The sequence below is a fragment of the Octopus bimaculoides genome, chromosome 11 (genome assembly GCF_046866305.1).
Source record: "Octopus bimaculoides isolate indiv1 chromosome 11, ASM4686630v1, whole genome shotgun sequence".
NCBI classification, from domain to species: domain Eukaryota; kingdom Metazoa; phylum Mollusca; class Cephalopoda; order Octopoda; family Octopodidae; genus Octopus; species Octopus bimaculoides.
Window position 1 is genome coordinate 67689743 of NC_142938.1, and position 67955 is coordinate 67757697.

At 35.8% G+C, this 67955-nt stretch overlaps 1 protein-coding gene and 1 long non-coding RNA gene across 3 annotated transcripts; one reads left to right on the forward strand and one right to left on the reverse strand.

Annotated features, from left to right (window-relative positions):
• The first annotated feature begins 27744 nt into the window (after positions 1-27744).
• On the forward strand, positions 27745-46589 carry LOC128249102 (uncharacterized). 2 transcript variants are annotated; one of them, XR_008265229.2, is made up of 3 exons: positions 27745-28059; positions 29562-29649; positions 41807-46589. It is a non-coding gene; the product is annotated as an uncharacterized LOC128249102 (long non-coding RNA). The 2 variants fall into 2 exon arrangements; XR_008265228.2 differs by lacking the exon at positions 41807-46589 and having other exon boundaries at positions 29562-29882.
• On the reverse strand, positions 32863-53584 carry LOC106882853 (uncharacterized). Its single transcript, XM_014933656.3, has 5 exons — positions 53374-53584; positions 38806-38877; positions 38266-38320; positions 35966-36002; positions 32863-33994 (listed from the first exon to the last, which is right to left on the reverse strand). The coding sequence occupies exons 1-5, from the start codon at positions 53557-53559 to the stop codon at positions 33907-33909; spliced, it is 438 nt and encodes a 145-aa protein (XP_014789142.1). The 5' UTR covers positions 53560-53584; the 3' UTR covers positions 32863-33906.
• Between the last annotated feature and the right edge of the window lie 14371 nt (positions 53585-67955).

The following is a 67955-nucleotide window of genomic DNA, read 5'->3' on the forward strand; positions in this document are numbered from 1 at the left end:
ATACGTGCGCACGTTTTTGATGATCATTGTGATGAAAGGGTAGTTTCACTAGCGCAACTGGGCGAAGGGGTGGTCCTCCCCGGGCGGCACTTTTGAAGGGCCGGCATTTTCATCCTGCTGTAGGCAATATGTGGGGTCAGGGAAGGGTCGCCTCGAGCAGCACACACTCTAGCTACGCTAGTGGGTAGTTTGATACAGTTTTGCAGTCTTCAACTCTTTCAGGGTTTTCTTAACGAACACAGTATTCAATACAATCTACTTATATTTGCTTTATCGGCGATAAAACTATTAAAAGCGTAATAAAGATAGCGTAAAAGAATAAAACAAAAATACAGCTTTTATTTATTTATTTACTTTATTGCAAGAATTCCCATTAAAACACATCTGTCAAACTGTTAGCAAAAGTCTTTTGATTAACTGATAACGATCCCTGAATTTGAGGAGGAGACTAACGTTTAACTTCGCAAATATATAAGATGAATATATAAGATGTTGATATCAAAGAGAACTCATTTCTCTTTCTCTGGTTGTTTGCCTGTGTTTATAGTTACTGAACTTCTGACTCATTAATTTACATCCCGCTACAGGTGACATATCCTTAGGTACGACACACGTAACCATACTTGCTTAGTTTTTATTCCAAATTAGGTAAACTTTCAAGATGAAAGCAATGTAACAAAAAAAACAGCTGAGGGAAATTTATTAACACGTTATAATAAATATATGTTAACACATCTCAGTTAAAAAAAAAAGTTGATGTTTTAGTCATCTGTTAGTGTTGACAACATTTATGTAACGTTAGTTGTTTTGGTTGTTTCATATTACCTCATAGTAGATTGTACAGTTCACTGTCAGAAACCTCTAACTGTTCTGTACATATTATAGTAATTTGTTGATTGTTAATAAAACAGTAAAATAAATATACGACATGCATTTGAAAATAAATAGTGACAGCTATAAGATAATTGAATGCAGCACAATATTGCTTTCATCAGCTCATTTGGGAGGATTTTTTTTCAGCACCTTGTAAACATACATATTGTTGTTATTTGAGTTTCGTTTGTTGGTTTTGTAACATATTTTTTTTCCTTAACTCATTTTCGTTTAAAATACTGTTTTGCTATCATTTTTTGCTGTCATTTAGTACAGGATGCCAAATATGTTCTGATTGCAAACATATTCAACAATGTTACGCCTACCTTGAATATCAGGGCACGTCTACAGATGTGTCCCACGTTTGACTTTGGTTCCTTATAACTTTCTATAACTTGTTGTTATAACTTTCTATAAAATGGATATCTTAAAATATTTTCTGCGTGGCTGTATAGTAAGAAGCTTGCTTCCCATCCACAGATTCAGTCCCACTGCATGGCACCTTGGGCAACTGTCTTCTACTATTGCCTCAGGCCGACCGTAAGCTTTGTGAATGGATTTGGTAGATGGAAACAGAAAGAAGCTCGTCATATATGTATATGTTTATGTGTGTGTCTGTGTTTGCCCCACCCCCTCCATCGCTTAACAACCAATTACGGTGTGTTTATGTCCCCAAAACTTAGTGATTCGGCAAAAGATACTGATAGAATAAGCACTAGACTTACAATGAATAAGTCCTGGGGTTGATTTCTTCGGTTAAAGGCAGTGCTCCAGCATGGCCGCAGTCAAATGACTGAAACAAGTACGTAAAAAAAGAATAAATCTGTTTTAGATTAGATAGCTTACAACTGTTGGAATTTGATAGGAAGAGAAGTGGTGGCAATAATTCACCCACCTCATCAAAGAATATGAGGAAACAAAAGTTGAGGTTTAGAAATAATACATTTCTAAATCTCTCAGAGAGATTTATGCAGTAGTGATACGATGAAGTAGTTGTATGCTGTCAACTTAATGTGACAGTCCCCTGAATGGAATAATACTACTGTTGGTTAGACCTAGGAAGCTGCACCGCTTCCTAGGTCTAACATAAGGACACAGGAAATGTATCAAGGCCAATAGGAAGCAGTGCAGCTTCCTAGGTCTAACCAACAATAGTATTATTCTCTTCAGGGGACTGTCATATTAAGTTGACAGCATACAACTACTTCAAAAGTTGAGATGTTTGAATTGTCCAATGCCATCCCCATTTTTTTTTTCCTTTCTTTTTCACATCAAATTCTAGCATAATCATAATCTACAACAACTGAAATGTATTTACTCTTTTGCTGTTTCAGTCATTAGACTGTGGCCATGCTGGAGCACCGACCTGAATTTTTAGTCGAATGAATTGACCCCAGAACTTATATATTTTTAAGCCTGGTAATTATTCTATCAGTTTCTTTTGCCGAACCACTAAGTTACAGGGACATGAACACACCAACACCGGTTGTCAAGCAGTGGTGGGGACAAACACAGAACAAAAACACACACAGAGATATATATATATACATATAATGACAGGCTTCTTTCAGTTTCTGTCGACCAAATCCACTCACAAGGCTTTGGTTGACCTGAAAATTTCTGACAGAAGTATGCATGCTGTGTAAAGTGTTTTAAAAGAGGCCTAGTGTATCTGGCATTGTGGTCATGTACATTGGCTGTGGGTAAACAAGATGACAAAGTGTAAGTGACATGCTAGTACATTGAAATAGATAGACAAACTTTCTCTGTGTATATTGTGACTAACTTGGGATCTTACGGAGGTAAGTTGTGTGTGGAAACAAGGGCACAGATAGCATGATGAGACATCTGATGTGGATTAATTCATGCAAAGAAGCTAAGCAAGCACAAATCTGATAAAACAAAGCAGTTAAGGCACAATATTGAGTGCATGTATGTAACTGAGTGCAGATATGCAGGCATGTGTGTATGAACATTGAATAGTACAGCAAAAGTTAACTGATCTGTGAAACATTGCAAACATTTATGAGCAAACATGTAGCAAAAAATCATGCAATTGAATGAAGTGTTCAAACACGTGTGCATGAAAAATTGAGCAAGCAGCCACAGGGACAAATAAATTATAAAAAATATGGAACATATATATATATATATTCTTCCTCACTAAGGTGCAATAGTAGGAGAAAGGGAAACTGAAGAATGAAGTAACTTCTAAGAAGGGAGTGTGAAAGGTATGATTGTGCTAGATGAGGCAAAGCAAAAAATTGAAAAGAGGCATGAAGGAAGGAAGGAACAGAAAGAAAAGGATGATACAATGAAGGGAAGATAGAAAGAGGGTCAATTGATAGGAGAGCGTAAAAGAGGAAATAATGGCAGGAGGAAAGTCTCATGTGTGCACTAGCACACATGCACTATGTGTGTGTGTGCATGTATGTATGTATATATTGTCATAGAGGATCATGATGTAACAATAAAATTTGAAGATCCCCCACCCACTTCAATTCTGATGTCTTTTGGAAAAAAATCCTACATACACATGCACTTGTCAATGCTGAAATATTGAAAGTAAATGGAAATATCTCAGGCTGGAAATAAACTGGACTGTAGCAAATATTTATATATTTATGTATTAAGTGTGTTTAAATTTAAGGATCCAGTCAACCTGTACAATTATGGAAAGAGGACTGGTGCAGAAGCCACAAAAAATACTTAGTGAAGACAAATGTGCTTCAGAACATGGTATTCTGGCAATTTAATTACAGACAAATTGTTTGTTGATTCTACCATGCATGCTACATTCCAGTATCTGGCCATTAAATTAATTGGTCTATTTATTCAAATTTCTTATTTTGCAGTAATATCTCTTTTATCTTTATATGGTGCAGTGATGCTTTGTCACTAAAGATGGAAGAGGAATACTAGAAGCTGTATAAGGTGGGGGTAGCTTTGGTGCATTTGTACTGACAAGTAATACCAACAGGGAATAATGTAATGCAGAGCTCACTCCCCACCACCCATATTATAAACATGCTGCAATCTCAGTCAGCCCATGACTACATGAACCAAACATCTAATAATTTTACCTGCCCCTTGATTAACTTTTCATATTATGGTTTTCTTTGTATAATTGTTTTGTGCATGTTTTAAATTAGTATTATACACAGTATTTTGTTTTCCTGTGGCATTTATATCTGTGTGTGTCTTGAGTATAAATCTGTGTATATATTTCTCAACAAGCATTAAATGTAATTATCAAGTATTTGAACATGTGTGCACATTTTATATTATAAACACATACACATGTATATGTATGTGTGTGTGTGTGTTTGATTCTTATATGCATGCATTTTTTAAGTGTGTGTAAGTATACATGTTTAAAGAACAACATATTTTGTAAATGTATGTTTGTGCAATGCTTTTATGTCTCTAATTAAATCTGAGAGTTTTGGGATTGAAGCATATAACAGAGCAGTGATGAGGGGGAGAGGATTCCTTTCTTCTCTTCCCTAACATCAATGTTGATCGCTATAAATTAGAAGTCACTGAGATAAAAATGTACTTTTATCTTTTGCTCTGACTTATTATACCACCCCTTCACCACCATTCCTACATAAGACAAGAAACAAAATAAAAACAAAACAAAAAAGAAGCAACTCATAAAAGAATGAGATTTACTGATTGTGAATTTGTGTCTTTTAGACAAAATGGCAGGTCACCTGAATCTGGTGCTTCATGTTAGCTAACAACTATGGAATTTATGAACAAACAGTTAATGTCTTTGCAAGAAATAAAATAAGGGCAGAAATCCTTACTAAGGAAATGTTTTCTTTTGTTTCCCTGGTAAGGATCATAAAATACACAAGATTTCAATTAAGGTAAAGAGTATGGCAAACACTTTTTACTGAGAGTAAGCTTCAAACTAGACTTCAAAATCTGGTTTCTATTCCTGATGGGGACTATTAAACCTAACTCTCTCTCTCTCTCTCTCTCTCTCTCTCTCTCTCTCTCTCTCTCTCTCTCTCTCTCTCTCTCTCTCTCTCTCGCTCTCTCTCTCTCACTCTCTCTCTCTCTCTCTCTCTCTCTCTCTCTCTCTCTCTCTCTCATACACACATATCATTCCTCCTCACCTACACATCCCACGCCTGGTAAACCATATGCTAATATGAGAAGAAATCAATAAAGATATTTTATAACCCAAGACTTTCTCAAGAAATCATTATTTTAAGAATAGTTTATTGTATTTTGTATTTAGCATCAGTTGTTTTCTCACCAACATCTGTTAAATTCAAAGTGCATTCCAGAAGTCTTGAGACTTTTGAAGCAGAAACATTTATTAATTTCAAAGGAGTACAAAACTCTAATCTCTTTCAACATAGGACCCTCTGACTTTGATGCACTTGTTGTGCTCCAGTCCCTTTGTGAAGGCCCCATCAAGTCCCCAAAAATGGTGTTCAATACAGTTGTCATCAGGCTTCTTCATCTTCATCTTCAGCTTGGGGAACAATAAATTCACAGGGAGTAAGGTGTGGTCTATAGAGAGGGTGAGGGACAGTTTTGATGCCTGTCACTGTGAAGGAGTTAGTTACCTGGATGGAATTGTGAACTGGTTCATTGACCTGATGCAAGTGCCATCAACCTGAGTGAAAGAGCTCAGGCCTTTTGTGAGGAAATGTCTTCTGAACTCCCTCAAACCCCACACAAAGTACTCTTTGTTGACTGTCTGGCCAGAGGGAACCCAGTTGATGTAGATGATATTCTTGCTGTTGAAAAAGGGAATCTTCATAAGCTTCCTACTCGACTTACTTTGTCTGGCCTCTCGTGCCAGCAAAAAACCAGACGCCCAGCTCATACAAGTTAATTCATAATCATTCTGGAGCATTTCATAAATTTTGCTGCATAGTAGCTTCCAAATTGTTTTCACATCCTGACTGCATTTTGAAAATAAGTCAGCTGTGATGAGCAGAATTTAGTAGGATATAATCAAAGTGCTGTTACAGTCATCTCCTTTAATCTGGAATGACAAAATTTGGCCAGTTAGCTTATTGGATGTATAGTAATGAAATACTAAAATTACAATAATCCAGGACAGTTATGCCTCTCTTAAAAAGTCTCAAAACTTCTGGAATGCACTGTGTATTTCAAATATGTTTAAACTAATTTTACACACACATACACACACACACACACACACACACACACACACACACACAAGTTTGTTTCTTTTATTGGACTGCAGCCAAGTTAGAACACTACTTACAGTCAATCATATCAACTCAAGTATTTAAAGTCTGATACTTATTTTATTGATTCCCTTTGTCAAGCCAAGGAATTATGGGATTTAAACAAAGACCACTGAGTTTTGAGCAGTGTCAATGTAACACACACACACACACACACACATGGGTGTATGCGTTTGTAAACCTACATAATAGAAATACAAATATGGAAAATTTAACTATTCCTCTGTGGATTGAAACAATGAGGAACTGCTTTAATTGAATTTAGGACCTTATTGAGTTCTCCTCAGAGGTGTCTACATCATTTGACCCAACTCCAGAAAAATAATCAGCAAATAACCAGTTTCACTTGCACAGCTTTGGCCAGTTTGAAGCTATTTAGAAGACACTTGCCTAAGATACCACACAATAGGACCAAACCCCAAATCCACATGGTTCCAAACTGAAATGCCTAACACGCAAACATGTCTGCATCTTTTATTGTATGTGGGTTCAAATGCTGCCAAGGTTGATTTTACTTTTCATCCTTTCAGGTTTGATAAAATAAGAAACAGTTTATAATTATGGTTGCTGTAATTGACTGTCCCCTCCCCAAACAACATCAGGCCTTGTGTCTATAGTAGAAAGGATTATCATTATTGTAGACAGATCTATATGGGCTTAGGTAGTACAATTTTGGTTCATCTAAGCAAAATATTTAAATGCTGAGAGTGCTCAACAACTCAACAGATAGTTGGTGCTATGATTTTGTCTATGTGAATTAAAGAAGCAGGGATAATGGATTTTACCTGCATTAGCCCTTTAGCATTTAATCCAGCTATATTTGGCCCAAATATTATACCTGTTTTATGTTAAACCTAACCAAACTCCAACCTCTCACACCTGCCTTGCAATGCCTTTCTAAAAATACACAAACACACCATTGAAATTATGAAGCTACAAAATGATGTGTGATTAATTCAAAACAATGTGAATAAATAAGCATCACATTTGACAAAGAAATCTGAATGCTAAAGGGCTAGACAAAGAAATTTGGAATATTTATCTTATATATAATTGCTTGATCTGTTTTGCTATTACTGTTTTTCTCTTCACTCTTTCCACTTGTATCTTATCTGTATTCCTTTTAAGAAATTTCTCTCTGTCTCTCTTTCTGTCTACCACACTTTCTGTCTACCACACTCTCTTTTTGCTGTACATATGTTTCTCTTCTCTCTCATAAACCTCTCTTCTCTATTGATAAAGTAGTTACCTCCACATCTTTACCTTAAAGGTTTTTACAAGACTAACTGCAGAAAACAACTATGTATGTGTCTATGAAAGGGAGTATGTTTAAACTGTATGTAAATGTTGGTAATTTCAGATACACGACTCTTTCTATCTCTCACCGAACTCTGTCTTCTAATCAACACATCTTCTTGGCTATTTGACAAACAACAAAGTGTACAGAGGGAAAGTAAGCAAATATTGTTTCTTAAAGTAATTCTGTACAGAGAGGATTATAGTCAGTAGAAGTGTATATTCAGTACCATCATTATCATTTTAACGTCCACTTTTTGATGTTTTCATGGGTTGGACAGAAGTCATTGAGGTGGGTTTCCTACAGCCTGATGCACTTCCTGTTGTCAACCTTCTCCCATTTTCATGTAAAGTAAAATTCATGACCAGGCATGTTTCTGCAGAAGATTGGAAATGGATACTACTTCCATGATGGTGACATTCATTTAAAACTATCGCATGAAGTTAAGACAAGGAGACAGTAATACATATATATATGTGTGTGTGTGTATATATTCATGCAATGGGTTCCTATCAGTTTCTTATTTCTTTATTGCCCACAAGGGGCTAAACATAGAGGGGACAAACAAGGACAGACAAAGGGATTAAGTCGATTACATCGACCCCAATGCATAACTGGTACTTAATTTATCGACCCCAAAAGGATGAAAAGCAAAGTCGACCTCGGCAGAATTTGAACTCAGAACATAACAGCAAACAAAATACTGCTAAGCATTTCGCCCGGCGTGCTAATGATTCTGCCAGCTCGCCGCCTTCCTATCAGTTTCTGTCAACCAAATCCACTCACAAGGTTTTGGTCAGCCCAGGGCTATAGCAGAAGATACTTGCCCAAGTTACTATGCAGTGGGATTGGACCCAAAACTATATGGTTGAGAAGCAAACTTCTTACCACACAACCACACTGGTGCCTGTTTATATTTTGAAGAAAAATTGGTGTAGAATTTCATTGACCATTAAAGTATCAAAATATCATTAAGGAATAAAATCCATCTAGAAAATGTCCCAAATGGAATCCCCTGATGCCAACATTTCATGACTGATATATTTTGAGTCTGTGATCTCCTGCTGGTGTACTTAAGCAGTTTTTCCTATTCTCACACAACTTGCACAAATATTTGTACTTTTTTAAATAATCTTATGTTTATAATTGATAAAAAAAACCCTCCAAAAACAAACAAACCAAATGGAGACTATACATACATACAATCATATGGACATTTATATACAACCGTGCATACCACAGTCTTGCATACCTTAGACACAAGCAGACAACTTTGCACACACATGCACACAGGTATATGCACATTAATTTACGTGTGTGTGTGTGTGTAAAAGGACAAATAAGTATGCATAGCCATACACACACACTGACAAAAGAAATACAGCAGTACACCGATACACTGTTATACATCTGTTTAATATTCATGAAAGAATGTCGTTTATATCTGAAGAAGAAATAGTTTTTGCCAAAAGTGAGAAAAATCAAGTATACCATCTGAATAAATAAAAGAGAAAACACTTGACAAGAAAAGTACTTAACAAATAGGAAACAAGTAGGAAAGTTTGTTGGAAAAACAAAAGTTAGAATTAGTTTAGGATAGCCAGAGGGTGAGGCAAGGAACACAGCAAATATGGTGAGACAGCAGTGTTGTGTTCACACAATTCTTATAGTCATTAATCACTGTTATTTGCTTTGCTGTAAAATGGTAAAACAGCTTATGAACTGCCTGAATAATAAGCATAAGTTATCTTTCCACTACTGTTATTGTTGTTTAGTGAGTTATTTCCTCATGACTGAAGAAAACTGAAAAAAAAAAAGCTGTACAAGAATAATTATACTTGGCAATAAGAGCAACTTTATTAACTCCTTTATCAACCCTTATAGTAGGTGCATGTTCAGTGCTATTGGTGATAGTAGTCCCTTCACTTGAGTTAAAAATGGGTTTTGGAATTTACCTCTGGTTGGTAGTAGTTAAGCCAGAAAAGAAGCTGTAAATTACACATTAAATTTTTGGCGTCAAGTTAAAAAATGTTATCATTTTCTCCAACAAAGTTCTCTTTTATCTCAAATATCCCTGGGTTATTTGCTAAATTTTACTTCCAATTTATAATCTTAAATATTCATTATGCAGCTGTTACACTAGTTTTTGTTTCAAAATATCCCTAAGCTATGTTTAAATACCAAACACATCCTTAGTTGTTAACCTTTAACTTCCTGTATGACACAGTACTGTATGGGACTGCATTGGACAGCCAGCCCTGAAACATGCAATATCACAAATTCATACTAACCTTGTTTACATATCATGTGGAATATCCCAGAAACAGCAGTAAGACATCCAATAATTAATTAATTGAGTGATTAACTAACTAATTAATTAATTACTTCAAATTTACCTCACACTAATTAAATATTCTAAATGACTTGAGACACTTGTCCTGCCTTGGTTTCATTGTCCTTTTTCTTCCAATACATACATACATACATACATACATATATATATATATATATATATATATATATATATATATATATATATATATATAAGTACATGCATGGCTGTGTGGTAAGAAGCCTGCTTCCTAATCACATGGTTCCTGGTTCAGTCACTGCATGGCACTGACCAAAACTTGTTGTATATATATATATATATATATATACACACACACCCCACACACACACACGTATGTATATATCTATGTGCATGTGTCTTTGTGTCTATGTTTGTCCTCCCAACTGCCTAATAACCAGTGTTGGTGTATTTACATCCCTGTAACTTAGCAGTTCAGCAAAAAAGACTGATAAAATAAATACGATTTGTTCAACTAAAACCCTTCAAGGCATTGCTCTGGTAAGGCTGCAGTCAAATGACTGAAACAAGTAAAAGAATAAAAGAATATATATATGTATATATAAAAGAATATATACATATTTTATACTAGTAGCTCTTACGTTTTCAGTGGTCTAAGGACTTTGTAATGAGCAAATGCTTTTTTTTAAAAAAGAAAAGCCATATTTGTGCCTTTTATTGGTGGGCAAATCTCATCTGATTAATCTGCCATAATCTTTAGATCTTGATTCAACAATTTTGAGAGCTTCTGAAATATGTATAAAATATAGTTTAAACAATATCTAGTTATAGAGGTTAGGCATTCTGTAGCCCATTGCATCTCTTGTGTACAACCTTGTCATCATCATTGTAATTGTAATCATTATCATTGTAATCATTATCATCATCAATCTCATTGTTGTTTTAACCTCCTCTTTGTAGTGTATTTTGTGCAAGGTAACTTGACTCTTTCTCTCACCCCAAGAATACCTATGGGAGGAGTTGAACTCTGCACTGTGAGCAAACATTATCATCACATAGTTCTGTCAGTGCACCTAGAAGTGTGTATGTGCTTGTATGTATGTGTGTGTGTATGTATATGTATTTTTTTTCTGCCAAATTGACTGAATCAAGTAAAATATATAAATATTGAAAAAATTTAATGGGTTATGTTTAAAATGGCATCTCATCTAAGTCACAATGTGTCTTTAATTATGCCTGAAGAATGACGGTTCTAATTTATGTATTAAATCTTTCTGTAATTTCTATCAGAGACATACTCCATCTCCACTTACACAACATTATTGGCTGAGCTGCTGTCATTACAACTTCTACTCATGTGAATCCCTTAAGGATCTGGCTTTTCTTGTAAACCTTTACTCTCTTCTGTGCCTTTCATTTACCCAGATATTTTTGGTTAGATGGGAATCAGATTCCTCCATTGAATCAACTGATGTAGCACCTGTCTACTGCTTGAACTTCCCCCACATGTCTCTTGGGTGTTAATTAGTAAGGTAAAGTAGAAACGTTTTACTGTGTTAATTAGATGTCTAGTCTGAGGGGAAGCAACATCCCTAAGAGGTTATTTCTTAACCTTGTCTCATCTCATTTGACGAAAGGTATTAGGATTCTTCTGTGGCTTACATATGGCTAAACACATTTTCATATTCCTTTTGACTCTCCATTTATCAACTTCTGTTGTTATATGAGAACTTTACTGTCAATATTATTTTAACTCTACAGTCTCTTGGATTAATAAATCATGAGATTTTCTCATTTTCATAGCATTAATAAGTGGATGTGTGACATATCTCTCTTTGGATAGGATAATCACAGATAACTTTCAAAAGCAATCTTGGTATCTATTTCTCTATATCCTTGCTTCTGCTAAGTGAACTGAGACAATGAAAAATTAAATATTTTTCCCAGAAACTTACCAAAACACTGGCTGTACATTTGGACATTTGATCTTCTAGATCTACTAGTTGATAGTCCCAAACCTTATGCGTTTAGTCACTTTTGTTTCTACTATGTCAGTTCTTCCCCGGGAAATACTTAACTATTTAAGATTAGCAGAGACTCCATCTAAGAATATCTGAAGAAGGAATTGTAATTCTGAAATATCATCGGACTATAGGTAACTAAATTACAACAGGTATATAGTCCATTTTTTTGTATTATAGTGCATTGTTGTACCATTCAAAATTTTTTATTCTTTACAAACAATACACAATGCTTCAAGCGAACTACAATACTTTCCTGTAATACAACATTTATAAAGCTTCTATTAAAATAAGAGTATTGACTCCTCTCATTATGACATCTAAATTTACAGACTTCACTAAATGCTAGACCTTGTAATCTTTGTTAAACTTGTATGGTGACCACATGGTCAATGGATAATACAATTGTGATTGCATCTCAATGGCTAAGTCCCTACTTCAAGCCCTTTCCCCAAAAGTATCAAACTACTTCAATTCAGAACAGTTGTTGATATTCAACAAGGGGTGATGGGGCTGTAAATCACACAAACTTTCTAAAGCTCAATTCTTTCTCCTAAGAACCGAAACTTTCTGGAACTCATCTCTTCTAAATTTCCTATAGCATTAATTTGCAGGTATCTGCATCAATCTCATCAGTCTTGAAGGGGTTTTAATGGCTTGTAATGAAGGAATATTTTGGCTGGTTGACAGAAGTTCCAAATACAAAATATTTATCATTAATAAAAATAATGTTGTTACAAACAGCATGAAAAAATATTTACATCATGTGAGTCAGTTTGTGTGTGTTCATGAGAGATATGTGTGTCAGCAAAGACAGTGGACTCAAGTAGTTGTTGCATGTTGTAGATGAGTGAGTGCCTAAGTTCCTGCAGTAAGTTGGTTTTAGCTATGTCACAACCACTGGTCAGTTACAAGGCAAACCATCTCTATATATAGCAAAAGTCTATAAAAAAAAGGCACCAAAGACAGAATCGTCAATGATAATCCTATATGTTCTTTATCACAATTGGGTTCTGAGTCAAGCATCTGTTGCTTCTATTTTGACTGGTCAACTATCTACTGATAAAAAGATAAAATTTCTTGATTTGTCTACCAGAGATCTGAATGGATACTTTGCTGATGTCAACAATCCTTCATAGCATCCTGCTTGTTGTTTATTATTACTTTCACATCTGAACATAGTGTTTTTTGGATTCTATTCTGAAATAGTGAATTAGTGTTTGGGGCTCTATCAACATTCCTGCTACAGGCTATTAACATAGCTTCTCTTCCTTATATTAAATAATTAGAAATAAATAAATGATCTATAATAATAAGTGAAATCATATAGTCCTTGCGATAGGCATGAATCTAATTTTCTCTGCTTTTGCAAATGTGCTTGTGTAAGAAATACCTTCTTCACAGAGAAATATGTGTATATTTTTAAAAGTATTTTGTGAACAACATGTGAACAAACCAAAAAATGTAGGTTAGAGATTTGTGAGTTGAGATTAAATCACATCATATTTAAGTTTTTCATTTTAATTAATTACTTCCTTTTTCTACAACTGAGAATTTATAAAAGAAGTAAAATGATACAGCTAATTTCTCTGAGACTGTCACTTGAAAAATCTCTTGGAATTTCTCATCATTTGACTGGCACTGGGCCAACATATTCCATGGTATCATCTGCTGAAGAAGAATTTAGCAAAATATCAGATATAAAGTGACAAGCCCCTGATTAGTGTAGCAAGTGTAAAACAACTGATCACATGGTTAGGGGCTGTAAAGAGAGGAGTTAATATATTCAGAGTTATTTGAATTAAAGCTCTAATTTCAAACTTCACTGGAGTCAAACATTGCATTTCATCCTTCCGGTGGGAGTCAAAAAATTAAGGACTAGGATGAAGGATGATGTCTCACACTTTCTCTGTAAATTTCTGAAATTATACCAGTCACCATCATTAATGTTCATTTTTCCATGCTTGAATGGGTCAAGTGAAATTTGTTGAGGCAGATTTTCTGTGGCTGGATGATGCTCTTCCTGTCACCAACCCTCACCTGTTTCGCCATGGCCAGACAGCTTTTTCACAGAAGATTAGAAATGAACAACATCACTTGTATGATGATAATGTTCATTTACAAATATTATGTGATGTTAAGACAAGGGCGCATGTGCACGCACACACACACACACACACACACACGCACGCACGCACGCATGCACGCACGCACACACACACTCACACTCACTCACTCTTGCAACAAGCTTCTTTCAGTTTCTGTCTACCAAATCCATTCACAAGATGCCACACGGTGGGACTGAACCCAAGACCATACGGTTGGGAAGCATGCTTCCTAACCGCACAGCCACACCTGAACCAGTGTAATAAATAAACCTTTACTTTCAAATTATCATTGTTTGGGCATTCAGTTAATAAGACAAGCCTCTATATGGCCAGTCAATCTGCTAGAAATAACAGCCACATCCTCTTCAAATCATACATTGCCATCTCTAAAAAAGAAATAACATCATCTTAAATATACTGCCTGAAAGAAAGATGGAATAGCTACATTTAGAATGCTTTTGATCATAGGCCTACTCATTGACATTCATAGCTTACCATGGGCTAAAAAACAAACTGACATTAATTTTATCAATCAAAGCTGTTGTAGTTGATGCTTATCTCCATCTGCCCCTCGCCACTTTTTTTTTTTTTTACATCCTTTAGAACTGTCAATAACAGCCATGTGACTCTGTTGAAGGATTGCTGCCAGCTGATAAGTGAAGAACTGGTAGAGGTGGGTGAGATGAAGTGGTGGTGGTAGCAAGAAAGGGTGTGTGTGTGTGTGTGTGTGGAGTGCCTTCATTCCCTAGAAACATTTGTGATAGCTGTGGATTGCAAATAATGGGGACAAATGCGATAACTGAGCGATAGGATGTAAAAAATTAAGGATGGCAAACACAACTTGTACCTACAGGGGATGTCATTAAAGAGAGGGTGTGTTGCCAGTTTGTATAAGGCAAGAGACTAATATATGTGCTACTTGACTAACTACCTACAAAATCCCTTTGCAATTATTTTGCTGCCTATGTAGGATGCTGCCTTCCATTCTTCACATTGTTTGATCTAGTTCCATTAGCATTTTTAAAAAATTTCTTTTTCCTTTCTCCGGTTATCAGTAATTTAAATCCCTCATTAGCCACTAATAAGGGATCTGTTCCCTTGCAATTTTTTAAAGAGAGCTGGTTGTCAAATCAACGATAATGAGGATAGAAAGGATGAAATATAAGGCTCAGAGAAGCCATATTTCAGGTAACCTGATGGACTGACCCCATCCTATAATTTGATGCGGTTACAGTAAAATGACTGCATCTGTGGTCAGTACCATTTGATTGGAAAAACATGTTTGCAAAAGCTTTTAGTGATATAATATTTAACCCTTTAGCATCTAAACTGGCCATATCCGGCCAAAATATTCTACCTGCTTTAGGTTCAAACAGGCCAGATCATGCCCCTCACACCTACCCTACAATGTCATTCTAAAAATAAAGTTATAACATCAAAATCTCAAAAATACAAGATAATCCAGGATTAATTTCAAGTAATGTAAATAAAAAAGTATTTCATTTGGCAGAATAATCTGAATGCTAAAGGGTTAAGATCTAAAATAACAAACTCAGAAATTATAATTTGATGAGGTAATTGGATCATATTTCAGAGCTTATTATATTCGAATATTGTAAGTCAGTGAGCTGGCAGAACTGTTAGTCGGTTGAATAAAATGCTTAGTGGCATTTCTTCTGGCTCCCCACATTCTGAATTCAAATTCCACTGAGGTCGACTTTGCCTTTCATCCTTTCAGGTTTGATAAAAGAAAGTACCAGTTAAGTACTGGAGTTGGTATAATTGACTAACCCCCTCCCCCTAAAATACTGGCCTTGTACCAAAATTTGAAATAGATATATTACAAGATTGTATCAACATTATCTAGTAGAAGTGTTGTTGATCAATAACCTAATTAACACTAATTCAAATAATTTATTAAAACATCAAAACAGTTTCTGGCTATACTGGTTAGAAGGGTTTATAAATATTGGTATAAAGCTTTCTGAATGATAAAGTATTATTTTTCTTTCTTTACATACCATCATCAATTTTTTTAATGTCTGTTTCTTCATATTAGATTTAATGAATTTGTGAGTGGATTTGGTAGGAACTGAAAGGAGCTCATCACTCATGCGCGTGTGTGTATATACATGCACACACATATATGTATGTATGTGTGCATCTGTGTGTACCCCTGTCTTGACAACATGCGATAGTTGTAAATGTTCATAGCCATCATACAAATCATGTTCTTTTCCAGTCTTCCATGAAAAACAAGGCTGACCATAGTAAAATATTGTTTTGCTTGGAAACAGGTCAGGAGATGGCAACAGGCAATGCATCCTGCTGTAGAAAATTTACCTCAACAAATTCCATCTGATCCATGCAAGCATGGAAAAGTGGACATTAAAAGATGATGATCAAGATGGTGGACATTAAATGATGATGGTCACTGACAGTAAAAAATAAAATGAAAACAGTAAATACTCCTAAATTTTGCCTGAAAAGAAAGAATATTGAAGTTTACGGTTTGTTGGTTGTTGTTTAACCCTGGGTGAACTTTTGGTTGAGCAGGCCTATGATCATAGGTAGTGGCAGACTGGCCAGGTTGCCAGCCTGCTCGATAGCAAGTGGACCCCTGCGCCATTAGAATCCATATATGGGGGCCCATGTTAGTATCTAAGGGGCCCATCCCCTCAAGTTTGAGAATTTTTTATTCACTCCTGGAAGAATGCATTAATTATTTCAGCCTGGCTGTGTTTGTGGACAGTTAAAAAGAGTACTTTTAACAAAAAAAATAAATAAATAAATAAATGATAGCATTGTAGTTGTAGGTTTCTTAATTTTTGTGACAAGGCATATGCATACAGATAACATCCTGGGCTATTCATAACAATCTATACAGAAAAAAAACGACCTTCCAAATTTTTTTAAGACCTTTATTACATTGACTCAGAAACTTAAATAGTCTCTATCACAAACAACCATTAATCTTTCTTTCAACCAATATCCGACCTTTGAATAGCCCATCTTTTTTTTTTAACATATATTCAGAATTACTGTATGTGATATGGTCATCCATTTTTAACCCTTTGCCCATCCAAAGTATTTTCATCAATTTGTCCTAAATTCCATGCTTGTTTTTAGATTTTAGTTAATTCTAAAGTCCTAATCTATTCTGGTGGTTCAAAAATAATTAGGAACGTGTATCATGTATGATGTGTGGATGTCAGAGAAATATGTTCTGTGTATCATTTGTGATACACAGGACAGGCAAAGAGTTAAGATAAAGGGTAGAATTTGAAGGAGATTTGGTTGAAATTGTGGTAGGCAGAATGAAGGCGGCAAGCTGGTAGAATTGTTAGCGTGCCGGGCGAAATTCTTAGTGGCATTTCATTTGTCTTTACGTTCTGAGTTCAAATTCCGCTGTTTTCAACTTTGCCTTTCATCCTTTCGGGGTCGATAAATTAAGTACCAGTTACACACTGGGGTCGATGTAATCGACTTAATACCTTTGTCAGTCCTTGTTTGTCCCCTCTATGTTTAGCCCCTTGTGGGCAATAAAGAAATAAGAATGACCATATGGAGGATCCTTTGGTTGTTCATTTGGTTATTCTGCCAACTATTTGTGTACTATATTAGTACTCAGTCAGAACGCTCAATCAGAGCTGGGCTGGTGCTACACAACAACAACAACAACAACCTATATCATCAATTTTAATTTCTACAATGAAATGTTATCACTTTGGTTCAACAAACATTTTATTTTTCATGGAGTTTTACTTATCTAATGTTTTCATACTATTTCATTACATTTACTTGATAACAACACATATGTTTTTACCATTTGTGCTAAATTTTTACCATATATTAGAGATACATTTTCATTCTAGAATTTTCCTCTTGGTAATATTCATTAGAATATTATGTGAGAATATTCATAAATCATCAGGAAAGTATGAGAGAATATTCATAATGCTACACAACATTTCCATAACTTATCTATTTCTGACTATAGAAAGTTGAATTGATTGTAGATTATTCACTTGTCCCACATTTTTTTTTCAGATTTTTGTTGTTCCACCTTTGGCCATTTAGTTTGTCCTTTGCACATTAACCCATTTACCATATTTTTCCTGAAATACATTACCTCTGTTTCAATTAATTTTGAAAAATAGTGAAGAATTTAATAATATAATTTAGTCATTATTAAGTTGGTATTTCGAACACAAATTAACATCAAACTTTGATAGAAGGTTTTTAATTTAGGTTACTTTAAAATAAGAAGTATCACTGAACCATGGTCAGTTTCAGGCAGGTTGATATCAAGAGTTAATCTTTTGTCCTACTTTTGGTCAAGTAGTCTGTGTTTTCTCTCATCTCACTATTTGGTTGGCTAGTCTGTTCTGTTCTCTATACACGAATCTCTCTCTTGTCTACCTTTTGGTCATCTAGTTTGTCCTACATAGACCAATCTTCTTATTGGACCCTGGTCAGTTAGTTTTTCTACCTACTCCCTCCACCACTCACTCTGAGTTATCATCTAGTGTCTTTATCAATCTAGAATTTTCTGTAAGTTTTGAGTTCTTCCTTCCATGACAATTGGTTGATTTGAAATTTTAAGGATAAATTTAAAAGAATGCTTTTGTAACTTAATCCCCCAAAATTTTAAAATAATCTTTTAAAAGATGAATATCTCTCTTAATATATAGATATTGAGAGAAAGATATGCCTATGTGAAATGTACATATTAAGACAGATACAATATCTTGCTGTTCAACCCTACATAAGCCATGGTCAAATGTGTCCCATTTGCGACCAACCCATTTTAAAATTCAAACAGTAGTGTGTCTTGGACTACATAATCCATTATGCCCTTTTTAAGTGATTTAGTTGCTATTTCTGGTTGGTTGAACCACCACATAGAGACCCCTTCATTGTCAGATGTACATGTAACAGAGTTATTATATACCTTTAATGATATATGATTGCGATATCCAACCACCAGGACAGATATTTACCTGTTTGATAGGTAAATGTTGAAACACAGATATACGTCTGTGTAATATGTGACAGTCATTTTATCTGTCTGAATGTTAAGATATCACTGTTTTGATGAGAAGCTTCTCTTTTTTTTCAGTTACTGAAACATTGAAAGAGAAATACTTTAATTAATAGAGATTACAAGATGCCAAAGAAATGAGATATGTGATGTTAAACTAATTCAATTACAACATTCCCTGATGTTATCTATAGACTGAAAAGATAAGTCAATAAACATCAATTTCTTAAGTTTATTCTATTCTGTATTTTTATTGTGTTTGGTAAACAATAGAATTATTCATTACAGGGTTTCCAATAGGCCTTCTATTGGTTCATTATATCACTGGTGGTAAGAGCGGAAAGGGATTGTCTGTGTAACTAGTACAGAACAAATACCACACAGGGTGTGCTTATTCAAAGTTTTTCAATTTTGACAATTATCTCTGTCCCTATGTTATCCCATAATTTCTCACCAGGCTCACAGCCACTTCTCTTGTTTCCATTCCTCTCTCAGCTGAGAGGTCTTTGTCTTCCAAGCTACTTGGTGACACCAATGGTGCCATGCAAAAAGCACCCAGTACACTCTGTAACATGGTTGGCATTAGGAAGGGCATCTAGCCATAGAAACCATGTCAAAACAGACAAATGGAGCCTGGTGTGGCTCCTGGCCTCACCAGCTCCTGTCAAACCATTCAACCCATGCCAGCATGGAAAATGGATGTTAAATCAAGATGATGTTATACAATGGCGCTTCTTATAGTTCATTTCACCAAATTTCACTCGTAAGGTATTAATCAACATAAGTCTATGGCAGAAGACACTTCCCCAAGATGTAGGGTACTGTGATTGAACCTTAGAATCATTTGGTTACAATGCAAACTTCTTAATTATACAGCTATTCCTGAGCACTGAGTTAAATGGTTGTTCAGCTGTCATCACTCTTGTGTCAACTGAGCTTCTTCAATTTCTACTCGAGTCATTTCAAATTCCTTTCATGCCTCCACCCTCCTTTTGTGCACTATACCTTCCTTCTCCCCACCCTTTCACCCCACCCACCATCTTCACATGTAAATCCAAAAGAGAGCAGCGAGCAAAGATAAGCACTAGTTTAGTAGTCTGTGACATTCAGTGCAAAGTTTATATTTAAACAGCAGTATAGTCTGTTTATACTGTAAAAAAAAATTAAAAATTGGTTGTCAAAAAAAAACCCCACCCTTAATATAGCATGGTCTATTGACTCTGCAGCGAGATTTAGAGCAAAGTGGACTCCAGTGAGATTTGAACTCCTAATCATAAGATAATGCTCTGGATAATGTAAAGCCTTCCAGACTGTTCTCTGCTATTTTATTTTATCTTCTCTACTACCTCAATATATTCAAAAGAATTAGTAATGACAGGCCAATTACAAGTACATGTGGAACCATTATATTACAAAGAACATCATTTTAGCTGATTGACAACATTTCTGATATGATGTCTGCCACATATTTCCTTGACAGGAATTGGTAATTATAGAGAGGAAGAACACATTCCATAAAGGTTATCTGAAGTGAGAGGAAGCAGCAAATAATGGCAAACCAAGTGTAAACACATGCGGATACCTGGCTACAAAGAACAAATATCATTCTTGTCTTCAGAAATATACTTTGATAATATCTGTTACATACATATTTCCATTGGGGGAAAACTATCAGTCATTGCTAAGAATGAATCAACAAAGGAACCTCTACATGGTTACTTTACATGCTGGAAATATCAGCCAAATGTTACCCAAATTACAGCCTGCTGTTTTTAAAGATTAAAGAACATACTGGACAATAGTCTTGGATACACTGTCTGAATAAAAGATGGGATGGTTACAGCTAGAAAACCATAGATCACAGGAATGCTGGATTAAGATTGACCTGGGGCTTAGCAAGAACTAGCTGATACTTAACAAATGTGTCTGTTTGCTTTACATTCTTGTTTCTTTTCTAAGTAGAGGTTGGATGAGTAGTTATTGGTACAATATCGTTACAGCCGGATACTCTTCCTGTCACTAACTCTTTTCCTACTTTTACAATCCTTTATTTCAATACTTTGAGAGCACAGAGCTTTGGGGCATAGGAGTATAAACATGACAAAACCATTTTTTTCCACTGAATCCAACATGAGAAATAGAAATGACAAAGTGAGTTTTAAATATTTATGAAAAATTTTTTAAAGCTAAGCCAGCACTCGATCATATTAAAGTATTGCAGTCATGCTCCTCCAATCTTTCTCTTCAAGTATATTATCCAATATGTACGTTTTTGAAAGAAAAAATATGTGGGGTGTAATTTGAGATATATTTGGTTGCTATTTCTAGGAAGTAGAGTAACTATGTAAGAGCTTCTTCTTTTGCTTGAACTATCAATTTTCTATTTAAAAGTTAACACTGATAATGCCTATTGGATGTTTCACATTATTATCCTATTTTTTCTTATTCCCTCTCTAGATTGAATGTCAGCCAAAGCACTGAACTGTGATAATTTTCTTTCCAACTTAACTCCATTAATGTATTCCAAGAAACACCTGTTTTATTCTTGTTTTTCTTTTGTCTTTTTTTTTCTTTTTTAATCCCCAAACTTTGCCAAATTCTGCCAACTTCTAGCATTAACTGATTCCAAAGTAAATTAGGAAGGCAAGATTCTCTTTAAATATTTCCTGATAACAGAATGAAAGACGGAGCAACAAAAGATAAAATAAGATGTACTTTCAGTTAAAACTTGTTTGATCAAACTGGAAGATATTTTTTCTACTGTACTTAAATAAATAAAAATAACCTAATTACATAACAGCTGAGTTAATCCAGGATTAAACTTTTTTTTTTAATTCTTTGTTCTAATTAAGCATACAGTCTAGTGGTTAATGTGTTTGGCTCAGGATCAGCATATCATGAGTTTGGTTTCTGGATCAGGCAATGTGTTGTGTCCCTAAGCTAGACCTTTCATTTAATGTTGCTCCTGTTTACTCAGCTGTAAATAAGTTCCAACTAGTCGCTGGTGCAGCCCTTTCTCCATTCAGTTGTCATATTGTCAATGTTTTGCTGTAACACAGATGGATGAGCTGAGAGAGTGTCTGTTCGTCTGTTCACTACACAGGCCCCGAAAACAGCTGAAGTATAAGTACTAAGCCAAATTCATTTGTTAATGACTTGGCTGTATTATATTCTGATTAAAACATTCAAGAAGAGTTAATTTGTCAATCTAACAGAGAAAGGGATTTGTTGCTGCTTGACCTGCTAGAAGTAACTGCCAAACTAATGGCTGGAAATTTGGTGGGATAAAAGAAAATAACAGGGAAGACCTATTACTCCATTGTTTGGGTAAATCATAACTGAACATAACTAGTTAAGGGCTTCCGTTCATGCATTTTAAAACAGAAAGTAACAAAACAAAGCAGGGATACCCCAATTTCTTTATGCATACAAATATCAGAATTTGTAAAACCATCCAACCTACACTAACCTGATAGAATTAAAAACTTAAACAAAAAATTTCAAAAAAATATCTTCCAATCAGGAATTATTTCCTTTTACTTTATTTTTTATCTTTTGTTTCAGTCATTGGACTATGGCCATGCTGGGGCACGTCCTTAAAGGGTTTAGTTGAACATATTGAGCCCAGTACTTATTTTGTAAGACTTACTCTATCAATCTTATTTTATCGGTCTCTTTTGCCTAAACTGCCAAGTTATAGGGACATAAACAAACCAACATTGATTATCAAGCATTTGATAGAGTACATACACATATGACAGACTTCCACACAATTTCTATGTACCAAATTCACTCACAAGGCATTGGTTAACCTGGAGCTATAGTAGAAGTCACTTGCTGAAGGTGTCACACAGTGGGACTGAACTTACAACCATGTGGTTGCAAAACAAGCTTCTTTACCACACAGCCATTTATAACTGAAGTTATAAATGCTTTGGGCATCTGATGGTTCTTCTCTATGGATTAAAAAAATGTGATGTTACAGGAAAAACATCTATTTTCTCTCTGGAGATTTTTTAAAAGGAAGAATCCTTGAGAGTAAGAAAAGAAATATCTGAAATAACATTTTGATATTATGAGGAATGAACAAACATAAATTATACATTTTTTTTTCCTAGATTTCTACATTAGATATTCCTCTATTCTTTAAAAGGTTGGATGATTCCAACCAGCAGTTGAGATGTCTGTGTACATATTTTCTCTCAGACAATCTCAGTTAGATGCTTTTGATAATGCCAGCTACTCAAGTGTGATGCAACTGAGAGTAGAAAACTTAATTAGCAGCTAACTAAGATTATACTGAGCGAGTTGTAAAGGAAACACCATTACTTAATAAAAAGTATTTTAACTTTTGTTGTGGAGGCGCAATGGCCCAGTTGTTAGGGCAGCAGACTCGCAGTCCTAGGATCGTGGTTTCGATTCCCAGACTGGGCATTGTGAGTGTTTATTGAGCGAAAACACCTAAAGCTCCACGAGGCTCCGGCAGGAGGTGGTGGTGAACCCTGCTGTACTCTTTCACCACAACTTTCTCTCACTCTTTCTTCCTGTTTCTGTTGTACCTGTATTTCAAAAGGGCCAGCCTTGTCGCACTCTGTGTCACGCTGAATCTCCCTGAGAACTACGTTAAGGGTACACGTGTCTGTGGAGTGCTCAGCCACTTGCACGTTAATTTCACGAGCAGGCTGTTCCGTTGATCGGATCAACTGGAACACTCGTCGTCATAAGCGACGGAGTGCCAAAAAAAAAAAAAAAAAAAAAAAAACTTTTGCTACCTTTTAGTTCAGCCAATGTAATAATTGAGTTGAAAATTTGGAAGGTGATGTTTTTCAAGGATAAAAGCCTTGCAAGTAGATTTGGTTGATAGAAACAAAGAAGTCCATCGTATGCATGTATGTGTATGTGCATGCATGCGTTGTTTTGTGTTTTGTTTTGTAATGTGATTGTTGTAAATGAATGTTATTCATTTCCAATCATCATCATCATCATCATCATCATCATCATCGTTTAACGTCCGCTTTCCATGCTAGCATGGGTTGGACGATTTGACTGAGGACTGGTGCAACCGGATGGCAACACCAGGCTCCAATCTGATTTGGCAGAGTTTCTACAGCTGGATGCCCTTCCTAACGCCAACCACTCAGAGAGTGTAGTGGGTGCTTTTACGTGTCACCCGCACGAAAACGGCCACGCTCGAAATGGTGTCTTTTATGTGCCACCCACACAAGAGCCAGTCCAGGGGCACTGGCAACGATCTCGCTCGAAAACCCTACAAGGCCAGTCAGGCGGTACTGGCAACGGTCACGCTCAGGATGGTACATCTTATGTGCCACCCGCACAAGAGCCAGTCCACGGGCACTGGCAACGATCTCACTTGGCTTGCCGGGTCTTCTCACACACAGCACATTTCCAAAGGTCTCGGTCAGTAGTCATCGCCTCGGTGAGGCCCAATATTCGAAGGTCTTGCCTCACCACCTCAGCCCAGGTCTTCCTGGGCCTACCTCTTCCACGGGTTCCCTCAACTGTTAGGGAGTGGCACTTTTTCACGCAGCTATCCTCTTTCATTCTCACCACTGCAAAAATGTATCTAGCATTGGGAAATAGTATGTTGCTTAGAAACAGGTAATGTTTGGCAACAGGAAGGGCATCCAACTGTAGAAAATCTGTTTCAATAACATCCATTCCAAGCATGGAGAAGTGAGGATTAAAACAACAATAATCTTGAAATTGTCGTGAGTTATACAAATGTATTGTTATTTTGTGAGGTGCTGGAGGTAAAGTTGTCTCATGCTGGGTTCAAATCCTGTTTGAGCCAGCATTGTCAGTAATCCTTCAGGTTTTGTTTTAGTATGAGATTCAGCTCATCTTTAGAAGTTTAACCCTTCAGTTATCATATGTCAATTAAAATACACTGCCTTTGGGGATTCGCCAGAGGGGCAGACCCAATCCATATCATTACATGACATGTCGGCGATTCACCAGAAGGGCAGAGCCAACTGATAAGGTTACATGACATGTCGGGGATTCGCCAGAGGGGCAGAACCGATTCATAACATTACATGACATGTTGGGGATTCGCCAGAGGGGCAGACCTAATCCATAACATTACATGACATTTCAGGGATTCGCCAGAGGGGCAGACCCAACTATAACGTTACATGACATGTCGGAGATTCACCAGAGGGGCAGAACCAATCCATAGCGTTACATGACATGTCGGGGATTCGCCAGAGGGGCAAACCCGATTCATAACGTTACATGACATGTCGGGGATTCGCCTGAGGGGCAGAACCAATCCATAACATTATATGACATGTCGGGGATTCGCCAGAGGGGCAGACCCAACTATAACGTTACATGACATGTCGGAGATTCGCCAGAGGGGCAGAACAAATCCATAACGTTACATGACATGTCGGGGATTCGCCAGAGGGGCAAACTCGATTCATAATGTTACATGACATGTCGGAGATTCGCCAGAGGGGCAGAACCAATCCATAACGTTACATGACATGTCGGGGATTCGCCAGAGGGGCAGACCCAACTATAACGTTACATGACATGTCGGAGATTCACCAGAGGGGCAGAACCAATCCATAACGTTACATGACATGTCGGGGATTCGCCAGAGGGGCAAACCCGATTCATAACGTTACATGACATGTCGGGGATTCGCCTGAGGGGCAGAACCAATCCATAACATTATATGACATGTCGGGGATTCGCCAGAGGGGCAGAACCAATCCATAACGTTACATGACATGTCGGGGATTCGCCAGAGGAGCAGACCCAACTATAACGTTACATGACATGTCGGAGATTCGCCAGAGGGGCAGAACCAATCCATAATGTTACATGACATGTCGGGGATTCGCCTGAGGGGCAGAACCAATCCATAACATTATATGACACGTCGGGGATTCGCCAGAGGGGCAGACCCAACTATAACGTTACATGACATGTCGGAGATTCGCCAGAGGGGCAGAACCAATCCATAACGTTACATGACATGTCGGGGATTCGCCAGAGGGGCAAACTCGATTCATAACGTTACATGACACGTCGGGGATTCGCCAGAGGGGCAGACCCAACTATAACGTTACATGACATGTCGGAGATTCGCCAGAGGGGCAGAACCAATCCATAACGCTACCTGACATGTCAGGGATTCGCGAGAGGGGCAGACGCAATCCATAATGTTTCATGACATGTCGGGGGATTCGCCAGAGGTTTAGAATTTTTTGGGCCTAAAACACTTCCTGGACCTTAAGTAAGGCATGTGTAAAATTTGAATGAAATTGGTTGTGTAGTTCTCAAGTTTTAGGGATTCACACAGGCAGACTCACAGACACACATTCTCATTTCTATATATATAGATTAAATATATACACACAGCGATCTATCTGTGCACCTATCTATCTTTCTCCTAATCTTAATACAAATTTTACCATAGGAGATAGGATCTTTTTCAGCATCACATATCACCACTCAGTGTGGCCCTTTGTCATCTTCTCACAGTGGCGAGAGCAGGCATCTCATTGAAAAATATGATCTCTTCTAAAATCTGTGAGGCATAAGAAATATATTTGATGCTTCTCTATAACTTTTGCAGCTAGTTTTAAACATAAAGTGGCCTCAGACATAATGGCAGTCCAACTAAGTAATAGCTGTTACAATGTATCTAACATAAATCAACAAAATACTTTCCTCTCACCTCTCTCTTAGGCACAACTTGTTTTCTTTTTCACTTTCTGCCACCAACAGTTTATTTTCTCTTTATATTAACTGTTATATGAAGGACAGAAAAAAAATAAACAATTAAAAACAGAAAGGCTCCTGAAATAAGCTTCCAAAAACAAGCAAAAAAAAAAAAAACTCAACCAGTGCAGGCCTATGTGTGTGGTAAGAAGATTGCTTCCCAACCACATGGTTCTGGGTTCAGTCCCACTGTATGATACTTTAGGCAAGTGTCTACTACTATAGCCACGAACCAACCAAAGTTCTGTTAGTGGATTTGGGAGACGGAAATTGAAAGAAGCCTGTCATGTATATGTATGTCTATATTTATGTGGCACCAGCCTAGCTAGAGTGTGTGCCATCTGGGGCAGCCCTTCTGTTTGCTACCCCCGGAATCCCATGAAAAACATATTGCCTACAGCAGACCCAAAAGTGCCACCGAGGGGCAGACTGCCCCTACTGTCCCGCCCTAGCTACGCTAGTGTTGTGTGCATGTCTTTGTGTCTGTGTTTGTCCCACACTACCACTTGACAACTGCTACTGGTGTTTATGTCCCTGTAATTTAGCAGTTTGGCAAAAGAGACTGACAGAGTAAGTGCCACATTTAAAAAAAATGTACTCGGGTTGATTCATTCAACTAAAAAAATTCTCCAAGGTGGTACCCCAGCGTGGCTGCAGTCTAATGACTGAAACAAGTAAAAAAAAAAAAAAAGAAGAAAAAAACCTAAAAAACATTTCAACTGGAACTTGATGTCCAACCCTGAACACTGTCACTAACTCAAACTGCCAGGCCCAAATCTACAATGCACTACAATTTCCTATACATATCTATTATTACTGGATGTTCATCCAAGCAAGAGACTGATTGAAAGACCTACTTTGTTCTGTGTCATCACTTCCTCCCTCACTTCTGATACCTCACTCCTAATATCTCCTTTTACAGCTGGCAGTTCACCTGCTTTGTCACATTAACATAAAAAGAAACTTAAACAAGAAAAGGGTTCTTGTGTAGTGTCAGATAAAGTTGATCTACAGTATGTAAGATTATGAGATTACTAGATTTGATCTACCAGTCTGTTGTCCTAGTTATATGTCTGCTTAACTGGAGACCATACTAAACATCTTGACATGCAGTAATTAATTATATGAAGGACAGTGTGACAGCCTGGATGTGTTTCACTCTTTCCACCATTCAGGAGGAGATGCACCGATCCAAATATGCTGAAGAAGCAGCTGGTTATCAGAAGTATTGGTTGGTGGTGCCTGCGGAAGTGTCTACAATTGTATAAACATCTGTTGTGAACTGCTGCTTGAAAAAAGTATGGAAGAAGTGATGTAATTCAAAGTTGAGACGGATCAAAGAAAGCTATGCAAGGATTGAACAAACATCTGAAAATGTTTGGGTTCTCAAACCAAATGTCACATTTGCAGGTCTGTCTAAACTATGTTGCTTTTGAAAATATGCTAAAATGGTGATGCCTTAGAGCTCTGCTCTGTTTTCTCTCTCTCTCAATATTTATGCTCATAGATTTTTTTTAATCCCTCTTTCTGATTTATTGCCATTCTGATTGAGTTTTCCCAAAGGGATGTTAAATTAAAAAACAAGATAATAATCTACAACAGTTCAATTAATCTCATCCAGATATCTTTGTCTTTTTTTTTTTATTGTTTCAGTTGCTGGATTATGGCCATGTTGGTACACTTCCTTTAAGAGTTTAATTGAACAAATCATTCTCAATACTTAGTTTTTTTAAAGCCTGGTATTTATTCTGTCGGTCTCATTTTTGCTGAATTGTTAAGTTACAGGGATATAAACAAACCAACACCAGTTGTCGAGTGATGGTGTAAGGATTAACACACACACATGACAGGTTTATTTCAGTTTCTATCACTTGCAAGGTTTTGGTTAGCTTTGGGCTTGTAATAGAAAACCAAAGGTGCTACACAGTGGGACTGAATCCAGAACCATGTGGTTGGGAAGTAAACTTCTAACCATACTGCCATGCCACAATTTGAGTTGTAAGGTTGGCATTCTACTGTGATATCCAAAGTATTAGCTTGATATGAAATAAATTACTTTCAGGATAGGACACAGTTTAATTACATGTATCTTTTCCATGCCACAGGAATTGAACTTGTATTACTGTCTTGCAGCTGTGAGCTTCAATGTATACCACACCTCTTAGAGCTGGAAGGACTGGGTTGTAGATAGCTCTCGAACTGTTTATTTCTAATGCTGTTGCTCAATAACCTATTGGTTCAAACAGTTATCTTTTCGCAAGCTGGTGAATATGTACAAGGGAGGCAACTAGATGTAAAAATGTTAGTAATCTCCTATTACCCGTTTTTCTTCTTTATATAATTTCCCCATTATCCTATTCTGTCGTGACTAGTAATTCTTTAGAGTTAATATATTTCCTAGATTTAACAACATGACTGATTATACATTCAGAATATTGCTTCAATATATTGTACAGACATTTATTACACCGTAATGAAGATACTTCTGAACATTTGAGCAGAATACCTTGTATGGAAGAGTATTAACATTGGAAATAGTTGATTAGTCGATATATTCCTGAAAAACAACCACTTCACTGAATTCACAAATTTCTACTGCCACACATTTTACTTTCTCGCCCCTTGTACAAAAACGTAATCTAAATACATGCACTTTTATATCAAGTTGGCATAACTTAAGGCTATTTCGTTGATCTTCAATTTAAATTCACTGTGGACCTTTAGTTATTTATACAGATAGTATATTTATCTCTACATATTTCACTTCATTGTTGAGAATAGATACGAGGTCTTGTGGAAATGTTGCATGAGACAGATCTCCCTGTAGAAAAGACTTCTAATTTAATTCTCATACATGCATAACACCTTAATATCAATTTTTATCATAATCGTTTTAATGTCTACTTTTCTAGTTTGCATGGGTGAATGGAATTTATTGAGGTAGATTTTCTACAGTTGGATGTCCTCCCTGTTACCAATCTTCATCTGTTTCCAAGCAAGGTAATATTTTCTCACAGCCAAACATGTTCTTGCAGAATATTGGAAATGAACGATGTTGCTTATATTACAGTGACAATCATTTAAATAAATCATGTTATGTGAAGACTTACACACGTACATGTAGAAGACACCCTAAGGTGCTACACAGTGATTGGGAAGCAAACTTCGTAACCGTACAACCACACCTACACCTTACAGTAAAATAAATTCTAGTGCTCACCTGCCCACTTACACACCTCTAAGTACCTGTTATTATTAATCAGGATGTTAGCTTATGTAACACACATGAAATGGTACTCATTTCTAACAGTTAACTATAACTTTCTAACAGTGTGTATTTGTACATATAAACACAGAACGTTTGCAGTAGATTTGAACTAAAGATCCATGAGAGGGTATTCCTATACCACGTTTCCACAGGAAGAACTATTTCTCATGTCACTATCTAGACGTAGGTATATTCTCAAGTTTTCTGTTCATCACCATTTTTCCATGCTCACACAAGTCAGGTGGTATTTATTGAGACAGATTTTCTAAGGCTGGCTAGATATCTTTCCTGTCACCAACCTTTACCTCACTCCAAGCAGTGTAATATTTCCTAATGAATGGATATGTTTTCACAGGAGAATGAAAATGAAAGACAGCACTTGTGAGATGGCAATTTTTGTTTACTATTTTTGTATAATGTTAAGACAAGGAAATACAAACACATATACACATGTATATATTTAATACGTTTGAAGCAGCTTTACATGACAAAAACTTTTATGAGGGCATAAAACACATCATCACAACAAAAGAGCATCTGATAAGATAGTCATGTCCTATGTGTTCATGAAACTTTTAAGTCCTATAGAGCTGAGTCAAACTGTTGTACAACTTTTTCATTTGTTGTGTGTGTGTGTGTTGTAGGCTTCTTTCAGTTTCCATCACAAAATCCATTCACAAGGCTTTGGTTGGGCCATGGCTACAGCAGATGACACTTGCCCAAGGTGCCATGCTGTGGGGCTGAACCTGAAATCATATGGTTGGGAAGCATGCTTCTTAACCATGCAGTTATGCCATGTTAAGAAGTACTGATTTGCTGTTAAATGTTGAGCTCAAAATTCTTCCCTAAGCCACGAGAAAATATTTTTCAGTTCATCCTCTCTTTAGACTAGACATGGGTAACTGTTTTCATAAAGTGGCCCACATGAAACATGACTAAAATTATCAGGTGGGCTGCACTACTTAAATTCAAGGTAGTTTTTCATTAGACATGCCATTTAGAAAATCCCATGTGCTACAGTTTGCTCATGATAGCTTTAAACCAATAAAATTAATCATTGACTAATTTCAGATATGGTGGAATAGCTTAGACCATCATTTAAGAATCCTCTCTCCTCACTTGCAGAAACTGTGATTGCTTGATTATTGTTACTTAGATATTTAGAAGATGCAGGGGTAGCTAGGAAGTGGTATGTTCTTCCCAAGTATTATTGATGTAACAGAGGCAGTTATTATGAAGAATGAAAGCTAGCTGCTGACTTGCTTCATCATGCTGCCACAGTGGTAACTAGTAGGCTACAACAATTAACATCAAGAACTCATCAGGTGTCAGTAGTGGACACTTCTCACTTGCAATGTTGCCTTCATAATGAAGGCCTTACTAAAATGAAACAAATTCCACACACACACTGGCTACAACTGAAGTAGCAGCAGAAAACTAATCTTCTAATAATGATTTCTTACATTTTGTAGGGACAAGCCCATTAAAATCAGCTTTGCCAGGTCTTGAATTTTAAGAGGGAAGGATCATCATTTAACGTACCTTTTTCCATGCTAGCATGGGTTGGATGATTTGACAGGAACTGACAAGTGAGAGGGCTGCACTGAATTCCAGTGTCAGCTTTGGCATGATTTCTACAGCTGGCTGCCCCTTCCTAATGCCAACACTTTATTGGTTTTCAAAGTACCAGCACTAGGAAGTCATCAAGTACTCATAAGACAAGATCCCCTCAACTGAAAGAAGTACAGTACTGAAGGGTATGAGAGAATGCCTGAGGGATAAGACGAAATGCCTGGTTGAACAGGTGAATACATGAGTGAAAGAGAGAGAGAGAATACTAAATATTTATTGCAAGGCAATTTATGTGTTACTCTTTGGTTTCTGCTGCTCTGTTCTGATAGTTTTTCAACAACAGTACAATATCACAAAGCATATGATTGTCGTTTATCCTGCTAGAGGTGATTCAAAGTTGACCATGAATTTGTAGCATAGCTAGAAAATTTCCAGGCATTTGAAGTTTAACTGATTCTGATATCCACCTCCATTTCTTGATTATAATTTCTAAAATAGGCAGGTACCAGATGACATTTTGGAGAAGGATTGGACCAACCTTGCAAGGATAAAAAAGATAAAGGTGACCCTGAAAGGATTTAAACTCATGGCAGAGCTAAATATTGCCAGATGTTGCTGTGTGGTAAGGAATTTGCTTCCCAACCATATGGTTCTGGGTACCGCCACATTGTGTGGCATCTGGACAAGTGTCTCTTACACTAGCCCCAGGCCAACCAAAGCCTTGTGAGTAGAGTTGGAAGACAAACTGAAAGAAGCCTATCATATATATATGTATGTATTACTGTCTCCTTGCCTGCATGTGATAACTGTAAATATCACAATCATCCTTGTGGTGTCCTTTGTTCCCAATCTTCTGTGAAAAACATGTTTGATCATGGAGAATAGTACTTTACTTGAAAATCAGTGAGGGTTGGTGATAGGAAGGGCATTCAACTGCAGAAAATCGACCTCAACAGATTCCATCTGACCCATGCAAGCATGTAAATGTGGATGATAAATGATAAGGAATTTTGTCTGATGCTTTAATCTACTTGCTATTTGATAATGGCTTAATATAGGCCAATTCTGAGGAAGGTAGTCAGTCAGATCAACTCCAGCGCTTGGCCTGGTATTTATAGAATTCACAACAGAAGGATGAAAAGCAAAGTTGACTTCTGTGGAATTTCTAAACACTGCACAAAATTCTGATTCTGAAGTCTTGATGATAATGATAGCTGTTTCTAATTTAAGCACAGTTAAAAATGAGACATCTTCTTAAGATCAACTCTGTTGTTTATGTTGATTTCGAAGTCGATAGAAAAACAAGAGTTGATCTTGGGGAGATTTGAACTTGGAGCACAAAGAGTCAGAGCAAAGAATAACAAAGAATAACATTGTTTTTTTGTAGTTTAATAATACAATCTTTAAGAAAAGTCAAAAAAAAAGGAATGTAGTTAGAAATAGTTTTCTTCTGTCAAATGAAGAGAATATTACACAGCAGCTAGACCAGTATCTTCCACTGACCTGTTCATTGTCCCTTAGGGTGAGACAGTGAACAGGTAAGTTTGTCTGGTTAGTAAAAAATGTATGGTGAACATAACAGAACAAAGATCATATCTCCAGATAAACAGTATTTAAAAAACAACAATTACTATAATGAATGATTTCTAACAGAGGCACAAGGCCACATTTTTTGGTGGGGAAAGGATCAGTTGATTAAATAAACTCATGTACTTGACTGGTATTTGTTAAATTGATCCTGAATGGATGAAATGCAAAGTTGATATCGGCAGCATTCAAACTCGGAGAGAAAAGAGATGTAAGTTAACATCACAAATCATCTTTTTTCTGTTGCTCTACTAATTCTGCTATCCACCATCTCAAACAACTATAAATTCTCCCGCCAATCACATTCTACCAGCTCAAAAAAAAAAAAAAAAAAAATGAATTGGACAATGTACCCTAGATATAGAAAACGAACAGGATAGCCATAAATAGAATGTTTTTGACCATAGGACTGCCTGATCAGTAAGGACCTAGGGTTAAACAACAACAACTGATGATAATAAAAATACAAATATTCTCAATAAGTTAAGATATGAAAATCTCCAACAATGTAAAGTAGAAAAATGATTACAACAAATTTGTGTTTAAAATGTCTCTAACCACTGACCAAGTGAAAGGTAAATGGTTTGTCAGCTTATTGTGGAGAGTGACTGATGGAAAACAAGTGAAATACAACTTCCCATTACTTCAAGGAAGTTCTGTGATTTTCTTTGCAAGATCATTCTGTATAATTAGTAAAGTGACAGGGTGACTAAACAAGAACAACATTTTATATTCCTAGAACATGCAATGTTATTTTTCACAAACACATACATATATCTGATACTGTGTCATCAACATGTATGAATGTACAAGACACACAAAAACAGACATTAAAGTTCTTCTTTAGTTTTGTCAATCCACTTCTTCATTGAGTGAATATCTTTGTTAATTTCCTTGGTGTCATGGAATGGCAATGCACTGGAAAAAAAAAAGAGAGAAAAAATATTGATAATTTCAGTTTATATGTATTTTTTTTTCAACCATGGAATAACTTAATAAACTTTTGGATAATTTTCAACTATTGAAAAAAAAAAAAAATTAAAAACTGCTTTACTATTAGCTTCATATAACAACCAAGTCTCCCTCCAATCACAGCCTCCTCTCTAGGAATAATTCAGCACTTTGAAAGAACTATGGTAGATAAAAACATTTTAAGATTAACTAACTTTCACTTTACAAAAGAAAACCTGAATGGTATTTCACTATCTCAGCAAGCTAAATTATAGCTTGTTGCAAATTTTAGGGAAAGAAACATTATCATCATCATTTAACATCCATTTCCTATGCTGGCTAGCCAGAGGACTGTACCAAACTGTTCATTTTTACATAGCTTCTACAGCTGGATGCCCTGTCAAACACCAACCACTTAACAGTGTGTTCTGGGTGCTTTTTACATGGTTGTGGCACTAGACAAGATCCCCTCAGCTGAGATGGGGAGTAGTATTGAGGAAGATAGTTTTTACGCCTGATAATTAGAGGCTAATCAATTCCTCTTTATATTTGATAAGTACATTTGACAACAGTAAGATGTGAACTCAGATTAATATGGCAAGAACCTGACTCAACTCTGATTGGTTATGTTCATACAAAGCCAGAAATTTTAGAGGAATGAGTCTAATCAACAAACTAACTCCAGTACATGACTAGGTAGTTTCTCCAACTTTCTGTCAAGTTGTCTGTCTTCTGTTGTGCATACGAGTAAATAGTACAGATGGCAGTGTGTATAGGATATCAGTAACAAAGAATAATGCCCCATAATGGAGTGTGAATGAACTGCAACTCATCATCCTCATAATCATCTATTAATGTCCATGTTGGCATGGGTCGACATGATCTAACATGTCTGAGAACAGCATCTTGCTCTAATGTCTGCTATGGTATGGTTTCTATGACTGGATGCCCTTCGTAATATCAACCACTCAACAGACTGTAGGTGTTTATTTTTCATAGCACCAACACTTGTGAGGTCACCATGCATCTTGCAACATTAAGATACCCCTTGACTGTGTGAGACTACAATAGAGGAAGGCGGCTTTGAATCAGGAGATGAGAGGTTTAGGTATGAAAGAAGGGACCAGAACAGAGCAGGTTCCTTGCTTTAGAGGAGCTACATGGCTAAAATAATAAACTTGAAGCAACAAATACTTCTTGGCTTTCTAAGAAAATCTATATCTCATTGAAGCACTCACTGTTGGAAAATGTTATGAAATTAAGGTTCCCAGGTGAGGTCAGTGAAGATGATCTCTGAGGATCTATTTTCAGGTTTATGATTTGTTCCACTGTCCCTTGTAGTAAATATGTAATGATTGAGTTAATGCCATTAAACATTGAGACCCTATGAAATAATGATAAAAAAAAATACAGCAAAAAACGTATGTAAACCCTGCCCGAGTTAGCTATGAATCAGCAATCCTATGGCATACAAGTAGGCCCAAGCCACAGAACTCTTTCAGATATATTATGCCTTTACCTAACGAAAGAAAATACTGTGCACTCTGGATATTATTCAATTTATTTTTGTATGCTTGTCAATTGTGATGATAACCAGAGTGGAGGTGGGCAAGGTGGACTCAGATTGTAGTAGTTTGTTTTAATATAAATTTTTAACTGTTAAGAGCAATGAATATCTGGTACAAGTGCTGGTGTAAAGATTTAAGGAAAAGAATGTGGTATAGTGCTATAGTGGGGTGGCTGAATGGGTCACAGTTAACATAAATGAATAAATCAGAAATGCTCTGAATTCATCAGGAGTAAAAAAAAAAATTAAAAAAAACAAATAGTGAAAGTAAGACAAAATACTCTTATGTATTACTCTAAAAAGAGGGAGCAGGTGGTGCCACCACTTAACAATTTGTGTTCATTAAAATAAATTAAATGCGAAATATTTACCTGATGATGGCAGCTGATACTTTATCAACATATCCACCTGAGAAAAATACAGAAATGATATCAGTAAAAATATATAAGATTAGGATTATATTATTTCTTTATACATTTATATTGGCTTCAAATTTTGGCACAAAGCCAGCAATTTCAGGGGAGGGGGTAAGTTGATTATATCGACCCCAGTGCTCAACTAGTATTTATTTTACTGACCCTTTAATGCATCCACTTGTTACAAGGTCCTTAGACCACTGAAATCGTAAGAGCTACTAGAATAAAATGGACGATAGACAGAAGTCAATAGGTGATAATGTACATTGGACCTTAAAAACTGGAGGTCATACTGAAAACAAGACTGTGGAAGGGAATTCCAAAGTTCAGAGGTGTGAGGGAAGAAATTGGTGCTGTAAAGTGCTTTACAACACTTAGGAGGTAGCACAGTATACCTTATACAGTTATATTAACCCTTTAGCATTTAAACCAGCCATATCCGGCCAAAAGTATTCTGCCTGTTTTATGTTCAAACTGGCCAGATCTGGTCTCTCATGCCAACCCTACAATGTTGTTTTAAAAATTAACAGCTACCTCATCGAAATCTCATTGCTACAAGATAATGTATGATTAGTTCAAAACAATGTAGATGAAAAAGCATTAATTTTGGCAGAATAATGCAAACACTAAAGGGTTAAAAGCTATTTCCATCAGTACTAATATATAAGACTAAGATTACAATGTTATTCCTTCATATATTTATAACTGAAAACTACAATCAGTGAGCATCATTTCCAATAAAGGAAGTCATCAACTATTGACATGAAACTTAATTCTCAGCTCAGTAGAAATCCAGTTTATCTCTATTTGTATTGGCAATGAATTGAACGAACAAGCTAATTTCAGCATTTCAAGGAAAGAATTCACAGTTGAACGCACTTCAGCAAACACCAGCCATGGAGCCATTAAGTCAAGCTGGTATTATTACATAGACTATCATGTTAGCAGAATAAGATAATTTCTTTAAATCTACAAAATATCATTTCACATTCCAAGGAGACACATATCTGACAATCTTAACCATTTAGTCTGGAATATAATTATCTTACAGCATATTTTGAGATAATTAAGTTTGATTAATGTTAATTTTGAACTTGTCCAGGCAAGATTTTCAAGAAGCTACAGGATATTACTACTTCATCTTTTGTAAAGTTATAAAGATTACATGTAGTAATCTAGCAACAAGTGAATTAGACAAAAGTTATTATGAAAAAGCAATCAAAATAATTATGACTTTTATAATAGAACATCTTTCTTTCTGTCAACATCTCATCAAACAATAGAATGGTTTATATTTATCTCGGATTAAAGCAGCAGGCAAAGTAAAAATTACATGTTTAAAATTTCTTATCATCAAAAATTTCAAGTACTTATACAATCTTATGTTAAATGTGCACATTTGTTCCATAATGGTCAATTACTTATTACAAGGTACAATAGAACTTCAGCTTACTTAAGTTATTAAGACATATACTCAATAAAAACATTACTTATATCCCATCAGTATTATAAGTAGGAGTACTAGACAGTGAGTGTTCTATATTAGTATGTTGGGCTCAAATCTTCCCCTGGATCACAGAGATATCATTCATCTCACTTGAAGCTTTTTTTTATATATTTTCCTTGAGCCCATAGGACTCATAAGGCTGGTTGTTCAGTTTCCATGATGTATAAATGACTGAGATCACAACATCCCCCTTGATTAGGATGCAGATCTTTTGCAGGGTGCAAGGCCAGCAATTTTGAAGGAAAGGGACAAATTAATTACATCAACTCCAGTACTTGACTGGTACTATATTTCATTGACCCTGAAAAGAGGAAAGGCAAAGCTGACCATGGCAAGATTTGAACTCAGAACTTAAAGAGCTGGAAGAAGTATCACTAAGTACTTTGTCTGATATGCTAACAATTTTGCCAGATTGCTAACTTAATTGTTGTATCTAAGACATCAAAAATATTTTGAAGATTCTAATTTAACATCATGCCAAAGATTTGGTCATTCAGAATATGGAATATACAATATTGATTTCTAGCAGTGACACAAGGCCTGAGCTTTTTAGAAAAGACACTCGATGGAAGTGACCCCGATATATTACTGTACATCAACTTATGGTTAACTTTATCATCATCAGAACAGACAAAAAAACATAGTGATGGCCTTCGTTTCTGAAAGGCTGTCAATATTAATTAAGAAAACTTTTAATAAACCACCCTTAATTGTTATACTTCAGAATGAAAAGTTGAAAATATCTTACCAGGTTTACAGAAGGTGTCACAGACAGCTGAACAAAGATAGCAGTATTTACAATACTGAAAGGTAAAAAAAAAAGAAAAAAAAAAAAAGAATCATTATTACATCAATTTTCACCATACAACAGCACCATCTTAATTCTTTCTACTATAGACACAAGGCCTGGAATTCTTGGGGATGGGGCTAGTCGATTACTGGTACTCAAATTGATCAATACTAGCACTGATATATTAAAGTTAGAGATTTTATTTTAAAAAATCTTGATTCTGTTGAAAACAAAGGCAGTCTATTCATTAGAAATATAAAATCTACATGAGTTAAGACCATTCTTCATACCAGACTTTGCAGCAACTATAGAGTCTCTCCAGACTTCTAAAAGTGATCAAACTCAACTGATTACACCAGTCTGATTTATGTTCAACAATTCTATTTGGATATTTGTTCCAGCTTTAAGCCACTATTTTGAATGAAAATCAAAATACAACACATTAATTTTACACTTGAAGTAAAATCTGGTGGTATTAATAGAAACTGATTTACTTACTTTACACATTTCGCAATTGGGTTTCTGAGGAGACACTGAACAAGGACAGTCTTTATCACAGAGGGTGCAGAACTGAAAACAGAAATATAATCGAGATTTTATTTCATTTCTCACAGCTAAGATAATACAAAAATTCTGTTTTTAAGTTTTTACTTACTGGATGAAACATAGTTCATACAGTAAAGTGGTTTACTATCAGCAATACTGAATACAAAGATTTTGATTAAAATGTAGTGAACTGATATGTTGTTGGCACTCCATCGCTTACAACGTCGAGGGTTCCAGTTGATCCGATCAACGAAACAGCCTGCTCGTGAAATTAATGTGCAAGTGGCTGAGCACTCCACAGACACATGTACCCTTAACATAGTTCTTGGGGATATTCAACGTGATACAGTGTGACAAGGCTGACCCTTTGAATTACAGGTACAACAGAAACAGGAAGTAAAAGTGAGAAAAAGTTGTGGTGGAAGAGTGCAGCAGGGTTCGCCACCATCCCCTGCTGGAGCCTCGTGGAGCTTTTAGGTGTTTTCGCTCAATAAACACTCACAACGCCCGGTCTGGGAATCGAAACCGCAATCCTATGATCGCGAGTCCGCTGCCCTAACCACTGGGCCATTGCGCCTGCACAGTGAACTAATATAAGTCAATATAAAAACAATTTTTGTTTGTCTAGGCACAGGGCCAGTAACAGAAAGTGCAAAATATTTCATTGAGAAATTTTGTGAATGGTCCTTCTAAGCTTACAACTGACATTTGTAGAAGGGAAATTAATGAGGTTGGTGTAAGCAAAGTTATGTTCACAGTGAATCCAGTGAGAAATATATATGTTGTTTAACCCTTAAGTATTACTGTTTCAAACATAATGCTTATGTATTCATATTATTTTGAATTAATCATGTATTACTTCAAAGCTTTCAGATTTTGATGATGAGATTGTTTATTTTCCAAATGACTTTGTAGGGTAGGTGTGACAGGCCAGATATAACAATTTTGAAGATAAAACAAGTAGAATATTTTGGCTGGATATGGCTGGTTTAAATGCCAAAGGGTTAAGGAGGTGTTTGTGAAGGTTGTTCTCTGTTCTATTCATTGCAGTCCTTGAAACTATGGGAGAGGAATTCAGGGCTAGCCATTTTGGGAAATGTCTGTATACTTATAACTTTATACTAAAAGCAGTCAAAATGTTGCATAAAAAGTTTCCTATCCAGAAGAATGACCTAATATTTAAAGGTCAACATGAGAAAAACCAAAGAAACTCAAAACATTCGTGCAACATGTGAAGTGGTCATATTTTATGTAAGGACTTTGAATATACCAAACTGCTGTGAGATTTCTACCAAACTAATAATAATAATAACAATTTTTTTTAAAAACCCAGGATTTCAGATGTGATGGATATACAAGAGTCACTTGTTGGTGCACTTGTGAATTGAAGTTCATACATTAGTGGATATAGCAAAAGGATAGTATACTAGAGTAAGAAGAAAAAAGTCTCTTTTCCTCTATTGGCAACAAACTTGCTTTTTTCATGCAGAAGATTATATGATTCATTTAAAAAGCATTGATAACATGGAGTTGAGATACAGATAGCAAGTGTGGAAGATATATGGAATCGGGGGGATAAAAAAAAAAATGAAGGAACCAGCATGAAAGGTGGTGTACGAATGGGCTGATAGAGTGCTTAAGTATTAGATATAAGCTGATGTATACAAGTGAGACAATTATTCTGATGATAGACGTGATGTGAATAGGTAATGAATATTCAATAAAAAAACGTGCTATGAGCTCTCTAAAGAGGACACTAATGTCATAGGAAAACTGAATAAATAGTAAAATTCGATCTGAGGATGCTGCATCATAGGATTAGGTGACAAAAATTAGGTCATGTAATGATGTTGTATGTATGGCAGGCACATCCATCAATTACTAGATGATAAAATGATGAACATTAATTTGATGATTATAAGAATTATCTATACTAATAATTGAGAAAGCTGCTTATTAATTAGGTATGTAACAATTACTAAAAGTACTAAAAGAAAGCAATTATTAAGGGTTGACTGTCTGGAAATATTTTTATAAATTCATTTTCTAAGATATTTCCTACAATTTCAATTTTTCAAGTTTATTGAATTTTTTTAATTTTAATTTCTTGCAAATTTGAATATTCATTGCATCCACTGTATCCAATTCTTCACAAATTTAAATATTCATTGCATTCACTGCGGAGTATTCCATTTTCATTTGCAAAATCTCTCACTTTATTTTCTAAGTTTTAATTCGCTATTTGGAAAACCAAGAGTTTATTCTATTAATGTATACGTAATGTAAAAACATTATTTATTGAATGAAAATTTTTTTAAATACCTGTATAATTTTTGAGCGCAGGATAGCTGAGAGAAGAGCCTAGAAAGTTGGGTAATTACTATTTGAAGACGAGGAGAAAAAACAAAAAGTTACTGACAAGTACTTGAAACTTGTGCCTTATTTACAGTTTCCAGACACTCTCTACCACTAAGCTAATGTATACACAAACAAGTTGCATCATTTCAAAGGCTGTGGTTTAAAAAAAATGGGGAAAATCCCCACCAAAATTCTTTATAATTGTAATCTATGCCATTTGAAATGGATTTGTATAAATTTTCATTAAAAGATACCTGTCTTCCAGAAAGTTATGAGGGAAAAAAAAGTCAGATTGTCTGAATTTTCCGAAACTCCTCTCTCCACCTCCTCAGAAAATTCTTTCCCATAAATCCCTATATACTCTGAAGCCATAACATCTAAGCAGTGTTTGTAGAAAATTTTGTTAAAAAGTATCCATTTTTCTGGATGTTATGAGGCAACAAAGTCAGAGGCATATACATCTGTAGTAATGCCCTTTTATTTATACGATTTTTTCATTTCATGCTTAACTATGTTTTAATATACAAAAGAAATAGAAGACATCTATGAAAAATTTCAAATTTTCAAGTACATTGAATTTTTCTTTCCATTACAGTATTTAATCAACTAAAGGCAGGATATTTCAACCAAACAAATATGGTAACAGGAGGGTTGAATTGTGAATCACAAGAAACTAGAACTGAATTATTTCCATCAAAATAGTAATGTTCTCTGCTTTAACAAGTATACTACGTTGAGGATAAATATAGGTTATTTAAGTACACTGATTTAAAAAGTGTTTTTAGTTGCTCATTAGAAACCAATCACAAATTGCCATTTCATAGATTTATACACTGCTTCAAAGTTTGCTTGATGCAATAGTTTCTTAGGTCTGATCTCATTGAAAACAACTGCTCCAGTCAGTTTAACCCTTTAGTGTTCAGATTACTCTGTTAAATGTAATACTTTTTCACTCAAATTGTTTTGAATTAATCATGCATTATCTTATAATGCGTTGAGGTTTCAATAATGTGATTGTTTATTTTTAGAATGTCAATGTAGGTTAGGTGTGAGAGGTAGATATCGCCAGTTTGAATATAAAACATGTAGAATATATTGGGGCGGATATGGCCGAATTAAACACTAAAGGGTTAATGTTGGCTCTGCATATTCAGCTCCATTATTCAGTGGATAGGAACTGTCATTTGAATCAACTGCCTTACATTTAATCTATTGACCTCAAAGAGTAAAGTTGATCAAAAGATTTTAAGCCAGATGCTAAGAAATAAAACTGAATATTCTTAGCTATTATTCTAGCCCCAAGCCAGCCCTGAGTGAGCAGACTATGATCAAAGGCATTTCAACTGTGACCATATTGTCTTTTATGTAGATCTTATTAAACTTTTCAAAGGATCCTTTTCACAAAAGTATGGCATAAATGAAAGAGAATTGACTACTGTTTCTAGCAGGCTGAGGGACTGTATAGAGAGAGTTCTCCTATTAGTTCAAAATTTTGATTCAGCCTGATAGCTACCTTAAAGGTATACATATCTGTTGACAGTTCGACCTTACATATTACACATTGATCTGAAGAGCAGATTGTTCAGTTGGTTGAACAACTGAAAATTCATTGTCAAAACTAACAGATCCATTAAATATGAAAATATTAATATTTGAAAGACAACCCTCACAAACAGATACTGAGAGATATACATCAGAACTTGAAAATAAACTCTTTGTAGTAATTCTAAGTCATATCATTGCCATCAAACAACAACACTTAGATTAATAAAGTATCTTCTCACAGAAATTTTTCATCTTTTACTCGTTTTAGTTGACTGCTGTCATGCTTCAGTCATGCCTTGAAGAATTTTAGTCAAACAAATTGACTTCAGCGCTTATATTTTTCTAAGCCTAGTACTTATCCTCTCGGTCTGTTTTGCTGAACTGCTAAGCTATGGGGATGTAAACACACCAGCACCAGTTGGTAGTGGGGAATAAACAGACAAACACACACAAGACAGGCTTCTTTCAGTTTCTGTAACTCAAATCCATTCGCAAGGCTTTGATCAGCCCAAGGCTATGGTAGAAGACACTTGCCCAAGGTGCCAGAACCATGTGGTTGGCAAGCAAACTTCTTACCACACAGCCATGGCAGCACCTATAATACTCTAAAACTTGTTTCAATTTTAAAGCTGCAGTCATGCTGGAGCACCACCATTAAACGCTGGTGTTTCTTTCATTTATTAATTAGCATTACAATTAGGGTGGAATGAATCTATAAATTACAATTGCTTGTTTATGAATTGTCAGACCAAGCACTTCTTACAGTTTGATCACTGAGCTTCGTGATACTTAGTCAATTGTAAAGTAGCACTGGTTTCCAATTTTATCAGGAAAGGTGAAACAAATAATACTTCACCCCAAAATATAGAAATACAAGGTTAAACTGCAACTTTGTTTTGTTTTCTTTTCCTTTTGTAGTTTACTCTGTACCTTCTTGCATTGTTCCAGCCTTATGCAACAACATTCTTTAAAATAATACAACTATATAGCTGCAGAGTCTGAAATCTGGGGTGAGTGGTCAAGTTGATTATATCGACCCCAGCGCTCTGCTGGTACTTAATTTTTATCAACCTTGAAAGGACGACAGGCAAAAATCAACCTTGGCAGAATCTGAACTCAGAATGGAAAGCCAGAAGAAATGCCACTAAGAATTTTGTCTTGCATGCTAATGAATCTACCAGTTTGCTGTCTTAAGATTGAAACAAATAATGATTTGTCTAAGAGAAAATAGAATATGAAAAATTGAATTCATCAGTATTTAATGTTCACTTACCCATGCTTTCATGGGATGGACAGAATTTGTTGAGGCAGATTTTTCTACAGTTGGATGCCCTTCCTGTTGCTAACCCTCATCTGTTTTCCAAATAAGGCAATATTTTTCCCATAGGAAAACATGTTTTACATGAAGGATGGACAGAATTTGTTGAGGCAGATTTTTCTACAGCTGAATGCCCTTCCTGTTGCTAACCCTCATCTGTTTTCCAAATAAGGCAATATTTTTCCCATAGGAAAACATGTTTTTCATGAAAAACTGGAAATGGCAACTTCAACTTGGAAGATAATGATACTTATTTACAACTATCACAAGATGTCTAGACAAAGGCACACAAAAACATAAATACATACATATATGACAGGCTTCTTTGAGTTTTGGTCTAGCAAATCCACTCACAAGGCTTTGGTCAACCCAAGCTTATAGTAGAAGTTGTTTACCCAAGGTGCTGTGTAGCGGGACAGAACCCAAGAACACATGGTTGGGATGCAAGATTTTTAACCACACAGCAGTCTAAACCAACAGCCACTCTGCTCCATGTTCCCCCTTCTCTGTTAGGAGGCACAAGCACTTACACCCACATGTACACACTTCTGCCTACCAAAATCAATCACAAGGCTTTGGTCAGCCAAAAGCTATAGCAGAAAACACTTGCCCAAGGTGCCATGTGTTTTAAATTCAATGAAACAGCTTTGACTATCATAATTCTAAAATGTCATCCAGAGAGACCTGCTGTCATAATATTTTATGTATGGGATGTTACAAAGAAAGTAGAAAAAATATGAGGCCAGATGAAAAAATATGCATGCATGTACGTACGTACATATGTGTGTATATATATATATATGTGTGTGTGTGTGTGTGTGTGTGTGTGTGTATATATATATATTTATATGTATGTATGTGTGTGTACAAACTTACATACATTTTCCCAGCAAGAAGATATCTCTTAAACTTCTGTCTTTCTTTAACTTCCTCCAGGAAACCTTGCCATAATTTACCTCATTGCATTTTTCAAAACATTTTTATTTATTTCAGCATTCTAAAGTTCCATAAAATAAGCTGACAGTTGGAGTCTGGACAGCTCCCTGTTAGTCAACTCAACGTCAAACCACTCGTATATATCTTTTAATTTTCTTCTAAGAATGTAAATTAATTTAGTGAAACTAATTTTTAAAAATTATTTCCTCTTTCTGCAATCTGCTAAGAATTATCTTTTGTTTCAGTTATTGGAATGTGGCCAAGCTGGGGCAACACTTTGAAGGGTTTTAGTTGAACAAATCAACCCCAGTACTTATATTTTAAAGTCTGGTACTTTATTAGTCACTTTTGTCAAACTGATAAGTTATGGGGACATCAACAAAACAATGGTTGTCAAGTGGTGGTGACAAACACAAAGACACACATATGTGTATGCATATATATCCAATGGGTGTCTTTCAGGTCCTATCTACTAAATCCACTCAGTTGGCTTGGGGCAATAGTAGAAGACACTTGCCCAAGGTGCCACGCAGTGGGACTGAACCCGGAACCATGTGGTTGGTAAGCAAGCTACTTACCACACAGCCACTCCTGCGCCTATGGTTAATTATATTTTAAATTATACATACATCTCCACACTAAAAAGATAGATTTATAAAAGACTTCAGTTCAATCCTGTATCAAGTTAGTTTCAGCAGTATATATTTATTAGAACTGATAACAAAATCATAGTTTGATTTCACGAGAGACAACCTACTAAGTGATGTTAGACTTTTTCCATGCAAGAAAAGTTTAAAACTTCTTAAGGGAGTCAATATAGGTTCTTTCTGATCATGGACATAGATAACATTAACCAATTACTGCAGCAGCAATAGGAAATTCTGCATGAAGTTATTGTAATATTTCCAATGACATCTCAATTGTTTTTAATTGTTTATTTTTTTTCTTAAGCCAGTCAAAGACACATCTGAAACTTGACCACCTTGCTGTATCAAGTCCACAAGTTGCCTACTTGTTGCTTAACTAGAAAGAAATAGCAGCCACTAAAACCATACCCTACCGTTTTAGACAAGTCTGATTCCACTTAAAAAGCACCCATGCCAGTGCAGCATAAATACAGTCATACTGGTGACACATAGAAAACACCTATCATACTCCGTTAAGTGGTTGGTACTAGAAAGGGCATCCAGCCGTAGAAACCTTGCCACAACAGACAGTCGGGGTCTGGACAGCTCCCTGCTAGCCAGCTCCATGTCAAATCATCCAAGCCACGGAAAGCAGACATTAAGCAATGATGATGATGAGACATGATGGCGAATATGGTCCTGGGTTTGTGTGAAAGAAAAAGAGGGAATGATCATATCTGGAATACCTTTGATCACAAGTCTACTTGATCAGAGCTAACATAATATTAACCCTTTAGTATTCAGATTATTCTGTGAAATGCAATGTTTATTTATTCAAATCGTTTTGAATTAATCATGTGTTATCTCAGAGCTTTGAGATTTTAACAATGTGATTGTTTATTTTAGAAGGACATTGTAGCATAGGTGTGAGAGGCCAGATCTTGTTACTTTTGACATAAAATAGGTAATACATTTGGGTTGGACATGGCTGGTTGAAATGCTAAAGGGTTAAACAAGAACTTACCACATAGCTTCTCAAATATAGCTGGGGATAAAATATTAGATCCCAAGAGGGTGTACGGGTAGATTTCAACCACTAAATGACTATGTACCTTATGTTTCCATACCTCTGAATGAGGATAGTTCATATAAAGAAGTGGTTTACTTATTAAACATTCACTGCCGCCCACTATAGCAGTTATGTATTTTCTCTTCAAGACCTACTCTGATTATACAAAATTACTACAGCTAACGAACAGGCATTTTGACATTCATAACTGGTAAACACTGAAGGACCAAACCTATAAGCTGCAGGCCTATTATAGCAATCTTTATCTAGACTGCCTCCAACCTCAATCATCCCTCCTCCAGCAATTGTAGAACACTTCAACCTTTAACCTACTTCTCCCAAATTTACCACTGCCAGTTTATTTTTTGTCCTTTTTTATTATTATTATTATTATTATTATTATTATAATATCAATTTCAATCAACGAGATTGAAAGGCTGTTGGCTTTGGCAACCAGACATTTGTAATCTATTAAACAAAGAAGCATTGTTTTGAATTGGATCCAGAACACATATGATTCAGGAAAGTGTAGCTTTACTCTCATATAAGAAATAGAAATGTCAGTTGTTAAAAAAGCACATTTCTTATACATTATTATCCCCTACAAACATACAGGAGTACCGATGTAAAAATATAAATACTTTTTGAGACCAAACAAGTTTAGAATGTTTGTTCCCTATATATTTCTCACAAATCTCCTTACTATCTTCATGTAGTCATCTATCATTCTTTCTCTTCCTTTATTCTCTCTTCTACCATTCTCTCATTCTGCTTCTCTTCCATTATGTCTTCCTCTTATCTATCTCTCTCTCTCTTGTTCTGATTCTCTTTCCTCACTCACTATACTTCTGCCAAGAATGAGACATCATAGAGTAGCCTTACTGTGGGCAAGGTAACCTCTCTAGTGCTGGAGTCACAATAAAATGCATAGTCTACGTTTTGTAAAGTGACTGGCAATAGGAAGAGTATCCAGCCATCATATACACTATGCCAAAAATAGAATATACAAGTGAGATGTCCTTGACCCATCTAAGGGAACAGTAATTCTAAAGTGACTTAGACTGTGAGGATTGTTGTGGACATATCTATGCCAGCATAGAAAAAGACAACAAAGATGACATTATGTTCTCTCCCTCTCTCTCTCTCTCTCTCACACGGATAGAGATTAATAGTTGATACAATTGAGAACTTAGAATTAAACTGTTGGAGTAAGAAAAAGTTCTTTTTGATTTATTAGAGAAGTGTAACACACACACACACACACACAAATACAGACACTGATATTAGTAAATACGCATGGAATTGAAATAATTCTAAGTTAATTCTACAGTTAAAATACTTCTTCAAAAACCCAAAATCATCATCATCATCGTTTAACGTCCGCTTTCCATGCTAGCATGGGTTGGACGATTTGACTGAGGACTGGTGAAACCAGATGGCTACACCAGGCTCCAATCTAATTTGGCAGAGTTTCTACAGCTGGATGCCCTTCCTAACGCCAACCACTCAGAGAGTGTAGTGGGTGCTTTTACGTGCCACCCGCACGAAAACGGCCACGCTCGAAATGGTGTCTTTTATGTGCCACCCGCACAAGAGCCAGTCCAGGGGCACTGGCAACGATCTCACTCGAAAATCCTACGGGAGCCAGTCAGGCGGTACTGGCAACGGTCACGCTCAAAATGGTGCATCTCATGTGCCTCCCGCACAAGAGCCAGTCCAGGGGCACTGGCAACGATCTTACTTGGCTTGCCGGGTCTTCTCCCAAAATGTTAGTAAAAAAACAAAAAACAACACAGATCTACATTAAACTTTCTAATTAGAGATGATACAGTGTCATGGTTTACACAAAAGTTGTTACCAAAACATATGAGTATTTAGAAATACTTTTCATGTTTTATCCTAATTTTGTTTCCATCTTTTAGTCAAAAACGAGAAAGGTATTCTAGCCAGTGTTTTGGCAACAACTGGATTCCACTGAAGATATCCAACATGCCAAGTGATGGTGAACTACTCTACATCAATACTTCCGGTTTATTATCTGTCAGTAATTTTGACAATATTGACAACTTTAGCAATATTTTAATGACAAAAATTGAAAACCCATTAATATGGTACACCAATACAAACATGTTTTATAAAGTAAAACTGCCAAAATAATAATCCTTTCTACTATAGGCACAAGGCCTGAAATTTTTGGAGGGTGGGGGCTAGTCGATTACTGGTACTTGTTTTACTGACTCCAAAGGAATGAAAGGAAAAGTCAACCTTGGTGTAATTTGAACTTAGAATGTAAAGACAACAGATGAAATGTCACTAAGTATTTTGCCTGGTGTGCCAACGATTCTACCAGCTCACTGCTTTACTGACCCAAATAACAATAATCCAATTTCAGAAACTACTTTCATTGGTTTTTTAATTAAAAAAAAAAATGCGGATTTCAGTAATCCCTGTAATTAGCTTTATCTTTCTTGATTGTAAATTAATTCACACCATGGAATTGAGCGAGTGTTAACACACATAATGCAAGGACCATTAAAAAGGTAACTTGAAATAATAATGCATGGAGGAAAACAAAACCCAAACAACATTAGTCAGTGACTAATATTATTTTAGGTAAATTGGGAAAAATGTGAGACAACTCTGGACATGTCCTAATCTTATTATGACCTCATTAGCATGACACAGATTTCACTGTGCACGCTGAAAAAATGATGCAAGTATTAGTAAATAAATGTATAAGTTTGTACACCAAGTGGTGTAGAAAAAGCTGTTTGTTTAGATGGATTTCATCAAATTTGGCACTATATTTGTTTATTTTCTTTGAGATGAGAAATCAATAAAGTACATGAATATATATATATATATATATATATATATATATATATATATGTGCACGTGTCGTCTAAAAGACCATAAGTCAGGGAAAAGATGCCCACGTAGTAGAACGGGCATATTATCCAAAATGTATAGTATTAAATATCCATCATGGCTGGTCGGTCTTACCAATTGGTTTTGTGTAAAGAACACAAAGGAATCAGTTTGTTACCTAACACTCCATTGTATTCTTTATGCAAAACCGATTGGTAGGACCAGCCATGATGGATATTTAATACTACACATTTCAGATAATATATATATATACAGACACACACAATTGTGTCAATATATATATATATATATATATATATATATATATATATATATATATGTATATATACACACAATTGTGTCAATATATATATACAGACACACACACACTTGTGTCATACGTCACAAAATTTGTAAGGCAATATCTGAACTTAAAAGACATGCTAGTTCACAAAAACATTTCTTCAGAATCAGATTCCAAAGGGCAAAGATGTAGAAGAAACTTTAATAATATCTGTCACTTGTGTTTTAAACCCTGTCAGTCAGCAGCTGGTCTTAAAAGTCATCTATGGGCTCATCAACAGAGGGATTGTGCTGTGTCATGGGGTGTGGTGTGTGTGTTGATGGGATGGCTTTCATCTGTCAAGATGAAGCATCATCATATATATACATATATAGTCCAACCCATGCCAGCATGGAAGGCAGATGCTAAATGATGATGATGACGATATATATATGACAGGTTTTTTCCAGTTTCCCTTCTATCAAATCCACTCACAAGGCTTTAGTCGGCCGAAAACTATAGCAGAAGACACTTTCCCAAGTTGCCATGCAGTAGGACTGAATCTGGAACCATGTGGTTGGAAGGTAAACTTTTTACCATACAGCTATGCCAGCGCCTTGATAATTTCTACTTAAACTAGTTATATTTGCTCAAAGAATTTCTTTTGCAAGAGGCAATAGCTACTTGATTAGATAATATGAATTCATTCTCTCCAACCCTTGTCTAATATTGGAAGTCTTTTTGGGTGGTGGAATGGGGTAATGTTAAAGACAGAGATGACAGCAGTAAGCTCTCTCTCCCCACACATAAATCAATGAACTGTTGAAAGATGGTTGAAAGCTATGTTGAAGCCAATATTATCCCACATGTTTTGATCACATTGCAGTATTGTGCTGTACATCACACTGCATGTAAGGGTTTGGTGAGTGCATAAATCAGAAATGGACAGAAATCATGTAGATCAATGGTTCTCAACCATTTTTTGTTTTTTGCCTACAGACCTCTTTGATTCCTATTTTACACTATTGGACCCTCACAGCTATTCACTGTATGTAAAAAGATCTTACTATGTTTTTATAATTAAATATTATCAGGAATTGTATTAAAGAAATATTCTTATTTGTTTTATTATTTACTTATTTGCTTGTTTCAGTCAATAGACTGCAGCCATGCTGGGACAGTGTGTTTTGTAAAAGTATAACCAATCTACAACACATAAATTTTAACAATAAAATCTTATATGGGTCCCAGTTGAAAATCATTGATTCGGATTATTTCTTATGAGCAAGAGTCTAGCTGACAAATAATGACTTCTAACTTGATCACAACTTCTTGAGGTAGAGGGTAATCGATCAAAGCGATACTGGTACTCATTTTATAGACTCAAGTAAAGATTCAAGGCTAAGTCAATATTGGCGGAATTTGAAACCAACGCAAATAGAAATAGCGATAACATTGATTTCTAACGGACACAAGGTCTCGATCCGAAGGGGTAAATTCAATTATAATCAACCACAGTACTTGACCAGTATTAGGTGGAAATCAAAGTTGGCCTCGTCGGGATTTGAACTTAAAACGCAAAAAGGCGATAACTAAACAATGTAAGACAATCATATTAGTTTCTTAAAGTTTAAGAGTGAATGAAGGGTATGGAAATAGGTTGATTGTCCTACATGACGTCTCAACGCCTGTGAATAGAAATATTGTGTTCCGTAATCGGTGGTCGAAATTAGGTCGCTGGCATAGTTCGAAGAGTGCGTCTTTCTTCTGCACTGCGGCGTTCACCCAGGAACAACCAAAAAGTCAATATCGATGATGATCGTTGTCATCACAATCACCGCCGTGACGATTATTATTATCATAACTAGACACCACCACCATCATCATCATCACTTACATAACGTAATGCATAAAACATCCCGTGTCTATAGGAATTTATTTAGAACACACACATACACGCAAAGTAATTTAACAACTGCCAACGTTAATTGAAACGAATAAAAAAATGAGTAGGAAGTATAGGGACATCAATAGATTAAATATGTTAAATGAATATATGTATGTGTATACATATATGTTATGACAGCTTAAGTAAACTTGTAAATATTGTTTGACATTCTTCCTTATCTTGTGCACACATGTGAAAAATAACCGATTGAAGTCGTTACAGATTGTTTCCAATTATTTTAAGGAGCGTCACATTCAAATCTAGTTTGAAAAGTAGATTACCGGATTTTTTGTGAGAGCTGGTAACAAGATTTATAGCGAGATTAGATTAGATAAGGGGATCTGTATGTAATAAGATGAAGTTTATAAAGAGGCATGGGAAGATTCATAGGGATCTAAAGGAATTTATAGGTGAAATTTACAAGCCTGAAAGCTTAAATGTTGAGGAATTTCAAGATTCGCAGAGAGATTGATAAAAGGCCAAGTGCTCAGATATTGACATTTACAAAAGGAATTTAGAAACGAGGAACATGGTAGAATTTATCAACGGAATAAGGAGATCTACAGCATTTTGTAACATATTCAAATATATAGATTTTATGGGGTTTCTGGCTTTTTTCTTTATACTAGGCACATAAACAAATTGATCGACAGAAAAGACTGCAATATTAGAGGTGCTTAATTTCATTGATCCAGCGGTATATTATTGGTACTTTTATCGATTAAAATAGTATGACTTGTAGTTATTCCATCGACTGCAAGATATTATTGGTAAATTATTTCATCGGTACAAAATTGATGATGGCGGAATTTGAACACAAGAGATAGCTGTATTAAACTAAATAAAATACAGACAACAACAGAGGCGTTCTCAACCGTTATCGCCATTTCCAAAATCTCAAATGAATGGATTGACCAATTCGTTATATTGAAAACATAACTGTTCTAATTTTATCTGCTTTTAATCCATTTTTTTTTGCGTATATCTCGAGTCTTTATAGTTTGTCCGGACAGTTAAGTTTTTAAAGAAAAAAAATTAAAACACAGTCGTGATTTCAATAAATTTTAACCGAAAAGTTGTTCCCCATGCATAACCAGTTCTTATATACAGAATGGTATTCGGGGGCAAAATATCAAGTTATCAGTTAAGTTTGTTGAGAAATAAAATTATAAATTCTTATATAAATAATAAGGCATGATATCATTAAGTAATGTTGCACAGTTTTAGGTAAATCGCATTTTATGTTCGGATAAGACTTGCAGTGTCGACTTCCAAGAAGTTCCGGAATTTACAGAGAATCAATGAAATGGGATCAGTGACAGGTTGAAGGAATTCGGTGAGGTTGAGATCGATGTTTGGACTAGAGAAACATCAAAACTAAAATAAATCTAATCTCGACTCATTGATAAAACCTGTCGAGATAGGATAGACAGATAGTTTATTTGATAAAACCTGTCGAGATAGGATAGACAGATAGTTTATTTGATAAAACCTGTCGAGATAGGATAGATAGATAGATAGATATAACGAAGTGAAGAAAGGAGTTTATCGATGCTGGTTCGCACCTACCTTACAATATTCACAGTAGCCGCAAACTGAACCCCGAGCATATTCAATTTTTTCCTCGTCTACTTGAACTTTTTCCTCTGTATCTTTTGCCTCTGAACTCTGTTCTTTCACATCAGCTTCGGCTTTAATTAGATTTAATAAACAAACCAGAAACAAGAAACCTGCGAGAAGATTGCGGGACAACATGCTTTCAGAATGTTCCTCGGCAACTGACAACTGTGTAGTAGTACGGGGTTATCTCCCTCTTTTTGTTTTTTGTCAGCGCTTCACTGCAATGCTTGTTCAAGTGTTTAACCAGTGCCAGTTAACGTGGGTTGTTTCGATTGGCTGCTATCTGGCACCTCGCCGAGCTGACTCAAGCGATTTTATGTTAATCATAGTAGATTTGAAAATAACTATTTAGCTAGTCTTTCTTAACCTCTTTTTTGTTTTTCTAGTCCCGTCTACATATAAGAAAAATGTAGTCTGGTATGCAACACAATTTATTGTATAAAATTAGCGGTAGCCTCCTCCAAAAATAAATTTAGCAAAAATAGTGTGATAAAAATAATTTCCACATGGGATTCCCCTAAATTTCGCTGCTTGTTATGAATGGCAGACTTGGATGAAAACCGGAAATTAATTAGCTAGATATCTGAATGAGGCCAGTTAAAAGATATTGGTAATGATGGAAGGCTTCTTACCTGAGTAATTAATGTTCTATAGAGCTTTAGTTTGTTACAGTCACGGCCATGGTAGAATACTGCCATCAATCGCTGTTCTTGTTCTTTAATCCCAGGTCAATCTGAGTGATCAAACCTATGATTAATGGCTCTCTAGCCATGACCATCATGCTATATTTTCAGATATGGTTTGGAGGGATTTTGGTTAGCTGGGGGTTGAATGATTTGTTGGGTTGAATTTCGCTGTGTGCGGTTTCCTAAATACATCCAAGTCCATTTTAAATTTTTGATAAGTCTGTTCATTTGGACATAAGCTTTTCTATATTTACAATGCTTACTTGCTTGAGGTTGTATCATTGTTTGCCAGTACGGAATCATAAATATATGATGTGTTTGTGGCTAAGTATTAAACTAGTACTTATTCATGTTGTGAGAGGTGGGAAAATTATACGTTCATGGCAGACAAATGATTCTATTTAACCCAGGATCGAGCAGAAACCAAAAGAACCTGTCTTCTCGCTAACTGCTTATACCTCTCTCTTTTGATTCTGGTACACAACTTGATTTATAAGCAAGCGTTTGTAGAAAGTTATGGAAAATTCCACTTGAAATCATACATTTGAATGATTACAGCTGAAATATTATGTGCTGACCCATAGGCTGACATTGGCCGATCTGGTGTGGCCTATCTCTCATTACTGAGCTAATACAATTCCAATTCTGCACTTCACTACAATAGTATATCTAATGCTACATTATCCAATATTCCTTGTTCAAGATGGTAGGTGTAATCTACTGCTATATCTTGCAGGCTCTGTGACCACTTGGGTGCTTCCTTTATTGATGAACAAGAATAAATTTATTTTTGTTATTTAGAGGTTCATAATTGTTAGAAATTTCATACCTAGAATTATTATTATATACATATATATATATATAATGGGATTCATTCAGTTTCTGTTTACCAAATCCACTCACAAGGCTTTGGTCAGTCTGAGGCTATAGTAGAAGACACTTGCTCAAGGTTCCATGCAGTGGGACTGAACCCAGAACCATGTGGCTGGGAAGCAAGCTTTTTACCACACAGCTATGCCTGTGCCTATTTATTAATACTTTTGTATTAAAAAAATAGAAATTGGCTGTTGATAATATGAAACTGTATTCAGTGGTGAGACTCCAGTTGGAAGTTCTGGAGCTGTGGGGAGCATGGAGCCATCCCTTAATTACCATTACTTACTGGTCCATTCTGACTTGGAATCGTAGTACCTGTCAGAACCCTATCTATGGGTTAAATAGAGTTTTGTAAGGGCAGATTGAGGTCGTTAACTGAGGTGAAAGCAATCAATCTAGGAGAAGAAAAACGTCAAGATTAATATCCTCTTCCAAATTAATACCCTAAGCCAACATGTATGGCTGATAAAACTAACATAAGTTATGTCCAATAACATAGATTCATACCATAGCAACAACTATCTCATGTTAATATGTATTCTGCTGTGGGAGGAGACAGCAGTTTGCATAAAAGGAAAGTACTAGATATCCTGTTTGATACTTTTCCAATTTCACAAATCCATTGCCTTAGAGGAGTACTTTCTTTATTAACTCTGAATGGATGAAAGGCAAAGTTGATTTTAGCAAGATTTGAACTCAGAGCAGAGCATTGGAATGAATACTACAAGTCATTCTATCTGACCCTCTAATGACTCTGCACACTCACCACCTGGTGTATTTAGGACTGTTATATTCAATGTAGCTTTTGTTTTTGAAGCCTGTTGGATGTGATTTGAGAGAAATTTTGCTACCTTTTGCAGTAGGTCAATGAACTATACACAGAGGCATTATGTTAGGAATGATAGATAATGATCTTCAGTTTCCTCACTGTATTCCAATGCCATATCCCACAAAGACTAGCTTAACCTTTCATTCTCTTTTTCCTTCTTTTATTTTGGTTTTTGCAGGTTCTATAAAAATAAGTACCAGCGCTTGGCTATTCCAGTGCCTTAGCCTTGGCCTTGGCTATTCCAGTGCCTTAGCCATGGTAATGCCACGAGCATGTTGGCTGGCTTCAGTAGGTTCCGTTGAACCTTGTAGTATGTGACTAAATAAAGCACTTACTGTTGAATTGAGTTCTTTCTTTTTCTTTTCTCATTCGTGTTTGTATTTTCTTCAGTTTTGGATTTGTATTTTAATGTGGTTTTGTATTATATCTGTATCATGAACATACATGTTATATATATAATTATTATATTAAATTATCTAAATTTTCAGTACCAGTTATATACTGGGTTGATTCCAATTCAAGCACCTACAAAGTTTTACACTGTTGTTACTGACAGTTTCCTTGTAAGAAAATTCTGAATAATGCCATGGGAAGATTTTGGCATTTATTTTAAATTGAATGTTTTCAAATGTTTTTTGTTTTTTTTTTTTCATTTTATTACAAAGTTCAAGGCTTCATATTTTTTAAGGGAGAGAAAAATGTAGCCTTGTAACATTAATATATTGCTCATAAGTGAACTGACATGAAACCAGTTTGCAGTTGAAATTTGATGGGAGTTTACAAATTGCTCCATTGTAACCACCACCACCACCAACAACAACAACAGCAGCAGCAGCAACAACAACAACAAACCAATGAGAAAGCATCTACATGCCTTGTTCTGCCATAGATAGCACCAAATCTCCTTTAAAACCATACCTTACTATCTTAAAAAAAAAAGACACGTAAAAGCACCCACTACACTCTGAGTGGTTGGCGTTAGGAAGGGCATCCAGCTGTAGAAACTCTGCCAATTAGATTGGAGCCTGGTGTAGCCATCCGGTTGCACCAGTCCTCAGTCAAATCGTCCAACCCATGCTAGCATGGAAAGCGGACGTTAAATGATGATGATGATGATGATGATGATATGATAATGAAGTCCTAGATACATCATCTACATAAATGGGACGGTCACAGGTGGAGTACTAATATTCACATCATTCACTTTAGAATGAAAGACACAAGAGAATCGCCTCTAAATATACTTATGTAGTAATAAATAAAGCTACAGGAATTTTATTGTTAACTATAACATTGACTGGAATTAGCAACTTACTGAATTCACATAATGGGCAATAAATTAAAAATACTTCAGTACATACAGTTACTTGTAAGGCATTGTAGCTATGTCACACATACACACACATATATATATTTAGATTATGCACTAAAACAGGAATAGCTTTTTGGGTTTTTTTTTAACTGTAGTATGTTTTGGTGTATATATTATTATTTATTCATTTATTTTTCGTTCTGTCTATGCTATTTTCTAGTTTCCGTTTCCTTTTATATTCTTCACAGTAACTTTTACACACGCTTTTGATTAATGATAATAACTCTTTTCAAACTGCAGCACACTTACCTACTGACCCACATTTTATGTTCCTCTATCTCATGTTCACCTTTAACCTTGAATGTACACTTTCACTGTCTCTTTCTTTCTCTCTCCAGCTAAGAAACTCATGTACATGGCCTGATCAATAACTATCCGGACTGCTACCATAGTAACGAAGCTAAAGCATGCAGAGTAAAGCTGCTTGGCACAGATTGACCTTGAACTTTGCTGTGAATGTGCACTAAGTTTTAATGTTCCAGCTGTCTTCTGCTATTTACAGCAATGCTTGGAAGGAATGTGTGTAGCATGTGATCGTTGCATTGACCTTGACAGAGAAAGTTGAGCAGAAAATCTGCATCAAATTTTGCCAAAAGATTGATGGTAGCTGCTCAGAAGCCTATGCAAAGTTTTCAAAAATTTTTCATTGTTCTCGGCACAATCAAGGAGATCTTGTGCAACTTAAATGCGAGTGTCCTTTTGGTCAGCTGAAAGCAGTTTTGGCACGAACTTGGCAGACACATGTCTCCTACCCAAATCTTCTGTGATAATGGACTGAACTGAACTGTAACTAATCTGCACATCCTCTGATAACTCACGGATGGTGATTTGATGATTTCCCCTCATAGCTGCATGCACATCTGCAATATTTTTCTCAGTTCTGCTGGTTGTGGGTCTCTCAGAATGTTTGTCAATATCGACATCTTTTTGGCAATCTTGGAAACATCTGAACTATTCGTACACTTGTGTGCAGCTCATACACTCCTCCTCTCCATACACTATCTGCGACTTTGTGTAGGCCTCTCTGCAGGTATTGCCATGACAACTTTCTCTGTTATGGTCAATGCAACAACCACACACTACACACGTTCCTTCCAAGTGTGGTGTGGCATTTTGTCCATCTGCCACTATGTTCTGAGTTCAAATTCTTCCGGGGTCAACCTTACCTTTCATCCTTTAAGGGTCAATAAAATAAGTACCTGTAGAGCAGGTAGGGGTTGATGTAATTGACTTACTCCCTCCCCTGGACTTGGTGGTCTCATGCCAAAATTTGAAACAAATATCTATAGTCTCAGTTGGTTATGTTTGTGAATCCAGTAGGGAAGTTTTATGACTGTTGCTTTTGATAGGACCCTAGGGAGGAGGTGTGGAGGGGCAATGGCCCAGTGGTTAGGGCAGCAGACTCGCGGTCATAGGATCGCAGTTTTGATTCCCAGACCGGGCATTGTGAGTGTTTATTGAACGAAAACATCTAAAGCTCCACGAGGCTCCGGCAAGGGATGGTGGTGAACCCTGCTCTACTCTTTCACCACAACTTTCTCTCACTCTTACTTACTTCCTGTTTCTGTTGTGCCTGTAATTCAAAGGGTCAGCCTTGTCACACTGTGTCACGCTGAATATCCCTGAGAAGTACGTTAAGGGTACACGTGTCTGTGGAATGCTCAGCCACTTGCACGTTAATTTCACAAGCAGGCTGTTCCGTTGATCGGATCAACTGGAACCCTCGATGTCGTAAGCGACGGAGTGCCAAAAACATAGGGAGGAGGTACCTGAGGACTCAACTGCTATGACCCTTCCAGGAATAGTGGGCATTGAAAATGAATGCATGGATAAAAATTAATTGGAGACATGCAGTTGGAAGTAAGTCTGTTCTTTGGAAGTTATAGCAACAACTCAACACATTTTACTTTTCATATTTCCATGTTAGTAGACCTGAAGGTGCATGGTAAAGTGGTTAAGATAATTGGCTCATGATTATCAGGTAATACATTCAATTTCTGAGTCACTGAGTCCTTATGCAAGGTATTTCATTTCATGATTTAATAAGTACCAGATTTAATGAGTAATGAATGAGTAGTGAAGGCACATGGCTCAGTGGTTAGAGTATCAGGCTCACGATCATGTGGTAGTGAGTTCAGTTCCTGGACCAAGCTGTGTTTTGTGTTCTTGAGCAAGACACTTTATTTCACGCTGCTCCCATTCACTCAGCTGTAGAAATGAGTTTTGACGTCACAGGTACCAAGCTGTATCATCCTTTGTTTTTCCCTTGGATTACATCGGCGGCATGGAAAGGGGAGGCTGGTATGTATTGGCGACTGCTGGTCTTCCATAAACAGCCTTGCCTGGACTTGTGCCTCAGAGGGTAACTTTTTAGGTGCAATCCCATGGTCTTTCATAACCGAAGGGAGTCCTTTCCTTTCCTTTAATGAGTAGTAGCTTGGTGCTGGTGCAGTTCTCTCTCTCTCTCCTTCCGTTCGTCACTATAGCCAAGTCACTGACATGAGTGGAGATTACGAGTATGGAATTCACCCTTTTTATTAACGTGCTTCTATGAAAGTGTTGAAATTTAAATCCAAAATTTAAACTGAAATTTTATTAAATTAATGAAAAATATTAAGTTTCTGTTGACAAACCTTTATAAGCTACAATATATTCATTCGTGTATAAGTCACACCATTTTATACTTGATTCTAACTGGAAAAAAAAACTGGGGTATGACTTATACAAGGGGCCAGTTTGAATATGAAGAGAAAAAAATTTGTACCAAGATTTAACACTAAATTAGGGGTGCGACTTATATCCGAGTAAATATGGTAGTTCTACGGAACTTCATATAATTCTTATCATTCATTTTATAATTTTTTTGTCACTTATGGTGAAGTGGTGGTTGGCACACCATCAGTTACGACGACAAGGGTTCCTGTTGATCCGATCAACGGAACAGCCTGCTCGTGAAATTAACGTGCAAGTGGCTGAGCACTCCACAGACACGTGTACCCTTAACGTAGTTCTCGGGGAGATTCAGCATGACACAGAGTATGACAAGGCTGGCCCTTTGAATTACAGGTATAACAGAAACAGGAAGAAAGAGTGAGAGAAAGTTGTGGTGAAAGAGTACAGCAGAGTTCGTCACCATCCCCTGCCGGAGCCTTGTGGAACTTTAGGTGTTTTCGCTCAATAAACACTCACAACGCCTGGTCTGAGAATCGAAACTGCTATCCTACGACCGCGAGTCTGCTGCCCTAACCACTGGGCCATTGCGCCTCCACGGTGAAGTGGTATGTAGAGACGAACTGCCAGTCTAGATTCATATCTGTGTTGAAACCATTTCACTTTACTTATATTCTAAGGCAATAAATCTTCTTTAAAATGTAGACCTTTAAAAACTAAACATGAAACAATATGAAACAGGACCAAACTATTTTGCAGCAGTGAGTTCCTTCTATCTACATTGCGAATTCAGATCACGCCTGAGTTTACCTTTAACTTTTATCGCATTGGGATTGGTAAAAGGAAGTGCCAGTCATAGAACTAAGTTGATTTAAATGACTTGTCGCTCGATAAAAATAAAGAGATAAATAACTCCATGCTACTATAAATTTCTAAACTAAAACTTAGAGTAAGCACAAAGTTGTTTCCCCTTACATAAAAGAAATTGATGGTTATGCCCCCCCCCCCCGCCTGCTATCGTCCCAATATCACTTTCTTTCTTTTTGTAAATTGATAAATTTGTGTAAAGGGTTCCTTAAATATAGAATAGAAAGAACAAAAACCTACAGAGTGAAGTATTGTGTTACAGACATTTGGGTTTCGAGTTTGGGTTTTGCTGGTACAAGAAAAACCCCAAGAAAAAAAAAAAAAAAAAAGAGGAGAGACACAAAAAGTGGAAGGGCAAATAAAATAAAAAAAGAAAGTGTCATACATACTTTATTCCAGATGAGCACTGATTGAGCAGATGTCTACCAACACACACACACATTTATGTATACAGGTAGAGATATTAAAGGGTTGGATAGAATGCCTTGCAATATTCGTTCCTTTCCTTTTCACGCTGAGTTCAAATCCTGCTACGGCCATCTTTACCTTTCATTTTTTTTCATGGTCAATAAATAAAAAGTCCCAGTCTAGGGCAATGAATCAGCAGAGTTGTTAGAGTATGAAACAGGATGCCTTGTGGTATCTGTTCCGGATCTACGCATTTTGAGTTCAAATTCCATGGTGACACTTCTGTCAAAAGTTGTGACAGACAATATCAACAATTTGAAAAACCAAGTGTAGTCTTTGTTTCAGTCATTTGACTGCGGCCATGCTGGAGCACCGCCTTTAGTCGAGCACATCGACCCTAGTACTTATTCTATCGGTCTCTTTTTGCTGAACCGCTAAGTTACGGGAACATAAACACACCAGTATCGGTTGTCAAGCGATGGTGGAGGGACAAACACAGACACACAAACACACATACATATATATATATATACATATATACGACGGGCTCCTTTCAGTTTCCATCCACCAAATCCACTCACAAGGCTTTGGTCGGCCCGAGGCTATAGTAGAAGACACTTTCCCAAGGTGCCCAGGACTGAACCCGGAACCATGTGGTTGGTAAGCAAGCTACTTACCACACAGCCACTCCTGCGCCTAATCTTCTGAACTTTGTCATTTGACATGCTAAAAATAGCAGCCAAATTTTCCTCAGATTTAACATTTTACTATATTGCAAAAGGAGGGACATAGATAATGTAGTGCTTGATATACAATGTTTAAGTGAAGAATAAGATAGTCATGGGTGGACCACCTATGGCTAGACATCTGCTCAGCCAGAGCTCATCTGAAGTTAAGAAGCATATTTGATACTTTTGAGGACGGATACATATCAAAAGATTATCCCATATACTAAGTCTTGCTGTTGTTGTCTCTGTCCTCTAAGTTACTTAGGTTTTAGTGTACTTTAGCCAGTTGGTAACCTCTTGACCCTGTACGAATTTCTATTGCAGAATATAATTTGTACCTACACACTCACATATGATGTGTTGAAGCAGCTGTAGTCAATTGAACTATATACAGTAAATATTTCCTGCAGACCAACAGTGGGATAAAATGCAATGCTGAATCTGACTGGAAGCATTTGAATTAGGTCATTAATAAACAAAATTAACTACTGCTCTGCACAGTAATTAATCCATGCTGACCTACAGGCCCGATAAAAATATCAGAATAAATTATATTAAAATAATAGTTATAATAGTCCTTTCTACTGTAGGCACAAGGTCTGAAATTTGGGGGAGGGGGGTAGTTGATTACACCGACCCAGTACTCAACTGGTACTTATTTTATTGACCCTGAAAAGATGAAAGGAAAAGTCGACCTTGGAGTTTGAACTCAGAATCTGAAGATGGATGAAGTACTGCTAAGCATTTTGCTGGGCATGCATACAATTCTGTCAGTTGGTTGCATTATAATAATAGAAACAAGAGCACTCAGAGGGTGCAAACCTCCACCAAGGCAACATCAACGTCCTCTCAATGATTAGCCAGAGATGATTTTTAAAATGAAAATATCTGAAATAAACTAGACTGCTCTCACAAACAAGGAGACTAAAAATGAACCTGACCACTCTCAAAGATTAAGTCAAAAATCAGGAAAAATAATCAAAAATCCTTGTCCAGTACTGGATCAATCCCCAAATCTAATCAGTTTGTGCCAGTCACAAGGCCAAACATCCCTGAAAGTTTTGTCTGAATCCATCCAGCAGTTCTTGAGATATCTTGTCCACGGACAAACAAACAAACACAACTGAAAATACCGTCACCTGCACTAAGGCAGAGATAATAAGAATGGCTTCAAATTTTGGCAAAAAGGCAGTAATTTTAGTGAGTGAGGATTAGTTACAAGATTATTTATCTTGATTTACATTTGCATATTTTTGAAATAAGTAAAGATTGAAGTAAAACAAAATTTCATATTATATATTTTAGAGGATTAATAAAGCTTGTTGATTAGTTCTCATTAGTCATATTCATGCAACTTTTCACAATCAATTTTATGAATTAATCCCCAGCACAACGTAGAAAGCAAGCTTGCTAGTATTCTTATAATGACTGTCCTCATCTCCATGCCCTACCATTCTCTTACCTTAAATGTCAGATTTCTTGAGGAATATTACCTAGGAAAATCCTTCCTATATGGATTATTCTTTTTCTGGAAGATTTTAGGAGAGTCAAAAAGCTGGTGTTATTTTCTTATGCTAATAATGATTAAAATGTTACATTGAAGTAATATTTATGCATATCCAGCTGTAGAAACTCTGCCAAATCAGACTGGAGCCTGGTGTTGCCATCCGGTTTCACCAGTCCTCAGTCAAATCGTCCAACCCATGCTAGCATGGAAGGCGGACGTTAAACGATGATGATGATGATGATGATGTTGTGCCCTCCCCTCAAGAACTGAAGAATGTATGAAGATGTTAAATAAAACAAGCGATTGAAGCAAGTGAACTTACCAGCAAGATGTGAGAGATTAAAATATAACAAAAAGCAGTTATAATAATAAAAAATATTTTATTCAACTGGGGGTAAAGCAAGCAGATAGTTTGTGCAAATATAATTGCAATAAAAAAACAGAATATGAAATCAGTTTTATAGGAAAACCAGTAAAAATTGTGAGTAAATGAATACTCCATTAGTGATTAGCAATGCTTTGAGAACAAATCAGTTATTGAAATATATTTGAGAGCTGGAAGGTTTCTGATTAAATAAACTCAGATCATTTGAGAATTAAAAAGGTACCAATGAAACTATTGACAAAAGCATAGTTTTGATTTTTACACATTCTGTTTCTCTTACAAATTTTAACTACTTTCATTTGTTTTACATTTCAATAAAGCAAATGATTGTGGCAGGAAAATATTGAGGTTGGATGAAATAAAAATGGAAAAGTGAATGCCGCAGAATATGTTGTTTTGAACTATTTTAGAAAGACAGAGACAAACTATGAAATCAATAACATCATGGAACTGCAAATTCCATAGTTAATATTTACAGGTTTGTAGTAAATTATTGCTTGGTAAAGTAAAACAAAATTACCAGAACATGTTTAAAATTAATTTTTCACACAAAATGATGATTGCTTCTGCCTTCTTAGTAGCAATATTTTGTTACTATTAAGCATGATAGCTTAAAATATGCTGGGGATGTGGGATGGGAAGAAGTAGCAGCATGCTTGTTTGAAAAGCAGCAGATATTCATAAAGAAACCATTTGAGGCATGAAAATGGAAGACAAAATATCATTGAAACAACAGTCAGAACAACATGGCTTATAACTGAAATGCAGTGATTTAATACTAATTACAGTGGGTGGAGTAAATACCCAAAGCTTTTTAGTTTAAATTATATTTGCATATGTTTCAACAAATAAATAGCAATATATACTGTTTTTAGCTTGTTTTTTTTTTTCACTTTCACACAATACTTTCTGGATCTGTTGACTTACAAATTCAAACAAACCAGATTAAGTTTTTTACCATCTGTCAAATTATTATCAGAGTAACAAAAGTATGAAATATATACATATAAAAAAAAAAAAAAGACTTAAGGGAAATACAAGCCCTTTTTGTAGAAATCTTGAAAGACAATTGAACTTCAGTTCAAATTAGCTTTTTATAAATATTTTATCACCCTAAATAAGATAAATGTTGGCGAAAACCATTGAGCAATGCAGATGGGGAGTTAAGCAAAATATATAAGATGATGTTGATGAATGGAAACAAAGAAGAAAAAAAAACTTATTGTATCATTTTAGATTGTTTAACCCATTACCTATCAGTGATCTCATATAAGATCACTTAAAAATTACAAATTTCGTAATTATCAGTCAATATTTACACATATCTAACCTTTTTGCTATATCTACTAGGTATATTTCTCTGATATTCAAATGAGGTTTGCTAATTTTTCACCCAATATCTCGCTTATTTCTATTCAAAACATTATTTCAATCATTCCAGCGTGTTTCTAAGGCTGTTTTATGCTAGAAATCAAAGTTTCATAAAAAAAAAATTCCAGTTAATAGAATTATTGGAGGTAATGGGTTAATGAGCCAAAAATATTTTGAGAAAAATCTCCCTTCTCAAATACAAGAAAACAATGAAAGAGTTTGGTAACATGCTAAAATGGCCTGTGATAATAATATATTTCTCTGAGCCCCTTGATTATTTTCTTCTATTTGAAAAGGGCAAATTTTCATGAGATATTACAAATTCATTAAACAAATTTCATGAAATTATACATCTTTTCCTCTTCGTTTTCATTTATTGATATCACCTTGTTTTGCTTAAAATCTCACCTACATTTCTCAGGTTTTAGCTAACACCTTTATTACACATATTGCAATGCTTCAAGCAAATTACAATACTATTTTGTCGTAACAGAGAGATTCATAATTAAGAAGTTAGTCCAAAACATAGAATTTACTTGATCTTTTCTGCTTTTATCTTGTGTATTAACACCCACCTCCTATAAAAGGTTGATGTTTGTGGTAAAAATAAAAGAAAGTTGGTGAAGGTTATTTTCTCAGTGAGTCAAATTTTGGTGTTATTAGATAAGTTTTAAAAACAAAAAAGCAGATATGCTATCTGTAAATTCAAAGATAATGTATTTCTTGGTTTTTCTTCGTAAGAATCTGTCAAATTGAAAATGCTTCAACTCTGAACAGCAAATACATTTATTGGTTTCTTGTTCATAGCTTTTTAAGTTCTTTTTAAAAAACCAGATAATAAACTCAAGCTAAGAGTTAGGATTGGTTTACAAGAAGAAAAAAAAAAAGGAATCAAGTGGTAAGAAGTTTGCTTCCCAACCACATAGTTCCTGGTTCAGTCCCACTACTTGGCACCTTGGATATGTGTTTTTTACTACAGTCCTGGATTGACCAATGCCTTGTGAGTTGATTAGGTAGATGGAAACTGAAAGTCCATCACACACACACACACACATATATATTACATATATATCTCGTCAGCATATCATATATCCGAAAAAGAAAAAAAACACTGTAAAGCATAGAGCAGTAATGTATTTATATGCAGTTAAGTCTATGTCTGGTCATAGAGTGACCAATGGTTTCACATCCTTGCAAAAATATTGGTCATGCTATGACTAGACATATATTTAACAGCTCACACATACACATATATTGTTATTATGTGAAACTGTCGTATGTCCAAATGTGGCTAGGTACATTTTTTTTTTCAATATTTCTTTTTGTTTGCAATAGCTGGTTCTTTTGGTCTAACTATCGTATCTCCAGCTGCTTCAGATGCCAAGATATCAGAAACTGTCAAAGTACAACAGTTTTGCTATGGAATGGTGAAACTATTTTTTCAATTTCTGAAAAAGCAACGTCTTGGATTTACACTACTTTTGCATACATAGCAACAGCATGATTCTGTATATATATATATATATATATATATATATATATATCTATGCAAGTGTCTTGTGTTGATGTTGTGCCCTCCCCACCTGCTTGACAACTGGTGTTGGTTTGTTTATGTCCCCATGACCTAACAGTTTGGTAAAAGAGACCAATAACATAAGTAACAAATTTTAAAAATAAAGTGCTGGGGTCAATCTGCCCAGCTAACTTTTTTAAGGCAGGGTATCAGTATGGTCACAGTCTAATGATTGAAATAAGCAAAATATATTCCTTTTTTTTTTTTAATTGTCAGAAATAACTACTTGTAATATATTGAAGTTAAATTCAGTTGACTATACTGCACCGCCTTCAAAAATTAATTTAGCATGTAATCAAAAGATAATTAGTGACTAAGAATGTCTAACTTTGTATAAGCAGTGGGGTCAATTACAGTAAATACAGTATGTATTTAGAGATCATTGTAGGGTTTGAACTTAGGTTATAAAGATACATAACTAAATACTACAAGGCATTTGATTCAGCACTACTGTTTCTACCATTTACTGCCCTAAAAATTGTTTCAAATTTTGGCACAAGGTCTAGCAATTTTAAGGGGAGCAGCGTTAGTTAATTACATGAACCTCATTGTTAAACTGGTACTTATTTTATCAACCCTGAAAGGATGAAAGACAAAGATGGCCTTGGTGATATTTTACTGAAACACACTGTCTTTGTTTCATCTAATTTTGAAAGTACTGAAGAATTTAGGAAAATAACCGATTATTAAGCTGGTGTTTGAAACAAATTAACTTGAAATTTCAATGGAAAGTTATAATTTATACGACCTTCAAAACAGGAAATTGTACTATTGACCCAGGGTGGTCTCAAACAGGTAGACACCAAAAGGGTTACAGAGCAAGAAGAAATGCCACTAAGGTATACAAACAATTCCTGCCAGCTCATCATCTTCCTTACTACACTATGATTGCTAACTAAAGTACAAGGTCACTTATTTTAGAGTGGAGACAGAGTACAATCGATGAGATTACACAGTCCTTTGCTAGTTACCTATTTTATCAAAGCTGGAAAGATGAAATGCAAAGTTGGTCTTGGCAGAATTTGAATTCACAATATAATTAAACAGAATGAGGCATTTATACCATCTGTTATTTACTATCCTAATAATAGGGTTCTTTTTTCTAATTTAGGAACAAGACTAGTAATTTTTTTGGGAAGATGTTAGTTGATACCATGGCCCCATTAATAGACTGTTTCTTTATTTTATCAATCCTGAAATGATGGAAAGCAAAAACAATCTTGATAGGATTGAAACTCAGAACATTATTTAAGAGTACA

Bases quoted from the DNA above. Each gene is read 5' to 3' on its own strand.
- LOC106882853 (XM_014933656.3), bottom strand. From the start codon at position 53,559: ATGTTGTCCCGCAATCTTCTCGCAGGTTTCTTGTTTCTGGTTTGTTTA. The intron at 38,878-53,373 runs GTAGGTGCGAAC...TTCTGTTTTCAG, and splicing joins GCTACTGTGAATATTGTAAG to TTCTGCACCCTCTGTGATAA. The intron at 33,995-35,965 runs GTAAATATTTCG...TTTTTTTTCCAG, and splicing joins GTATCAGCTGCCATCATCAG to TGCATTGCCATTCCATGACA.